At 34.8% G+C, this 64,286-nt stretch overlaps 1 protein-coding gene across 12 annotated transcripts; it reads right to left on the bottom strand.

Moving 5' to 3' along the window:
* Positions 1-4,356: 4,356 nt before the first annotated feature.
* Positions 4,357-56,312, bottom strand: CB3H14orf39 (chromosome B3 C14orf39 homolog). Of its 12 annotated transcripts, none has more exons than XM_042943421.1 (19): positions 56,283-56,312; positions 55,388-55,449; positions 55,236-55,292; positions 52,677-52,803; positions 48,058-48,147; positions 40,119-40,306; positions 39,991-40,033; positions 38,142-38,262; positions 37,114-37,211; positions 34,550-34,680; positions 33,773-33,849; positions 27,862-27,947; positions 27,497-27,555; positions 21,476-21,537; positions 19,416-19,594; positions 17,608-17,743; positions 11,593-11,650; positions 6,522-6,581; positions 4,357-5,304 (listed from the first exon to the last, which is right to left on the bottom strand). In XM_042943421.1, the coding sequence occupies exons 2-19, from the start codon at positions 55,434-55,436 to the stop codon at positions 5,105-5,107; spliced, it is 1,821 nt and encodes a 606-aa protein (XP_042799355.1). In that variant the 5' UTR covers positions 55,437-55,449; positions 56,283-56,312; the 3' UTR covers positions 4,357-5,104. The 12 variants fall into 12 exon arrangements, with proteins under 12 accessions (XP_042799355.1, XP_042799356.1, XP_042799351.1 ...); XM_042943422.1 differs by having other exon boundaries at positions 55,388-55,444; positions 56,187-56,308; XM_042943417.1 differs by having other exon boundaries at positions 55,236-55,313; positions 55,388-55,444; positions 56,187-56,308.
* Between the last annotated feature and the right edge of the window lie 7,974 nt (positions 56,313-64,286).

Genomic DNA, 64,286 nt, shown 5'->3' on the forward strand with positions numbered 1-64,286 from the left:
CATACAGTTTTTCTTTTTATATGGGGTAGAAGAGGCTGCTTCAGTATTCAATAAAAGATTTAGAGGTGCCTGGGTGGCTCAGTTGGTTAAGCATCCAACTTTCACTAAGGTCATGATCTTGCAGTTCGTGAGTTCAAGCCCCACATCAGGCTCAGTGCTGACACCTCAGAGCCTGGAACCTGCTTCAGATACTGTGTCTCCCTCCCTCTCTGCTCCTCCCCTCCTCACACTCTGTCTGTCTCTCTCTCAAATAAGTAAACATTAAAAAAAATTTTTTTTAATTTAATGACAATTTCTGAGGCCTATTTCCTTAGGTTTTACTGACTATAAATTCCAGTATTTTTCAAAAAGAATTTTACGTATTTATTCAACAAAAATTTATATAGTTTTATAATGTGAAAAATCCTGTACTAGGTGTTTTGGAGACAGTAGTGAACATCAGAGACTTGATCTCTTACCTTCTGGAACCTAAAATCTAGTGGCAGATACAACATTAAAGTATATACATAATCACTTCTATAATTGAAGTTGTAATGTTATATGAAGGAAGTAGGCAGAATGTTATGAGAGGTATCCTCACAGTCTATGGGAAGAAGGGAAGGCTTGTTTGAGAAAGTGACATGAATCATTGAGTATACTGGTGTAACAAAGCCTATGGTTCTAATCAGATCTGAAGCCAAATCTGTGGTTTCTTTTGTGTTTAAGCTGTATGAGTTGGGTATCCGTTGCTTACATCTGAGGAGTCTAATATGCCATTTAATGTCAAATAAGATGTAAAATAACTTTTGTTCAAGGTATTTTAAAGAAAAGACAATTATTATTAGATTTTGGGTTGCCATTTGAATTTCAGATTGCAAATCATTTTTCTGAGATAATTTTTTCATGTCCATTCTCTAAAGAAAAAGTAATAGGGGCGCCTGGGTGGCTCAGTCCATTAAGTGTCCAACTTGGGCTGAGGTCATGATCGGGTCATGACAGAGGGCTCAATCCCACAAACCATGAGATCATGACCTGAGCCGAAATCAACAGTCAGAGGCTTAACTGACAGAGCCACCCAGGTGCCCTGAGAACATTTTAAATATTTATGCAAGTTTTGTATACTGACTATCATTCCCACCTGGTAGGCCTTAACAAGTATTTCTTAATTATTATTAGGTTAGGCACATCTTTACTTTTGAGATCTTTTTATTTTTATACCCATTAAGTACAGAAGGTAAGAAAGTGAAAGACTAATTCAACAGATGTGGAATATTACTAGTTATAAAAAAACCTCAATGTATAATTCAAATATTTTTATATGATCAGAAGGCATCAATTAATCATAAAGTTGGGCAAAAGAATAAAAATGAGACTAATGAGTAATATTTTAACATATTTTAATGTTTCCCCTTCAAGACGCATTGGAAGACAAAATTATTTCTTCCTTGGCTAGAAAAAACAGGCATAACTTTTGCAAGTAGTTATTTTTCAGACCAATTTGAACCATGGTATAACTGAATTAATATAAAATGCCTTCCTACTGAATACTTGCTTTACCATTGAAAAGACTTTAAAAGTTACTTTAAAATATCTTTTGTCTCAGGGCACATGGGTGGCTCAGTTGGTTGAGCATCTGACTTTGGTTCAGGTCATGATCTCGCAGTTTGTGAGTACAAGCCCGTCATCGGGCTCTGTACTGGCAGCTCAGAGCCTGGAGCCTGCTTCAGATTGTGTGTGTGTCTCTCTCTCTCTGCCCCTCTCCCGCTCACGCTCTCTCTCTCAAAAATAAATAAAGATTAAAAAAACTTCTGTCCCTATCATTTGATATATTTAGCTTATCTTAATAAATTTTTAAAAATCTGAACATTAAATTACCTTATGCTTTGCATGAAAATCTCTATCATCTGTCTCTAAAACAAGTAAGACCACCATTCATCAAGCACTCACCATGAGCTAAGTGCCAGGTCAAACACTTTAATACTCCCAAAGATCCTCTTTAATAGGTAGGATGATCAACCCCAATTTTAAAATGAGGAAACTGAAGCAAAGAGGATAAATAACTGGCAAGAGACAAACTTCAGCATCAATCTTTCAATGTTTAAACCCAGACAGTAACACCAGGGCCCACACTCTTTACTACTCAATACTCTATCCATCATCCTTCTGCTGTTACACTCTTGTGATTCATCAATCTGGAGCTACAAATACTCATGAAAAAAAATACGTCCTAAAACACACCAAAAAAAAAAAAATTATAAGGTGAGCTGATACTTTGGAAAAATTACTTTCTAAAGAGTAGGGTAGTTTAAAGTTCTAAAAAGAATATCATATTCACCTCAAATCAAAAAAGGTATACTATTAAAGAAATGATGTTTTAAGAGACAAATTCTCAGCAAGATGTTAGTATTAGAATACAAAGTGATGTATTTAGAAGCAGAACTGCTGAGCTGCAAACAACCTGGGTGTGAGTCAGAGAATATTAGGACAGGCCTGTCCACCAGGGATGTAGATTTGATTGTATGTGACTTGTGTCAGCTTTGGAGAAATCAAGAGCAAACTATAAAAGCAAGCAATGGGAATGTTTCTAAATGAGCCATTCAGCCTCTAAGGCAAGTTATATGGAGCAATTGAAATTCAAAGGGAAAGCATCAACATGCCAGCTAGGTTTATACATTGCTTGTTCATTCATTCCTTCAAAAGATCAGAAAAACTTTATTTAAAAAATTGTAATTTTGGGGACACCTGGGTGTCTCAGTTGGTTCAACGTATGACTTCAGTTCAGGTCATGATCTCTTGGTTCATGAGTTCCAGCCCTGCATTGGGCTCTCTACTGTCAGCACAGAGCCCACTTCAGATCTTCAGTCTCCCTCTCTCTCTGCCCCTCATGTGTGTGTACCCGCTCGCACTCTTTTTTTTTAATTATTAAATTTATTGTCAAATTGGTTTCCATACAACACCCAATGCTCATCCCAACAGGTGCCCTCCTCAATGCCCATCACTTAAAGCTTGTGCCCTCCTCAATGCCCATCACTTTCCCCTCCCTCCCACCCCCCGTCAACCCTGTTTATTCTCAGTTTTTAAGAGTCTCTTATGATTGGGCTCCCTCCCTCTCTAACTTTTTTTTTCCTTCCCCTCCCCCATGGTCTTCTGTTAAGTTTCTCAGGATCTACATAAGAGTGAAAACATATGGTATCGGTCTTTCTCTGTATGACTTATTTCACTTAGCATAACACTCTCCAGTTCCATCCACGTTGCTACAAGTGGACATATTTCATTCTTTCTCATTGCCACGTAGTATTCCATACAGCACTTTCAACAATAGCCAAATTATGGAAAGAGCCTAAATGTCCATCAACTGACGAATGGATAGAGAAATTGTGGTTTATATACACAATGTAGTACTATACACAATGGAAGGAAAAAAAAAGAGGTTAGGGTGGGAGAGAACCAAAGCATAAGAGACTCTTAAAAACTGAGAACAAACTGAGGGTTGATGGGGGGTGGGAGGGAGGGGAGGGTGGGTCATTGGGTATTGAGGGCACCTTTTGGGATGAGCACTGGGTGTTGTATGGAAACCAATTTGACAATAAATTTCATATATTGAAAAAATAAAAAATATAAATAAATAAATACATAAATAAATATCAAAACCTTTAAAAAAATAAATGTACCACTGACCTATTATCATACTTTAAATAAATAAATAAATAAATAAATAAATAAATTTTAAAAACACACAGTCCAAAGTTTTCTTAAATTCTTTCTGTCATTAGCTAAATCATTTCTCTGACTTCTAAAAAGTCTTTGGGAAAGCTTAATTTCATACAGTTGTCATGTGTTGTGGACACCCTGAAGAAACAAGAAAGACTCTCACTCCAAATATGCTTTGTATTTTGAGACTGATGATATCACACACACCCCAGTAGGGTATGAAAAGGTTTATTACTCACATAATGATGTTTTCTGGAGAAAGCAGGCCAGGCCTATCTAGTTCTCTGAAAATGGCTTGAGAGATCAGAGACATCAGAGAGATCAGACACTGACTGTGGGTTTTTAAGGTGGTGTGGGATGGGGCCAAAACAAGAGTTCCTATACATGGTTTGAACTTCCCACTAGTGCCAAAGATGGGAACCTGGGCTTTCTTAACAGATTGATCAGATATGGGGCAGAAGGGGAAGAAAGTGTGGTGAAGCTTAAAGCTTGTGAGCATTCACACACCAAAATATGGAGTCAGACTTTTTATTACTCAATAACTCTATATAACTAATTTACAAAATACAAAGACATTGAACATTATGCTTATATAATTTCATCAAATTTTAAATATCTTCATTTATCTATATAATTGATAAGCAAATAAAACATAAAGGTGAGTTTTTTTGTTAGAGACAGAAAACAAAATTTTAAATGTTTTTCAAAAAAGTTTAAGCAAAAAATATAACAGTATCATCATTAATACAATCTAATTCTCAGAAATTACTCTAGCCCTTCACATTAATTTCTTTCCATTAAAGATATTAGAATAACTGATAAAATTAGAATTTTATTATTTGTTGTATTCAAAAAAATAACAGATTTAATTCACTATCAATAAAATAAATTATGTGAGATTATCACTGATGTACCACACTTTTTTTTGAAGTACCACCCTCTTTATAGTGAAGCACAGTAATTTTAAGAGCATTTTTTAGTAGCTAAGGTACAAAGTATACCTCAGCATTAATTCTGCATAGTTACTGCCATCTTCTGATGGCCTGAAGTTTTCATTCTTATCAAAGCACCTAAATTACTACAAGAATGAAACTTAGGTTCTGGGGAGAAGCAGGTTTAATACTTACAGTAAATATTAATGGAAAAGTATCAAATTCTATTAATTCTGCCTAAATATGGCTTGCAAAATCAAAACCAAAATAATGATAGCAAATACTGCAAATAAAATAAAATTAGATGACATAGGCTTAATTTCCATCAATATTTAAATATATAATCAAATAATGTAACTATGCTAACCTATTATTGCTTTAACCAACAAAATAAAGTAGTCTTCATTTTTAAAGTAATAATGTAAATTTATGCCCTAGATGGTTACAGAGCAGTTAAATAATTCAAGAAATTAGTAATTAGTTCAAAAAAAGGTAAATTGCGTTGTATTTTGTGAGGAAGATGAAAAACCTTTTACAGAAGAAGGTGTTGAGTTTTGATCCTGTTCAAATGAAAATGGAAAACTAAAATCATCTTTTCCAGTTCCAAATGTATGAGTTGAAGAGTCTGATGAAAAAGAAAATGTAAAGGCATCTTCTCCTTCTGGTTTCCCAAATAAGTTTCCTGAGGAAGGTAAATATTATAATATCATGCTATTCATGCTACATAATTTGCATAACCTACTAAGTTACAGTATGCTGCAAACAATGCTTAGGGTAACATCTTATTGCTTATTAAGCAGATACTTAACTATATTCCTCCAATGGGCAAAGAATTGTCCTTTGTACTATGAAAAAACAAATAGATTCAAACTTAAACTCTATTTTCGAGTAATTTGAACACAAGTATAAAAAGGGCCAGTATATATGGTAGAAAAAAGGGTAAAGCACCTCAAATGGAGAGAATACCACAGAGGCACAGAAACAGGCATGCATAAGAAGTATCAGGATAACAGAAATCAATTCAGCTCGTCAGGAGAACTAAGAAATAATAGTCATTAAAAGGGTATTAATGAAGATGAGCTTGGAAAGACTGCTGAATGTCCAACTACAGAATCTGGACTTTATTTGATATGTAAGAGGAAGCCATTAAAAGTTTTCAAGTGGAGCTATGACAGGATTTGAACTGCTTTATAAGGATTACTAAGGAAAGAATGTGTAGAAAGGTTGAAATAGTAGAGCATTTAGAAGTCAGAATAACAGGAAAGGGATGACGAAAGCTTGGTCTTACAGTCATAGCAAAGGGAATGGGGAAAGAAATGCTGGGTCTGAGAGATAACTGCAGAAGTCAAATTTACTCAACTATTATTGATGAGTTACTACAATGTATTGTTTGTAGTGCCGAAGGAAATGGACAGAACAGTGAAATGGACAGAACAGTGAAAAACCTTCTATAGTTTCAAAAGGAATTTTTGTATATGTGCTGCCGAAGCAAGCACTTCAAAAGGAATTTTTGAAATCAACTTTACATAAATAATTTTAATGACTCTAAGAATTGCCCCTAAGGAAAAATATTGTTTTTCATTCATTATGTTATGTAAGACTATAAATATAAAAATATTTTAAATATCTTAATTAGAATTCTTAATTATTACTAAACAACATAAAATGCACAGTAATCTAAAACCTTATTTGAAGCAAGTCTTTTAAAGCACCTGTATTTCTTCCAGAGAGAAACAATTCAATTAGTACATTAAGCAAAATAATTTATTTTGTGGCACTTTGAAGTTTCATGTATCTTTAAACATCTCAATTATTTCATTCTAAATAAAGGTGAACCAACCAGAAGTAGAAGAGATAGATGGAGGGATGGTTAGATAGACAGATGGACTGACTGATTACCATATACTTGAGTTCTTCCTCTCTCCATTTTTCCACTGACTTCAGTGTACATCCATAATACTAAAATAAAGGAAAGTAGCTCTAATATAGCTATAGATTCAGAAAGAACTAAAAGCTTAAATCTGCCTTTGAATAAATGAATTTGATGTTTACATTTAATTTCAGAAGAAAAGAAGTTCATATGAAGTCTTCATAAAACTCCCATGTTCATTATAAATAAAATAGTAGATTACTGTGCAAGGTGCTGTGGACAATTCAAAGGTGAGTAAAACAGAACCCCTGTCCTCAAAGACCTGTGATTAGGAGAGATTTTATGTATATTCATAAATAATAACAGAGAGTAGAATATTCAAAAAGTAAATAAAAAAGAAACATTCAGAAAAGTGAAGGAGACATTTTTTGGAATGAAAGGCTGAAGACAAAAGGATTTATGGAATTTGGTTTTTAACAGATAGTTATAAAGAATTAGAAGTTGAGGATTTCAGGAAGAAAAAAATGGGTAAGAAAGTACAGGCATATTTGGGATGCAGTGAATTCTTTAGTTTGGCCAAAAGCATACATTATTCTTATAAGAGAAAAGGCTTAAAAGGTATGTTGGAGCAAGGTTAGAAAAACAGGAGCATAATTTGGTACTCCATGGGGAGCCACTAAAGATATTAACTAGGGCAAATAATGTGATTTTATATGTAGAAAATCCTAGAGATTCTACCAAAAAAACTGTTAGATCTAATCAATGAATTCAGCAAAGTTGCAGGATACAAAATTAATACACAAAAATCAGTAACATTTCTATACGCTAACAATAATCTGAAAAAGAAATTTTAAAAAATAATCCTTTTTACAATAGAGTAATATTGCAAATATTGTACAGAATAAAATATTTAGGAATAAACTTAACCAAGAATGGTGAAAGATCTCTACTCTGAAAACTACAAGACACTGATGAAAGAAATTATAGAAGATACAAATATACGGAAAAGTACCCTGTGTTCATAGATTGGAAGAATTAATATTGTTAAAATATCAATACCACTGAAAGCCATCTATAGATTCAATGCAATCCCTACCAAGATTCCAATGGCATTTTTTATAAAATTAGAAAAAACCCTCCCCAAATTTATATACAACCACAAAAAACTCCCAAAAGCCAAACAATCCTGCAAAAGAAGAACAAAGTGGGAGGCATTATACTTCCTGGTTTCAATTAAACTACAAAGCTAATATTAATCAAAACAATATGGCACTGGCACAAAAACAAGCAGATCAACAGAACAGGGCTTGCATATACAGTCAACTAATATTTGACAAGGGAGTTAAGGACAGAGAAAAGACAGTCTCTTCAATAAATAGTGCTGAGAAAATTGGGATACTAACATGTAAAAAGGATGAAACTAGATCCCTATACCACTCACAAAAATTAACGTGAAATGGATTAAAGACTTAAATGTAAGACCTAAAACCATGAATGTCCTAAAAGAAAACATAGGAACAAAGCTCCTTGCCACTGTCTTGACTTTTTGGGTATGATACCTACAGCATAACCAATAAAATAAAAAACAGACAAGTGTAACTACATCAAATTAAAAAGCTTCTGCACAGCAAAAGAAACAACAGAGTTAAAGTTAAAAGACAACCTATGGAATAGGAAAAATATTTGCAAATCATGTATGTGATAAGGGGGATTAATATCCAAAATACATAAAGACCCCATACAAATCAGTAGCAAAAAAACAAATTAAAACAATTAAAATTAAAACAAACAATTTTAAACAAACAAAATTAAAAAAAACAATTAAATTAAAATCCAATAAAAAATCCAATCCAATTAAAAATAGGCAAATGACCTGGATAAACATTTTTCCAAAAGGCCAACAGGTACTATGGTGGCCAACGGGCATATGAAAGGATGCTCAACATCACTAGTCATTAGTTATATGCAAATCAAAACCACAATGAGAATTCATCTCATACCTGTTAGAATGCTCATCATCAAAAAGACAAGAGATAACAAATGCTGGCAAGGATGTACAGAAAAGGGAACACTTGTACACCATTGGTAGGATTGTAAACTGGTATAGCCACTACGGAAAACAGTATGGAGGATTCTTAAAAAGTTAAAAATAGAACAACCATATGACACAGCAATTCTACTCTGGGAATATATCCAAAGGAAATGAAAACATTGACTCAAAAAGATTAGTGTACCTCCATGTTCATAGCAGCATAATTTATAATAGCTAAGACATAGAAACAACTTAAGTGTCCATCAGCTAATGAATGGATAAAACAGTTGTGAGGTGTATATCTATCTATCTATGTATAGATATGTATACATATCTATGTATACATATCTATGTATAGATAGACAGATACATACACACACACACACACACACACACACACACACACACACAATGGAATATTAAGCCATTAAAAAACAAGGACATCTTGCCATTTAAAACAACACTGATGGACCTTAAGGGCATTATACTAATTGAAGTAAGTCAGACAGAGAAAGACAAATGATGTATGATTTCACTTACATGTGGAACGGAAGGAAAGGGAAGGGAAACCCATAGAAAAAAAATTCAGATTTGTGATTACTAGAGGTGGGAGGAGGGGGAGGGGAATTTGGAGGAAGGTGGTCAAAAGATACAAACTTCCAGTTCTAAGATAAATAAGTACTATGGAAGTAACTAAAACATGATGACTATAGTTAACACTGCTGTATGATATATAGGAAAGATATTAAGAGAGTAAATCCTAAGAGTTCTCATCACAAAGAAAAAAATTTTTTTGCTTTTTCTTTTTATTATATCTATATGGGATGCTGGATACTCACTAAACTTATTACAGTGATAATTTTAAAACGTCTGTAAATCAAACCATTATGCAGTACATCTTAAATTTGTACAGTGATGTATGTCAATTATATTAACAAACTGGGGGAAAAAAAGACTAAAAACATAAGGTCCTAAAGTTTAGGAGAAGTCAGGGAGGAACATAGGAACTTGGTCATCACCTGTATTATAATATTTGAAAGTGCTGAAGTGAATGAGTGTCAAATGAATAAGAATGTCAAAGGAGAGAATATTAACATTCTAATTTTATTAAATAAGGTTTAATTAAAAGAATGTCTACAATTGGTATATTAATTCTGGTCTCATAGCATTAAATGTCATTTATGACAATTTCAAAATTTATGTCTTCACCTTGCTGAATTCCAAATTCATATATACAATTTCTTACTTTACTTTTACTTAGCTATCTAACAGAGGCTTTTCAGTTGATAACACTTCCAAAACTAAAGTCCCAGCTCCTGTTGGTGTCTAACATATGGCCTTCCATATTTCAATAAGTGGCAGTTCCATTCTTATTCATCAAAATCTTCTTCGTATCATCCTTATTTCTATCTCTTAATCCTTACGTCCTGTCCATTAGCAAATCCTTACAACTCTACCTTCAGAAAGCTTAATGACCAAATCCAACCTCTTCTCACCACTTCCACTACCACTATCCTTGCCACCATTAATTTTCACCTGTAGTATTTTAATTACTTCCTAATAAATCTCCCTGGTTTCACCCTTGTTTCCATATAGTCCATTCTCCATACAGTAGCCAAATAATGCTCTTAAAACCTATTAAATCATTTCAGTCCTTTGCTCAAAACTTTCCAATAAACTGCTCATCTCACTTAGGAAAAAAACCCAAAGTCCTTAATTGTCTTAGGGCCCCATATGGTTTGCTCTACCTCCAACCTCTCTGATTTAATTTCCTACCAGTTTCTCACTCCTTATTTGATTCCAATCATACCAATTTACCCACTATTCAACACACATGCTGAGTATGCTCTCATCTCAAGACCTTTGCACCCTCTGCCTAGAACACTTAACCACATAGCTTGTACCTGGCACCTCCTTCAGGTTTTTGCTCAATGGCTGCCTTTTAGTGATGCCTTCCCTGACTCCCTTGTAACAGAGTAACCAACCGCCCAATCCAAATACTCCCTATTTCCCTTATTCCGTTTACTTTTCTTCATAATACTGATCATCCACAGTAAGTAAAAAGCAAACATCAAGCCTGCATTGATCCAAGCCCACCTGGAAGAATGACCTTGAAGTTGGAATTCTCATAGGTCTATTTTCTTAAAAAATATGGAATTAAAGTAAATGCTGTGTCTTCCTTGTTTAGTGTGAGACTGCACCTGAATTAGGTGAGCTGTGAGTTAGGATGCAGTCTTTGGACCTTATGATTAGAATGATATTAAAAGACTGGTGGGAAACTGAGGTTGCAGATTTTCTGTTATGCAATCTGTTATGCAGATTTTCTGTTTGTCCATAGTAGCTTTACATGTCTTGTGTGAGTGATGTGGCAAATGAAACCTTATTATTTGGGTAGCTGGTGGGCCTCTCAATGAGATAAAGACACTGTACATGCTGTTATTTCCTATCCTGTATCTTCCTATAAAGCTAAGTAAATCTAAGATTAAAAGTTGTAACGTGTGAGTCTACCAATATCTACTGTTGTTTAGTGCACTACCTGACATATAATCGTTTGTCTACTTTCAGTTTCTCCCACTAGAACAAAAACCCTATGAGAACTTTGCATTCTTGTCCACTATCCTATCATCAGAGCCAAAGCAGTACTGCATATGAAATATACTATATGTATACACATATATGTTTATATTTATATGTTGAATGAATCCATTAATCATAGGATAAAAGAAGAAAGAAGATCCAATAAAAAGTAAGCACCAGAGAGAGAGGATGAAACCCAAAAACTTCAGAAGGATGAGAAGAGTCAACTATATCACATGCTGCAAAGATACTGAGTATGATAATAAATACAAAATACCCATAATGTTTGATAATTGTTAACTCACCAGTAAATATTAGAGAAATTGGTAGAGTAGTGACAGAAGAAGCTAAATTACTACAAAAAATGATTAGTGAGTGATGCAGAAGTAATAAAATTTTAAAAGAATTAGCTGAGAAAAATCAGAGACAAACTAAATACAAAGTGGAGAAAGTAACATGTTTTTATATGTAGCAAACTTCAAATCACTTACCAATTTCTTGTTGTGATGAAAGAGGATTTAAATTTCCCGCAGAATAATGTTCATTAAACTGAAAAATAATTTCCATTCAATATTACTCATGAAGTCAGTAGAACAGCAAATATGACATTTGTATTTGAATATAAACCCTAATTTTTTTAATAAGCATAATTAGAGTAGACAAAAATGGCAACATTCTTTTTTTTTAATGGCAACATTCTATATAGCGTACTACTGTACTTTATTTGTTTTTACTTTCTTTTACGTTTATTTATTTTTGAGACAGAGACAGTGCATGAACGGGGGAGGGGCAGATAGAGAGGGAGACACAGAATCGGAAGCAGGCTCCAGGCTCTGAGCCATCAGCCCAGAGCCTGATGCGGGGCTCGAACTCACGGACTGCGAGATCATGACCTGAGCTGAAGTCGGACGCTTAACCGACTGAGCCACCTAGGTGCCCCGATACTACTGTACTTTAAAAAAGAAATCTTTCTTTAAAACCTATCATTAAGCCTAAAATAAGGCTTATTGATTTCATTCTGGCAATGGGTAAAATCTTAAAAGGTGTATATATTGTGCTAAAAATAGTTCCTACTTTGGAATATTAATATAACCTAAAATTTTTTTAATGTTTATTTTTTTTGAGAGAGAGAGACAGAGTGTGAGTGGGGGAGGGACAGAGAGAGGGAGACACAGAATCTGAAGCAGGCTCCAGGCTCTGAGCTGTCAGCACAGAGCCCGATGTGGGGGGTCAAACCCACGAACTGTGAAATCATGACCTCAGCTGAAGTCAGATGTTTAACCAACTGAGCCACCCAGGCGCCCTTATATAACCTAAAATTCTAATTAATTTTTGCTTTATTCTGAAGGCCTTTTACAAATCAGGTTCTTGGTATTGTTTTCTTGCCTATAAAAGTAATAGGAAATATGAGGAAATAGGAAATAATAGGAAATATGAGGATAATAGGAAATATCAAGTTTTGCTGCCAAAAGAGTCTGTTTTCTCTGTGAAAGTTTTTTTTTTTAAATGGGATCATGACATAGATATGACAACATAGTTTTCTGACCCATTTTTTTCTCTTAATGTTGCATTATGAGCATTTTCCCATGTCATTATTCTTCCAAAACCAGATTCTTTTCATAGCATTTTAATATTCTTCTATATCAACATACCATACAGTTTTTTTTTAAGTTTTTACTTAAATTCTAGTTAGTTAACATACAGTATAATATAAATTTCAGGTGTACAATTTAGTGATTCAACACTTTCATACAACACCTGGTGCTCATCACCCTGCATAATCCCCATCACCTATTTGACTCATCCCCCCATCCATCTCTCCTGTGGTAACTAACAGTTTGTTCTCTATAGTTAAGCGTCTGTTTCTTGGTTTGCAATCATTCTTTCAATTTAGACATTTAGGTTACCTCTGTTTTTTTTTTTAATACAAATTACACTTGAATAAATACTGTTATGCACAGATTTATATTTTTTGACAATAAGGAAAACTGTTTTTCCTGGAGATTTTATGTCACTTGAATTATTTTTCCGTGATTTATTCACCTAAAGAACTTGAATATATCTTATTAATCTCTATAAGCTCTTCATATATTAAAGATATTAATCTCTTCTACTATTATTGCAAATATTGCATATCACATTATCATTTTGCCTGTAAAAATTTTTTTTAACAGGGGCACATGGGTGGCTCAGTTGGTTGAGTGTCCAACTCCTGATTTCAACTCAGCTCATGATCCCAGGATTGGGGGATCAAGCCCCACATTGGGCTCAGCGCTGAGTGTGGAGCCTCCTTAAGCTTCTCTCTCTCTCTCTCTCTCTCTCTCTCTCTCTCTCTCTCTCTCTCTCCATCCCTCTCCCCCATGCTTCCTCTCTCTTAAAAATAAAAAGAAATTAAAATATAACAATTTTATATGGAACCAAACCCTTCTATTTTCTTTTGGCTCATCTTCCACTGTTTTAATGCTCAGAGAATCCTTCCTCTTCTTAAGATCTGATGAATATTTAAAGTTCCAAGACTTTTAGCCCATACCACTGATCAATTTATCAATCCTTGTACCATTACCACACTTTGCTTGCTCTAGGTTTCCCTTCACCAGTCTTATTTTCCACAATATTATCTTATTATTAATGTCTATAAATCTGTAATACTATTTCATTCATAAAATGTATAAATTGTCTTATCTTTTTATCAGTCTAATGATGACTTTATAAACTCTCAATTTTTTTTCAAGGAACCGACCAATTGGCTTTGTCAATTTTCTCTATTGCTTGTTTTCTATTTCATTAATGTCTCTTATCCCCCTTATTTTGCCATTCTATTTACTTTGGGCTTATTTTGTTCTTACTTTTCTAGATTTTCAAGGTGAAAACTTACATCACTGATTTTAGACCTTTCTTCTTTTCCATTAATTGAATTATTTAAATATAAACTAAATTATTTAAAGCTATGGTTTCGTTCTGGTTTGGGCAACATCCTACAATTTTGATACACTGAATTTTTCGTAATCATTTCAAAATCTTTTCTAATTTCTCTCATGATTTCTTCTTTGGCCTACGACCTAATTATTCAGGTTTTTCCTTCTACCTTATTATTGATTTCTAATTTAATTATATTGTGAGCAGACAATGTACTCTGTATGATTTCAATCCTTTTAAATTATTAAGACGCATTTTATGGTTCAGAACATGGTCTTGGTGAATGTACCATTAGCACTTGAAAAGAATATAGAAGCACACCTCAGAAATATTATGAGTTTAGTTCCAGACCATCACAAAAATGTATCATAATAAAGCAAGCCGAAAGAATTTTTTGGTTTCCCAATGCATATAAAAGTTGTGTTTACACTATACTGCTGTAATCTAGTAAGTGTGCAGTAACATTATGTCTAAAAAATGCACATAAATTTTAAAATACCATACTTTATTGCTAAAAAAATGCTAACCTTCATCTGAGCTTTCAGTGAGTTGTAATTACTGATCATAGACCACCATAACAAATAGTAATGAAAAAGTTTGAAATATTGTCAGAATTACCAAAATGTGACACAGAGAAAAAAGTGAGCAAATGCTGTTGGAAAAATGATGCTAGCAGACTTGCCTGACACAGGGTTACCACAAACCTTTACAAGAAAGCAGTATCTGCAAAGTACAGTAAAACAAGGTATGCCTGCATAAGCTGCAGTTGCTGGATGTGTTGTTCTATAAATGTCAGGTCAAGAGGGTTGATGGTGTTGTTCAGATTTTATAGATCTTTATTGATTATGTTGTCTAATTCAATCAATTGCTTAGAGGGGGTTTTTTATTAAAAATCTCCAACTAAGCTTGTGTTTTTTTCTATTTCTCCATTTAATTAAGTCAATTTTGTTTCTTAATATTTTTTATAGTTAATATACAATGTTATATTAGTTTTGGGTGTACAACTTAGTGAATTGACAAGTTTATACATTATGCTATGTTCATCACATGTACAGCTATCATCTGTCCCATTACATTGCTATTACAATAACACTGACTTCCTTATGCTCTGCTTTTGTTTCTGTATTTTGAAGTTGTCATTAGGCACATACACATTTGTCATTGTTGTATCTTCCTAGAGAACTGGCCCTTTTGTCTTTAAGAAATGCCCTTCATGGGGCGCCTGGGTGGCTCAGTCGGTTGGGCGTCCGACTTCGGCTCAGGTCATGATCTCACGGTTCGTGGGTTCGAGCCCCGCATCAGCCTCTGTGCTGACAGCTCAGAGCCTGGAGCCTGCTTCAGATTCTGTGTCTCCCTCTCTCTCTGACCCTCCCCCGTTCATGCTCTGTCTCTCTCTGTCTCAAAAATAAATAAACATTAAAAAAAATTAAAAAAAAATAAAAAAAGAAATGCCCTTCATGATCTCTAGCAATATTCTCTGTCTTGAAGATTATCTAAAGTGATGTAAGTATAGCCATTGTGACCTTCTCTCACTTAGTTTTTATGATATATCTTTTTCCATTCATTTACTTTCAACCAGTTTTTATCTTTATATTTAAAGTATATTTCCATTACCCATTTATCTCTAATTAAGAGTCTATTTTCTGGTTTCCCTCTCTTTTTTTCCTCTATGTTCATCTGTGGTTTTTTTTTTAACGTTTATTCATTTTTGAGAGAGCGTGAGCATGGGAGGACCAGAGAGAGAGAGGAAGACAGAATCCGAAGCAGCCTCCAGGCTCTGAGCTGTCAGCACAGAGCCTGACGCAGGGCTCGAACCCACGGACCAGACTGCGAGATCATGACCTGAGCCGAAGTTGGACACCCAACAGACTAAGCCACCCAGGCTCCCCTGTTCATTTGTTTTGTTTCTTAAATTCCACATAGGAGTGAAATCATATGGTATTTGTGTTTCTCTGACTGACTTATGTCACTTAGCATGATATGCTCTAGCTCCATTCAGTCATTACAAATGGCAAGATTTTATTCTTTTTGATGACTAATACTCCTGTGTGTGTGTGTGTGTGTGTGTGTGTGTGTGTGTGTACACACCACATCCTCTTTACCCATTCATCAATCGATGACATTTGGGGTTCCTTCCATAATTTGGCTATTTTGTTTTATTTTTTTAGTTTTCAAAAAATGTTTACTTATTTTAAGAGAGAGAGCGCGCACTCACACATAAGCAAGGGAGGTGCACAGAAAGAGGGAGAAAGAATCCCAAGCAGGTTCTACACTGCCAGCGCAGAGCCCATTGTGGGGCTTTGTCCCACAAACTGATAGATCATAACCTAAGCTGAAATCAAGAGTCAGATGCTTAACCCACTGAGCCACCCAGGCACCCCAATTTGGCTATTGTTGATAATGCTGCTATAACATCAGGGTGCATGTATCCCTTCAAATCAGAATTAAAAGTCATGGAATTTTAAATTTTCATTAGATCTTAACAAGAGGAAGGATTCTCTGAGCATTAAAACAGTAGAAGATGAGCCAAAATAAAATAGGAAAATTCCTGGATGTAGGGCAGTTCTATTTTTTAAAAAAGAGAGAGCAAGCAGGGGAGGGAAAGACAGAGGGAGACAGAGGATCCAAAGCAAGCTCCATGCTGACAGCAGAGAGCCTGATGCGGGGCTCGAACTCACGAACCGTGAGATCATGACCTAAGCAGAAGTCAGACACTTAACTGACTTAACTACCCAGGCACCCAGGGCAGTTCTACTTTTAACTTTCTGAGGAAACTTCATACAGTTTTCCACAGTGGAAAATAGTCAACTAGTGTCGTATCAGAGTGTAGTCTTAACCACTACACTGTGCTGTCTCTACTGATCAAATAAAGTACATCTTAATTTTCAGTTTCAATTGCCAAATACAGAAATAAGCACTTTACTATCCTATCACTGAATAGTAGAATCACTATCACTATTAGAAGAAAATTACGTCTTCTAAAAAATTAACTGATGATGTTACTATGTACACATATGTAGATAAAAACACCAACTAATAACCTGGAGAATTTTTCATACTGAGAATATGTGAAGTTTGGTTAGTAGACACATGAACTATAAAGCCAAATTTATTTTAAAGTGCCTTTAACTGCAATGTAAATCAACCCTATACTGAGATTCTTTTTTTTATAAATAGATATCAACTGAAGGTACCTGAAATTGAAAACAAAAACATAATGGGAAAACTGTGCTATTCTATCAATACTCAGAATCTTCTAAAAAATTGCCTGTGCTTCTTACTCTGCCCCAAGACAGTTTGACAGTAAAGAATTAAAATTACTTGAGGTTATAGTGTACAGTTTTTTATTTTTCTTATTTTCATCTTTTAATGTTTTATTTTTTTTTATGAGAGAGAGTGCAAGCAGGGAAGGGCAGAGAGAGGGGGGGATAGAGGATCCGAAGTGGGATCTGTGCTGACAGCAGAGCCTGATGCAGGGCTTAAACTGACGAGCCATGAGATCATAACCTGAGCAAAAGTTGGATGCTTAACCGACTGAGCCACCTCCAGTGCAATTTTTTAGAAATAAAACTTTAGCTTCCACCTATTACCTGATCTGATGAGATTTCTGAATCAAATGTAGAATCAAATAGATTCAATCCAGGAGATCTAGAAGTATAATTCATAAGAAAAGAAAATCCAGGGGATTCCTTTTGTGTTTGACCTTCAGGCATTATATTTCTATTTCTGTTACAGAGAAATAAGAAATAATAAAATTGTTAAAAAAATATATTACTAAGTATGCAGACTGGTAAACACCATAAGAAATACCATACAAGTAAGAATTAGCACAGTAGGGAAAGGGAAGGAATAGTTATTGAGGTGACAAACCTCTTGAGAAAAAGATAGTTTGAAGTGAAAAATGTTAAATAAAGTAGAACAATCAAGTATGGGATGATGATAACAATGAAGTTCAACTGAGAATAAACCCTAAACTGCGTTCAGGGTCTATTCTAGGTATTTCCATTGGCATTAACTTACGTATTCCTCACAGTATCCCTATGAAATAGATATTACCACCTCCATTTTACAGAAGAAAATTTTGAAGCATAGAAAGGTTAAATGACTTTCTCCAAGAAATGTAAATGCCAACTTAAATTCAGCAATCCAGATTCAAAGTCCAAGCTTTTAACTTTGAGGCTATACTGTCCCCAACACATTGAAAGCCAATTACAAGATTTTAGTCTTAATGAGAAGTCAGTCATTACATACTGTTGCATAAGGAAGTTAAACTAGAAAATGATTTGGGAAAAATAATTAGAGAAGACAGTATACAACACAGTGGTCAAATGCATGAATTCTGGAGGCAGAAATGCCTGGGTTTGAATCACAACTCTATCACTAATGAGTTGTACCACCTGTGATTCTGTTTCCTCTTCCTCTAAGTATAATAGTGTATTTACATCTCATAAAGTTTATAAAATGTTTAGACACAGTTAATGCTATTGTTAAATATAATAGATATCTGAAGATACTTCCATAACTGTCTCCATGACCATCAATGAATCACTTAACTTTACAGATTAGTTTTCTCATCCATAAACAGAGGTTTTAGTATATGGCTGCCATTCTTTTTACAGTTCTCAGATTTGGTGAGGAGTTCTAGTTTGAACATACTGTGAGTCAACAGCATGACTTTCACATATAAAACGTTTATTAACAATTCAAACTACAGAAGTAGAAAATGGGTGAGAGATTCTTGAAGTGAAATTTGTTTGACATTTGTTTTTAAAAAATCTTAAGGTAAAAAAAAAAAGAATTTTAAGGTTTGTAGTTTTAAAAGGGATTAAACTACACAAAAAGGTTAAATGCCGCACTATTCTCTTGGCTGCAAGCTACAAATCTATTTCCAAAGTTAAATAATCATGTTAGAGATATTTCTGCCTACCTAGGTTACTTGACAGATGGCAATTCTTGCTTTAGACAACATAAAGGAAAATTACGGCTGGAACATTATTCAGTGATGTCCACAAGCTATACCGTACATGACAGTTGCTTTTTAGCTTGACATTTAACATTTTTCCATACAGTTTTTATCCTTTGGAAAAATCTAAAATCTATATACTATTGCACTGGGTAAGTACTCAGAATCTATGCCATCTTCATCTAAGTGTTGTAGGAAAAATGGGGAAGAGGTTCTATGGAACAAGAATGGCAGAATGCTAATAATTATTTGAACAGGATAATAGGTACATGGAGGTTCGTTATGCTAGTCTCTCCTTTATGTATTTGAAATATTCCATATAAAAACCTTTTTAAAGTTATAGGTACTAGACATTTTACTATTCCCATCAATTATTTACATAATATTGGCCCAGCATATAGATTCTTTAATTATAATTATTGATTAAAATCCTACATTTCAAAAGAGGGGGTTTTAGGAAACAATGATTTCTCCAAAGGTTCAGGTGTTTTCACAGCTTCAGGAGTTCTTAAAAATAAAGGAATTTCAGGAGTTCGTGGAAAATTCTCAGTCCTTTCTTCTACTTCATCACTATTATCTTCTATTGGCTTCCCAAAACGTTCTGCGCATATAACCTACAAATTCAAAATAACAGAAAACTATAAAAATGAATGCTATTAACAAACTCAAATATATATAAAAGTGTATGAGGTAGAAAACACCATATTAATCTATTATGTTACCATTTCATAGACAAAAGAACTAAAATATTAATTGATGAAAGTGGTATCAAAATATAACTGCAAAATACGGAAAAATAACTATTTTTAATTTTCTAATTTTTCTTTTCTTCCCTGATCCACCTCCCCTACCTCTACCTGAAAAAGGAAAAGATAACCAGAACATACTGAAACTGATGAAGAAAAATGGTTAGGAATGACTTTTTAAAATTTCCACATCATGTGGAGAAACAGAAACCCTCTTGCACTGTTGGTGGGAATGCAAATTGGTGCAGCCGCTCTGGAAAGCAGTGTGGAGGTTCCTCAGAAAATTAAAAATAGACCTACCCTATGACCCAGCAATAGCACTGCTAGGAATTTATCCAAGGGATACAGGAGTACTGATGCATAGGGGCACTTGTACCCCAATGTTTATAGCAGCACTCTCAACAATAGCCAAATTATGGAAAGAGCCTAAATGTCCATCAACTGATGAATGGATAAAGAAATTGTGGTTTATATACACAATGGAATACTACGTGGCAATGAGAAAAAATGAAATATGGCCTTTTGTAGCAACGTGGATGGAACTGGAGAGTGTGATGCTAAGTGAAATAAGCCATACAGAGAAAGACAGATACCATATGGTTTCACTCTTATGTGGATCCTGAGAAACGTAACAGAAACCCATGGGGGAGGGGAAGAAAAAAAAAAAAAAAGAGGTTAGAGTGGGAGAGAGCCAAAGCATAAGAGACTGTTAAAAACTGAGAACAAACTGAGGGTTGATGGGGGGTGGGAGGGAGGGCAGGGTGGGTGATGGGTATTGAGGAGGGCACCTTTTGGGATGAGCACTGGGTGTTGTATGGAAACCAATTTGACAGTAAATTTCATATATTAAAAAATAAAAAAATAAAAAATAAATAAAAAAAATTAAAAAAAATAAAAAAATAAAAAATAAATAAAATTTCCACATCATGCTCTGACTCAAGAATTGTATATGATAGCTCTTTAAAAGGAAAAAGTAATTTAATTCTAAGCAATCTTACTCTCATCAGTTATGTTCTTTATACTTTTTTGCCCTTATAAATTCATTATACTATTTTCTCTGCAAAGGTTGAGAAATTCAACAGAAATTGACTTTTGTAAGGTAGGAATATGATTTCTCAAATGTTTGCTATACCAAATATCATTTCAGAAACAATTTGGGTCCCTCTACCAAAAAAATTAAAATGTGCTTTTTATCTGTGTTTCTTGAGCAGTATTCTACTATGTCATTTGCCTTGTTTTAACCCTTAGTACTTAGTAAAGTCAATATACATTGCCTACATCTATCATTAAAGTTGTCCACTATTAAAATATATTTTGAAGAGATTTTTGTGATAAGCACTGGTTTTGATTAGCAAATCATTCAATTCTACCAAACAAAATTGTCTTCCTCAGTTGTAATTTAGTTGCAGTGTCAGTGTATATATATATATATATAATTCTAAGCATATATATATATATATATATATATATATATACATATATATATATATAGTCATGTATTAATGTATTAATGACAACTCTTTTTTGTATATTTTCATGTCATGTAAACTTTTTGTGGCTTCATTTTTTTAATCTAAAGCTCTTCTAAGGGATAGAAGCTTTAGCACCACAGCAACTCAATTACTAACCAAATAACATCTAGACCTCACATAAATAATCTTCATTAAACATAATCAGAAATTAAAGTGGAAACAATACTTTAAATTGGAATATTTTGCTTAGAATTTAGAAACCAAACATTAGACTTACTTGTGAAGTACATTTTAATTCTCTCAATGGTCTTACCGTCCCTTTATCTTCACACTCAGCATCTATTTGTTATGGGAGAAAAAACTGGGTTTTTTTACAATTGCAAATAAAACATACAAATAAGAAATTTAACTGTTTTTGACCCACAAAAATAGCAATTTCATATAGTTCTACCTAACACATAGAAATAGGAGAATAAAACCCACATGAACAGTTTAACAAAGAAAATTATAGAGAATGCTCACGTCACCACCACCCAGGTAAAGAAATAGATCATGCATACTCCAAAAGGCCCCATATTCCTCATAGCCTCCTCCTCACAGATAATCACTCTCCTGCCTTGTGTGATAATTATTTCCTGGATTTGTTTTATATAGTTTTATCACCTGAGTAATATAGTCTATTTTTCCTGTTTTAAAAAGTTGTATGATGAAATGGTACGTGTTGTCTTGTTTTTGTTCCAGCATATGCTTGTGAAATTCATCTGTATTGCTTCTTATAGACATAACTTGCTTACTTGTATTGATGTAAAGGATTTCATTGTATAAGCACGACACAATATATCTACCTATTCTACTAACAAATGGGCATTCAGGGTGTTTCTACTTCAAGACTATTACAAACACCGATGACACATACATTCTTTTGTATATATATACTTGTATGTATGTACTTGTATTTCTCTAAGTATATATGCAGGAGTGGAATTATAAGGTATAGGGTATTTATATCTTCCATTTTACCAAATTTTAAATTTTTCCAAAGTTTAGTTTCCAAACTATTTATCAGTATTTTTGTGGCACCTAGACATCCCAAGTTACCTTAGGAGCCCACTCAGTTTCTAGTTATAATTTAGATATGGTCTCAATACTCATTTATAAATGAGTTTCTCCCAAATAGTTATGAGTTCTTATCGTCCTATATTCTCATCAACACTTAGTATTACCAGACTTTCTGAATTTGCTAATCTGTTGGATGTGTAGTATCTCACTGTGGTTTTATTTTTCAGTTTCCTAATTTGCTAAGCATCTTTTCATATGTTTATTTGAGACAAAAGTTTCTCTATTTGAAGTGCCTATTTGCGTATTTCGCACGTATTTCTAATTGGGTTGTCTGTCTTTTTCTTCTTGGTTTGTAGAACTTCTTTACACATTTTTGGAAACCAGTCCTTTGACAGTTTTATGTATTGCAAATATATTCTCTTGTCTTCTTTTTATAACATCTTTTGATGAATGGAAACTCTTAAGTTTAATACAGCCAAATTTATCAATCTTTATTATTGGACTTTTTAATTATTTAAGAAATTCTTTCCTACCTCTAATATGTTTTTCTATTTGACCATCTGAAAGCTTTATAGTTTTGCCTTTTGCATTTAACAGTCACAACCATGATTTTCACCACAGATTAATTTCCTCAAAAGACAGGCTGGGAGACTGCTGAAAAGAATCTTTTTTTTCCCTAAGATAACTACGTGCCTTTTCGGGTATGAAGCCTTACCATATATGCTCAATGGTAGCTAGGAATATGACAGATATGTGCATTTCCCCACATATCTGTATTAGGGGTGCATTGTTCCTAGAGATCAACTATTCCTCCCTGTCTAATGTTCTGTCAGCTTGGTATATATACAGGATTATAAACAGGTGGAACAAATCATATGTGAAGATAAGATAGGATTCTTTCATCCAGAAGAAAGCAGGAAGAAAATCCATCTGCATGGAATCAGCATATTATGTTGGCTGAACCCTATTTTGAGAGTGGGAGAAACAGATTCACATTATGAGACCATTGTGAATGTGCATATATTTACAGAATTTTTCTACTGCAAAAACGAGCCAGTATTTTTAAGCTTTTATTTGAATTCCAGTTAGTTAACATGCAGTGTAATATTAGTTTAAAGTGTATTTAGTGATTCATCACTTACATACAACACCCGGTGCTCATCACAAGTGCATTCTTTAATCCCCACCTATTTAACCCATCCTTCCACCCCCCTCTCTTCTGGTAACTATCAGTTTGTTCTCTACAGTTAAGAGTCTGTTTCTTAGTTTGCCAGTTTGCCTCTTTTTCCCTCTATGATTGTGTGTCAGTTTCTTAAATTCCATATTGGGGTGAAATCATATGGTATTTGTCTTTCTCTGACTTATTTTGCTTAGTAGGATACACTCTAGCTCCATCCACATTATTGAAAATGGCAAGATTTCATTCTTTTTATGGCTGAGTATATCTATACACCACATCTTCTTTATCCATTCATCAGTTGATGGACACAGGCTGGGCTCTTTCCATAATTTACTTATTGTTGCTAATGTTGCTACAAACATTAAGGGGCATGTATCCCTTTCAGTTAGTATTTTTATATTCTTTGGGTAAATATCTAGTAGTGCAATTGCTGGATTGTAGGGTAGTTCTATTTTTAATTTTATGAGGAAATTCCATACTGTTTTCCAGTGGCTGCACCAGTTTGCATTCCCAATAACAGTGCAGGAGGGTTCCCCTTTTTCCACCTCTTTGCCAACATCTGTTGTTTCCTGTGTTGTTAATTTCAGCCATTCTGACAGGTGTGAGGTGATAGCTCATTGTAGTTTTGATTTGTATTTCCCTGATGATGAGTGATGTTGAGTATCTTTTCATGTTAGACATCTGCATGTCTTCTTTGGAAAAGTGTCTATTCATGCCTTCTGCCCATGGATTATTTGCTTTTTGGGTGTTGAGTTTCTTAGTTCTTTATAGATTTTAGATACTAACACTTTATCAGATATGTCATTTGTAAATATCTTCTCCCATTCCATAGGTTGCCTTTTAGTTTTGTTGTTTCCTTCACTGTGCAGAAGCATTTTATTTTGATGAAGTCTTAACAGTTTATTTTTACTTTTGTCTCCCTTGCCTCAAGTGACATTATCTTGAAAGAAGTTGCTATGACTAATGTCAAAGAGGTTACTGCCTGTGTTCTTCTCTCGGATCTTAATGGCTTCCTGTCTCACATTTAGGTCTTTCATCCATTTTGAATTTACTTTTGTGCTGATGATGTGTAAGAAAGTGGTCTAGTTTCATTTTTTTGCATGTTGTGTGCAGTTTTCTCGACACCATTTGTTGAAGAGACTTTTTTCCAAATTGGATATTCTTTCCAGCTTTGCCAAAGATTAGGTGACCATATAATTGTGGGTCCATTTCTGGGCTTTCTATTCTGTCTCATTGATCTATGCGTCTGTTTTTGTGCCAATACCATACTGTCTTGACCACTACAGCTTTGTAATATAACTTAAAATCTGGAATTGTGATACTCTGGCTTTGCTTTTCTTTTTCAAGGTTGCTTTGGCTATTCGGGGCCTTTTGTGGTTCCATACAAATTTTAGGATTGTTTGTTCTAGCTCTGTGAAAAAATGCTGGTGGTATTTTGATGGGGGTTGCACTTTTATGTGTAGATTGCTTTGGGTAATACAGACATTTTAACAATATTTGTTCTTTCAATTCATGAGCATAGAATGTTTTTCCATTTCTTTGTGTCATTGTGTCACCTTTATTTTATTTCATCAGTGTTTTATAGTTTTCAGAGTATAGATCTTTTTACCTCTTTGGTTAGGTTTATTCCTAGGTATCTTACGGTTTTTGGTGCAATTGTAAATGGAACTGATTCCTTGATTTCTCTTTCTGTTGCTTCATTTTTGGTGTACAGACATGCAACAGATTTCTGCACACTGATTTTGTATCCTACAACTTTACTGAATTTATGTATCAATTCTAGAATTTTTTTTGGTGGAGTCTTTTGGGTTTTCTATATAGAATATCATGTCATCTGCATATAATGAGACTAACTTCTTCCTTGCTGATTTGGATGTCTTTTATTTCTTTTTATTGGCTGACTGCTGTGTCTAGGATTTCCAATAATATGCTAAATAATGGTGGTGAGACTGGACATCCCTGTCTTGTTCCTGATCATAGAGGAAAAGCTCTTAGTTTTCTCCCATTAAGAATAATAATAGCTGTGGGTTTTTTGTATATGGACTTCACTATGTTGAGGTATATTCCCTCTAAACCTACTTTGTTGAGAGTTTTTAAATCAAGAATGGATGTTGTACTTTGTCAAATGCTTTTCTGCATCTACTGAAACAATCATATGATTCTTATCCTTTTTTATTAAAGTGGCATATCACATTGATTGATTTGCAAATATTGAACCACCCTTACATCCCAGGATTAAATCCCACTTGATCGTGGTGAATGATTCTTTTAATGTACTGTTGGATTCGATTTGCTAATATCTTGTTGAGAGTTTTTGCATCCATTTCATCAGGGATATTGGCCTGCAGATCTCTTTTTTAGTGGAGTCTTTGGTTTTGGAATCAGGGTAATGCTGGCCTCATAAAATGAGTTTGAAAGTTTTCCTTCCATTTCTATATTTGGGAATAGTTAAAAGAAGAATAGGTATTAACTCTTTAAATGTTTGGTAAAATTCAGGGCAACTGGGTGGCTCAGTCAGTTAAGCATCCAGCTCTTGATTTCAGCTCAGGTCATGATCTCACAGTGGGATCAAGCCCCGTGTCAGGCTCTGTGCTGATGATGTGCTCACGCGCGCGCGCTCTCTCTCTCTCTCTCTCTCTTTCCCCCCCCCCCTTACCCCTTCCCCGCTCTTGTGTGTGCACTTGCACTCTCTCTCTCTCTCAAAAATAAAATAGACATTAAAAATAAATAAATAAATGTTTGGTAAAATTCTGCCGTGAAGCCATGTGGCCCTATACTTTAGTCCGTTGATTTTTTTTTTTTACTGATTCAATAGAATGAGCTATTTTTAAAACTTCAAAATAAAAGTCAGTAGCCCACATGCTACAGACAAGAAGAAATGAAAACTTTCATACAGCCTAATGAGTGGAATAATTGTTATCCATATGGGATTACCAAAATATGTATATATGTACACGAGATGAATTATGTTACACATTATTCTTTCTTTCTTTCTTTCTTTCTTTCTCTTTCTTTCTTTCTTTCTTTCTTTCTTTCTTTCTTTCTTTCTTTCTTTCTTTCTGTGATACCCTTGAAAATTTCCAACAGCTAGTTGATTCTAGGATAATAAACTCATATACATACATATATTTATACATACACACACACACACATATATATACATATATATATATATATATATATCTTGTGACCTTTCTATGATTTTATTTAAAGAAAATAATCCAAGATAGTAAAAGTTTTATGCAAAAGAATATAGTAGCATTATTCACAATAGCAAGAAAACCCAAACTGGAAACAAAAAAAATTTTTTGAGAGAGAGAGAAGGGAGAGTGCATGCACACAAGTGCGCACAAGGGAAGGGCAGAGGGAGAGGAGGAGAAAAAATCTTCAGCAGACTTCACGTCCAGCACAAAGCCTGATATATGGCTCAATCTCACAACCATGAGGTCATGATCTGAGCAGAAACCAACAGTAGGACACTTAACCAACTGAGTCTGAGTCACCCAAATGCCCCCTAAAATACTTAATATTTTGAGAGAGAATGGCTAAATAATTAAAACAATTAAATATAAAAATAATTCAATATTTTGAGAGAAAAGCTAAATAAATAATAGCATATCCTTACAATGGTATATGATACAGTCATTAAAAATAAAATCTATTTAATGGCATTAAAAAATACCCTCAACAGTATATCAAGTGGAAAGAAAAGGATACAAAATGATATACACAAGCATGTTTCAAATTTGGGGAAAAAAATAAAAGAAAAAGACACACACATACATAGGAAAAAAAATAAGACAGAGATATATACCAGTATGAATGGTGTCAGTTATATCTGGGTGATGGTATCTTTGTTTCTTTTGTATTTTTCTCTGTTTTCCAACTCTTTTACAATGAAATGATATGTTTTATATTTAGTGAAAAAGTGTTTTTAAAACTAGGCATGCATGGTCAGTTAACCAGAGATGCAAACAATCCAAATAACGTATTTAAATAGTATAAAAACCAGATATAATGTTATTCCCACTTCTTAGGAAAAATATAAGCAGCAAATACCTGTATCTCCTTTTTCAAACCATTGATTGCAATTCGATTGTTTCTGTGGGGTTAACAATCTAAAATAAAATAAATAAAATTTAGGTATTATTTGCTCAGTTGATAAATTATTTTAGAAATTAAAACGTTTTCCTATTTTTAAATATTTTGTTTTTTAAAGTTTATCTATTTTGAGAGACAGAGAGGAAGGGACAGAAAGAGAGAAAGAGAGAGAATTCCAAGCAGGCTCTGCACTGTTAGTGCAGAGCCACTGCAGGGCTCAATCCCATTACCCCAGGATAATGACCTGAGCCAAGATCAAGAGACAGATGCTTAACCAACTGAGTCACCCAGGCGCCCAGCATTTTCCTATTTTTAAAAGTTACCTGAAATGCATCGTATTTTGTGAATTTTTAATAGCCACGGCATTTGAGCATTTTGAATGTTTACTCACAGTAGAGTCATTAAGTACCTGAACAAAAGAAATGAAGCATTAGAATTGGCTACATAAACAACAAAATTTTTTTTCTTGTCATGGCTACTGAAGGCTCTCCAAGAACATTGTCATCCTCTTCCTCATCATCATTATCAATATGAACAACCACTACAAACATTAAATGAAGCCACTATATACAAAATATTAAGTCAAATACTGGGAAACAAAGGTTAAAACTCTCAAGGAATTTGATATTTTGGACAAGTATGACAACTATGCTTGGTAGCATTTTGACATTTAAGGTAAACTTAAAATTTTTATCCCATATTTATGATTAATCAAGTCAATCTTACCATTTTCTCAACTGATTTCTGTCTATTCTCTGTAACCTCTTAAATTCAACATAAAAAAGCAAAACAGATTAAAGGATTAAAGGCTGAAATTTTATTTTTTATATATGTGTGGAAAAGGTAATATTTCATTTTTAACTTTAAATTTAATATCAATATCTAAGCCACTGCTTTATTTTTGTGTTGTCTATTTCAAGTCATTCATTCTCTGTGAGTGACTCATTCTGAAGAGTTTCTGATTTTTATTTGACCCAAAATAAAAATATCTTTAATAGGAAAGTTTATCCCATTTGTTTTTGTTATAACAGCCACTGGTCTTAATTCTGTCATCTTACTGTGCTTTAGATAAGACCTTGTCCTTTAAAGGGCATTTGTCCCTTAAAGAACAAGTGTTGTTACTGCTTTATGTTTTAAATAATATACATGTTTCTATTGGTCTCTTGGTAAAAGTATTTATACAAGTTAAGTAGTTGTTTAGAGGAGATGCTAAGAACTAAAACTGTTGAGTATGTGCATTTTTATGTGTAATAAATACTATGAACCAGTCCTCTGAAGTAATTATACCAAATAACATTCCACTATTGACTTCAGTAGATATTATCAAATGTTGTAGTGTATGCAAATCTGATAGGTGAAACCATATATATCATTGGTTTAATATGCCTTTCCCTTTGCCCCCGAGCTCAAGCACCTTATTATGTCTAGTGACACTTCGTCTTTCTTTTTCTGTAAATTGCTTATCTTTTGCGCATTTAAAAAATTAATTTGTATTAGTATTTCTTTGTATGTTATGCATACCAATCTCCTGTCCATTCTGTCATTCTCTTCAACTTTGTTGGTGTCTTGTCACACATTAAGTTTTTTATTTTAATGTAGTCCATTGACTAGTTTTTCTTATACCACACTGTTGTAATTACCACATTTTGATAATATTTAAAACTGTTCTGGGATGATGAAAATGTTCTGGAATTAAGACAGTGGTGACAGTTACACTACCTTTTGAATACACTAAAAACCACTAAAATGGACACTTTAAAATGGTGAATTTTATGATAAACTTTTAAGCATCTAATAGTATGAGTCTCCCTTATGTTGTTTAAAAAGATCTTATATTTTAAATCTTTATTTGAACTCATTTATTAATATGTTAATGTAGTGAATCATATTGATAGACTTTTCCAATGCTATTATTGCATTCCTTGGGAAAACCATGTTTTAGTCATAATATATTATTCTTTTAATGTTACACTGCCAAATTAGGTTTGCTGATCATTTATTTGGGTTTCTACATGTATGTTCATTCTTGAGACTAATGTACAAATTTTTTTCATTCACTATCTCTGTCCTTGCTCCCTAATAAATTAACTATGTATAATTTGTTGCATAGCTTCCAACTTCTATGCTCTGGAATTGCTTAAATAAAAAGATTGCCCTCAACCGGCAATTTTGCCTCTCAGGGAATATCTAACAATGTCTGGAGGTATTTTAAGTTTATTTATTTATTTTGAGAGAGCGAGAGCAGGGGAGGGGCAGAAAGAGAGAGGGAGAGAGAATCCCAAGCAGGCTCTGCACCATCCATGCAGAGTCCCATGTGGGGCTCAATCTCATGAACCGTGAGGTCACGACCTGAGCAGAGATCAAGAGTCAGAAGCTTAACCAACCAAGCCACGGAGGCGCCCCTGAAGATATTCTTCACTGTCTTTTCTTAGGGATGAGGTGCTATTGGCCTCTAGATCACAAGGTGACCCGACAACAAAGAATTATCTGGCCCAAAATGTCTATAGTGTCATGGTTTAGAAACTCAATTTATTCCTAAAGGTTTGGTAAAATTTACCTGAAAAACTCATTCCCACGTGTTTTGAAAGGTGTGTGTAGCAGAGGGAGAAGGGAGGCACATAAAGAAGAAAAGAAGAAAACAGAGAACTGCTTACATTTCAGTTTCACCTACATTTCCATTTCTAGTTAATTGATCTATTCATGTTTTTCTTTTTCAGGCTATTTAATAACTTATATTGTCCTATAAAATTGTCCCCCTCACCTACATTTTCAAATTTACTGATATAAAGTCTTACATAGTATTCTATTAAGACTTTGAAAAGATTTCTTCCATATATTCAATGATATGTACTGTTCCCTCTCTATTTTATTAAGTATAATAAAATTTATTTTATTGATATTTAAAAGTTATTAATTTTTGGCTATACTGATTAACCCAACCTTTTAATTTCATTAATTTCTGTTTTTCTCTTTATTAATTCCTACTTTCTTTGCATTAATTATTTTCCTATTTTGAGTTGAACTTTTCATGCTTGGAATTAAACTTTTCCTACTTAAAGTTCAGCTACTTTTAATCTTTATTTTCTATATTTGTTTTCAAATATAAATTTCTCTCTGAGAAGCAATTTGGCTATATTCCACAGGTTTTGGTTTATAGTATTCTTTTAAATAGTTTTTAAGTTTTCTTTTTATTTCTTCTATAACCCCCAAATAATTTGAAAGTGTAAATTTCCTTTCCCTCTGCTAAGTACTTTTTTTTGAGAGGAGGGCTATATTTTTGTTTAACTTATATTTTTTATAGGTAGTGGTAAGTGAAGAGAACAACTTTTTAGAATTGATTGAGGTATTCTTTTGGTTCTAGTAAACAGTTAATTTTGGTGAATACTGCAAATATCAGGAAAAGAAAGTATAAAGGGAGCCTGAGAAATGACACTGTAGAAATGGTCCTATCATCCCTGATTAGTGAACCTGAGTCACCTACTTTAGAATTTCACTGCAGGTAAGAGAAAAATGTTTATCTTGTTTAAGATGCTGTTATTTCATTTCATTGGTTTTGTATTGTTAAATGTGTAACAAAACTTAACCCTAAACTCAAGATACTACTTTTTTTGAGAAAGCTATCCTTTTTAAAATTATGAATTAAATACTTTCTTGGAATTCCATTAATTTTTATTTTATTTATTTTGAAAATGTATAATTTGGTTTATCGTGATTCTTATGACTTGGTGAGTTATTCTTTTTAAAAACGTGAAATATATTTTTCCCTATTAATGCTTTTTGTCTTGAACTCTGTTTTTTAATTTTTAAATTTTAGTTAACATACACTCCAATACTGGCTTCAGGAGTAGAATTCAGTGATTCACCACTTACATACAACACCCAGTGCTCATCACAAGTGCCCTCTTTAACATCCATCACCCATCTAGCCCATCCCTCACCCACCTCCCTCCATCAACCTTTAGTTTGTTTTCTATCATTAAGAGTCTTTTGTGGTTTGTTTCCCTATTTTATATGGCATTGTAATAACAATGTTTTTGTCCCATTGTTCTACCTTTACCCTTCATTTGTCAAGTTTTTTCAGCTCTTCTATTTTAAAAGTATGTATATGGCTGTACCACTCTAGAAAACAGTATGGAGTTTCCTTAACAAGTTAAAAATAGAACCAGCCTACAATCCAACAACTGCACTACTGGGTATTTACCCAAAGGATATAAAAATACCAATTCAAAGGGATACATGCACCCTAATGTTAGAGCAGCATTATCAACAATAGCCAAATTATGGAAAGAGCCCAAAAGTCCATCGACTGATGAATGTATAAAGAAAATGTGATATATATGTATATGTATATTATATACATATGTGTGTATTATATATATATGTATATATGTGTATATATGTGTGTGTATTATATACATATATATAATGGAATATTACTCAGCCATCAAAAAGATTGAAATCTTGCCATTTGCAATGATGTGGATGGAGCTAGTGAGTATTATTCTAAACAAAATAAATCAGCCAGAGAAAGACAAATCCCATACGATTTCACTCCTAGGTGGAATTTAAGAAAACAGATGAACATAGGGGCAGGAGAGAGGCAAACAAACCATAAAACAGACTCTTAACTACAGAGAACTAACTGAGGGTTGCTGGAAGGGAGGTGGGCAGGGTATGGGCTAGATGGATGATGGGGATTAAGGAGTGCATTTGTCTGATAAGCACTGGGTGTTGTATGGGAGTGATGAATCACTAAATCCTACACCTGAAACTAATATTACAATGTTAACTATCTGGAATTTAAATAAAACTTGGAAAAAAATAAAAGTATATGTCTGTATTTTGTTTATATATCCCATAGAAGCATCTCTGTCACATTTCTGAATACTGATTTGTTCAGAACTATTTATGGCATCTTATTTTCTATTTATAATGTATTCTAGTTATTTTATCTACTCTTCCATCCCTGCCTTTTGTTGGACTTATTAAGTTGTTCCATCATTTTTCTTCTACTGTTTTAAAACTAGTGCACGTCATTTCTCTTATTTTGGTTACTCTTACATGTTTAACATACACGCATAAATTCGCATTTTCCCAACAATATATAAGTGAATCAGTATTTGTATCTTCTCTCTACTTCCATCCCCCCACCCCCAAGAAAAGAACTTGGGTAAACTTTTGTTTCCCTTATTTATCTTCCTACCTTCATCCCATATTGATCTCATCTGAAATTTTAGTACCAGATTTAAACATTTTTGTAATTAATACATATTTACGATAAGTTTCACTAATTAATTTGGTTACCACTACCCCTCTATCTGTATGTATTAATTACAAATTAATGAAAGGCAATTATATTTTCCATTGAGAATTCCCCCCTGGACTATTTTCAGGAAGAATGGGGGAAGACAGAGATGTGCCACACCAGAAGCTAGCTTTCTGGGTGGTATGCTCCTTATTTTTCTTAAGCATCAGGAACCCCCTAGAAGGGCGACTGGGTGACTAAGTTGGTTAAGTATCTGACTCCTGACTTTGTCTCAGGTCATGATCTCATGGTTTCTGAATTCAAATCTGTGTTGGGCTCCGTGTTGATGGCTCAGAGCCTGCTTGGGATTCTCTCTCTCCCTCTCTCTCTCCACCCCTCCTCTACATGTGCTCTCTCTCAAAATAAACAAATAAACTTAAGAAAAGAAGAACTCCCTAGAGTTACCATTTATCTCTCTAATCAAAGCTCCTATACTTACTGCTTCCACCTACAGACAGTGATCCATTGCTGATGCCTAGCCAAAGGCAGAGTAGATATGAGTTGAACAGGTGTTAACTAATTAACTCCCACTGAAGTAACCCAACCAATTACCCTATTCATTGTCCCCAGACCTATACCTTCTATAATAGTGTTCTATGCAAGTCCTGGGTCACAATTTCCCCCTTCAATCTAATCCTGTTTTCCTCCTTCAGAAATATCTGGGTTTGACTAGGTACAGGGCTTGGCATTTTTAAATATCTTTTCTATTTTTTAAGAGTAAGTGAGAAGGCTACAGTATATGTTCAGGCTGCCATATTGAAATTCTTTTAAGATTTTTAGACACTGAGGTTGTAGTAATGGCTGATTTAATATATTTATAACACACACACACACACACACACACACCCATGTTCTAAATGCAATACATTCATTATCTCATTTAATGCAAGCAAATATTTAATTTATACTATTAAAAAGGAAATACCTACCTGCATGTTGTTTCCTTTCTGCCTAAAGTCAATATTGGCAAGCTTTGACTGTTTCACAGAACTTTCTTCTTTTTTATCTAGGTTATTAAATTGTACAACTTCAAATGAATTTCAGAGATAGAATCAAATATTATGCCCAAAATTCAACATAAACTTATAATTAAAAAAATCAAGTTACATGAAGATTTAATTTAAATTATAGAAGTGTGTGGAATTCCTGCAAACCTTTTAATTCCTCACTATATAAACTATCATAACAAGCATGAGTGTAAAATGAAAACCAGCTTACAAAACTACGTCTTTATAATGAGGAACCAAATAAGACTGAGGGAAAAAGAACAGCTAGTACAGTTAATCTAATACAATGTAGTTAATCTAATCTGCAGATCCACTGAATGAAACACGATTCAAATATCTCAGTGACTAGGTCACAAATATCATTAATACAAGTCGTCTACCCACTTTAATTACATACACTAATAACACAACTCCTCAAATGAAAAATTATTATTCATCCTCCTCTGGCAGCTGTGTGACCCAACCAGAACACTTGTTTTAATATTATGCGGATGATTTCTCTCTCAAAGAGAAAAAAGTTAGGGATAGAAGGCATATTGTTCACTCTCAGAAAGAATCAAAGTGATACTTTCTGAGTCTATTGGTCTCTAGTATTGTTTGTTCTTGCTTACACCAAATGATAACAAAATTTGCTTCTGCCTTTTCTTCTATGTGTTTACAAAGAAAACTAAGTTTTTAAATAATTAACAGATACTGTACCTACAACTCTTGCCTCTGAAGAATGCATTTTCATTGGTCTGACTTTCTCAGATTCATATGGAAGAAATAATCGACTGTTTTGAGGGGGTTTATTCAATATAAGTACATGTTGTTCATCTTTTTCAAAAATTCTGAAGGGTAAATTACATTAAATATTTAGTAAGTAAAAAATTAACATATTTTAAATCTAGAAGAGACTTATATACTAAATAAATTCATTTTGCAGATAGTAAAACTGAGTTTCAGAAAATTTAAAATATCTGCCCAATAAAATTATTTACTGGTGTCACAGCTAAAACACACTTTTCCAGATTAAGTCCAGTGCTCTTCCCAGTATACCACACTCTCATTTTAAAACATTATCAATTTACTCAAGGGATACAGGAGTGCTGATGCATAGGGGCACTTGTACCCCAATGTTTATAGCAGCACTTTCAACAATAGCCAAATTATGGAAAGAGCCTAAATGTCCATCAACTGATGAATGGATAAAGAAATTGTAGTTTATATACACAATGGAATACTACTTGGCAATGAGAAAGAATGAAATATGGCCTTTTGTAGCAACGTGAATGGAACTGGAGAGTGTTATGCTAAGTGAAATAAGTCATACAGACAAAGACAGATACCATATGTTTTCACTCTTATGTGGATCATGAGAAACTTAACAGAAGACCATGGGGGAGGAGAAGGAAAAAAAAAAGTTAGAGGGAGAGAGCCAAACCATAAGAGACTCTTGAAAACTGAGAATAAACTGAGGGTTGATGGGGGGTGGGAGGGAAGGGAAAGTGGGTGAAGGGCATTGAGGAGGACACCTTTTGGGATGAGCACTGCGTGTTGTATGGAAACCAATTTGACAATAAATTTCATATTAAAAAAATAAAATATAATAATTTTAGGAGAATTTCTAAACATGTTAAAAAATTTCTAAACAAAACTTTATCCACAAATAACATGCTACAGATTTGAGTACTTCAAACTTTAAAAATAATTATTCAGAAACAATTCAGCTACATGAATCCAGAAACCACTAAAGCAATAACACAAATCATAAATGGGTCTTTTTAGTTTTTTACTTAAAATTTTACTTAAGTTTTTTACTCACTGAATTTTTCCTAAAGAAATAATTTTAATTAGTTTTAGTTAAATAATTTAAATGATGTTATTTATAATAACTATGAAATAGATATTGAGTAAAAATGACTAAACAGTTACATAAATTCCTCTCAATATAGAAGATTTTTACAGTACTAAAAAGTCAATGAAGTGAAATTCTGTACATGTACTTATTTCCTACTCAATTTCTTTGGAGAATTAAAGACAACATTATTATGTTTGTAAGAAGTGGGAGGGGGGAATCAAGAAAATTAATAGATCCAAGGAAGTGGGATCAGAGAAATTAACTTTGGAGAGGAAATGTGTTGAAACATCAGGACAAGAGTAATGGAGCCTACTAAGGAGATGAATTTAAAAAGAATAAAAAAGCATTCGGGCAAAAAGAGAAAAGGTAGAAATTTTATCAGACACAGCAACAGTAATACATCTATTTTTCTGTCACACAGTAACAGGTAAAATCTAACTTTTTTTTTTTTTAATGCCTCCATCACTGATGTCTGCTTTATCACCATAAGGATGAAAAGCAAGGAAACATATGATGCCACAGATTCAGTAGCATTTTGATTCATCTTCACTCTCTGTGGCAAAAGAACAGTCAAGCTGGTGACAGAGTGAAAAAAAGGTAAATACTGGGGTGCCTGGGTGGCTCAGTTGGTTGGGCATCCAGCTCTTGGTCATGATCTCATGGTTCTAGGGACAGAGTTCCATGTTAGGCTCTGCACTGATAACACACAGCCTGCTTGGGATTCTCTCTGTCCTCTCGCCGCCCCTCCCCCACTGGCTCGCGCATGCTCACTCGTTCTCTCTCAAAATAATAAATAAATAACCATTTTTTATGGTTAATAAATAAAAAGTTTTAAATGGTTGTTATTTGGGGGGGGGGGGGGAGAGGGAGGGAATGAGAGAGAGAGAGCACACAAAGCAGAGAGAGGCAGAGACCCAGAATCCAAAGCAGGCTCTAGGCTCTGCGTTGTCAGCACAGAGCCCCACATGGCGCTCGAACTCACACGAACTGGGAGATCATAACCTGAGCTAAAGTCAGACACTTAACTGAATGAGCCACCCAGACGCCCCTGTAAATAAATAAACATTTTTTAAAAAGTTAAATATAATGCTGCTCCCACTATTATTCCTTTGTTTTACTCCTACTGGTGACCCATCATGGAAAACTGGATGAAAGGTAGCTTATAAAACAGCAAATGTGCTGCTGCTACCTTATTTCTCTCTATACATTATCCTTGGCCTTACTAAATAACAAGCATATTTTAATGTTAGTCTAAAATATTTAAGGGTATAAATTAATATTTTTCATAATAAATAAGCAGAAAATAGCCTGCACAAAAATGTATATAGATACTATGTGAATATTAGTGGCTTGGGATAGAATATGGAATCAAATGTTTAGATGCAGAATAACCATTCACATAAAATCCCATTTTAAGGTTTACCTATACCTTTCTTTCAATTCCTTTCTCTTTTCCTTATTTTTATTTTTTTCTTCCAGAGTTTCTGCAAAATTCTTAGTTTCATGAAGTCTTGCAATCTGCTAAAAAGAAAAATGACAAAGCAGAACAAAGTAAGTACCAAGGAACACATGCTTTATCTTAACTAATAAATATGATTTTTTCTATATAATTACAGGATTTATGTTTTTGTAGTATTAGCTATCTTTTAGTAAAAGTTGCTAAAACCAGGTCAAAATTAACAATAAATCATACTCCTTTAATTTTTCCTTACAATTTCATTAGCCAACCTAGATTCAATGAACTTCCATCTACTTTTTTAAAGACTATGGTCAGAAGCAAAGCAGACATCAATTCCCCGTAAATAGACCTAGTTATCATATATTTTAAAGGAAGTAGCATCTACTTTGTTCTTACTACCAAAATGACTTTACTGTTATTTGGAACCTAATACCTATGAATGGTAAATGTATCTTCTTTAACACAATTTTCAAAAAATTCAGAAAATTAGCTATTCTATTTTTTTCTCAGAATCTGGAAGTAACTTTGATGGGTTCTCAGTCGATGAAAGCCATTTCAATAGATGACATTAAAAATGTATTCAAGAAATTATGCACCATCAATCTTTAAGTCTAAACTAGTTCTAGCCTAGCTCTATAAAGATTATAGTCATACATTTTCAAGACTAAGTTTTTAAAACCATTTATTGTCTTGTTTTCTTTGCTGACAACACTGTTGTAGTGAGTGCCTTTAAATTCCTGTTATTAAGCTACATCTTGCTCTTTACTCATCTTTTTTCAGCTGCCAAAGAAAATTAAACCATTCCCTAAAACTTAAAATTAAATATATTTACTACCTAAAACATATTTTTGGATCCAAAGATAATCTGAGGCAAATAAATTATCATAAGCCATTCTCCATATTTAGGCTTTTTGGAAATAGCTCTTCTAAGACTAAATATAACGTTATACATATACCTTAAATATATTAGAAATATATTACAAAATATATACCTGGTTTAAATAATTAATTTCTATTTCCACTTCATCTACTTCTTTCTTCAATTCAGATGAACTTTTGGAAAAACTTCTGGCATGTTTAAGAATATTTTGTGTTTTACATCTCACATTAACCCTTTTATATTAAGGAATGATGTTATGCAAGTAAAATTGACATTTATAACATATGTACCATATCAGAAATAGTTAACATTATGTCACATTATTTATAAAATGTTCCATATAAACAATAAGCAATATTAATAACAGTGCCTGAAAACAGGTAATGCTAACATGAACATTTGGCAAACTGACAAAGATAACTTGTTGCTTACCTATATTATATAATGAACTTAAAAACATTTCACCTAAAATATGTTAGAATTTTTTTCACTTAAATATTTCACATGGGGTTTTTTTGCTTTTGTTTTTTTACCTAAGTTCATCAAGTTACTTGGTATAACTAAAAATACGTAATCAATTCAGGTCCAAATTTAACTTCTTGTGTTTCCATTATTTATTTGTTCCAAAATCAATATTTAAAAATCTACCCAATTTCCCTTTTCTTGTTCTGTAAGGTTCATCAGTGCAGCCTGCAGGACTCAGAAAACAGCAAGATCTTCCATCTGGACTTTCTGCTTGAACTGAAGTTACACCAATTTCAAGTAGAGAATTTCTCAGCTGTTAACAGACATCCTGCACAGTTATTAATCACTACAACTTCCTAAATTACTCTATAATCCATTTAGGGTAATTTAAAAATAAAATAGTGATAGTGAACAAGAACTCCAGAGAAAATCTATTTAAGATGGAATATCTCCTACTCTGCCCTAAAATATATAATTTATATGCTGGAGCATAAAATTTCACATGAATATTATTTATGCTATATTGTTATAAAAAGTATCAATTAAATTTTAAATATAGACATTTAAATCCTAATCTTCAATTCTCCCTACCTTCATCACCTGTTCTTGTTTCTCATATAATCTTGTAACTCATCCCTTCCTACATCCAACCCCCTAATCCCCGCTATACCTCATGCATCAATGAACCTCTGCCTCTTCCCATTGAGAAGTTACAACACAGGCAGCAAATGAACAACTATGTTGTTTACAGTTGTTCATAAGCTAAAACCTAAACATGAAGACAGCAAGCAGCAAAGGAGTTAAAAGATGATTTAGGATGAAGCAAGGTAGAATGCAGGGATAAAGAAGACTTAGTACAAACAGTGGAGTTATAATCTAATAGGAAAGCATATGAAGGATTGCAGAGGTTGGAAGAGGATTAAAGTTCTAAGTTCATCATCAGGGAAGATCACCTTGACAAACAGATGAGACTTAGACCAATTAAGAATTACTTAATCATCTAATACAATGCCACTGTATTAGAATTATTTGTTTACATGTCTGTCTCCCTTACTAAACTGTGAGCTCCCTGCAAGAAAGCTCTGTATCTTCTTGAGGATTGCCTGGCACAAGGTAGTCCCCAATGAATTTCTATAGATGAGTAAATAATTGTGATTACCACCTTCCATTCTAACAAGTAATAACCAATTGATTTAATTGGAATTCTTTCTTTGGTAAGACAGAGCAAGAAGACTTCTTCATTGGTTTGGTTGCTAAGATACACCACTTAAAGCAGTCATCACTTTATTCTCATTAAAACTGCTTGCTTCTGATCACATGTATATAAATATGAAAACTAACCCCAGCTGACCTGTAAAGTAACTTCTCTATTTTTTTAATTAAACAAGCAAAAAACTCCAAATCCATGTGATACTTACCAAGGAATCACAATGACAAAATACAGAAAAAAACACTTATCTAACAAAAATTCTAGGTAGAAGTACTTTTGTGGATACATATGTAATGTCCATTTAGTAAGTGATGGAAAAGGAGCAGGTACTGAAAAACAAAATCATATTTTAGTCTAATTCATTGTTCATTACAAAGATACAATTATTAAACAATATATAAAAAATGTTAATACCTAGAAGTTCCATAAAGATAGCTTCATTCATTTTTAGTTGTTCAGTACATGCCAACACTCTATTTTGAATTTCTTCATGTTCTTTTTTCTTCTCATAATATACATGTGAAAGAGGTGTTTCTGAGTATTTTAGTTGATATTGCTTCAAAACATCTTTATACTGACATACATAATCATGATACATTTTTCTGTTAAAATTTTAAAAAAATGATGTCAATATAAAAACAGTATATCTAAAAACTTTCTAAGTATCACTTGTTAAAGTCTACTAAACTAAGTATAAATGGCAAGTCAAATACCTACTTATCCGTTTCCCTCAATATTGTCTGCCCTTCAAACTTTCCTTAACTCCATTACACTTTTCAACTCTTTACTTTCTCACTACCTGAGTTATTCATTCCTTAATCCTCTTCCATTTAACTTTTACTCTCACCATTCCAAAGAAACTACCCTTCACAAGGTCACCAATGATCTAACTGTCCAACTCAGTGATCTCCTTTTTTTCTCATCCTAAGACAGTGCAGAACCTGGTTTTTTTGGTTTTTTTTAGTTTTTATTTAAATTCTAGTTAGTTAACATACAGTCTAATATTAGTTTCAGGTGTACAATTTAGTGATTCAACACTTAGATACAACACCTGGTGCTCATCACAAGTGCACTCCTTAATCTCCATCACCTATTTAACCCATCCCCCACCCACCTCTCCTCTGGTAAACATTAGTTTGTTCTCTACAGTCTGTTTCTTATTTGCCTCTTTTTTCTCCCTATGGTCATTTGTTTTGTTTCTTAAATACCACATAGGAGTGAAATCATATGGCATTTGCTTTTCTCTGACTTACTTTGCTTAGCATGATACTCTCTAGTTTCATCCATGTCATTGCAAATGGCAAGATTTCATTCATTTTTATGCCTAATGTTCCACTGTGTGTGTGTGTGTGTGTGTGTATACCACATCTTTATCCATTCATCAGTCAGTGAACACTTGGGCTATTTCCATAATTTGGCTATTATAGGTAATGTTTGCTATAAACATTGGGGTGCATGTATCCCTTCAAATTAGTGTTTTGTATTCTCTTGGTAAATACCTAGTAGTACAACTGCTGGCTCATAAGACAGTTCTATTTTTAACTTTATGAGGAACCTCCATACCGTTTTCCAGAGTAGCTGCACCGGTTTGCATTTCCACCAACCAGTGCAGGAGCGTTTCCCTTTCTCCACATCCTTGCCAATACCTGTTGTTTCTTGTGTTGTTGGTATTTGGGATTTCATCAAAAGATATTTGAGACTTCATCAAAATTAAACAATTTTTTTAACATTTATTTATTCTTGAGACAGAGACAGAGCATGAACAGGGGAGGGGCAGAGAGAGAGGGAAACACAGAATCTGAAACAGGCTCCAGGCTCTGAGCTGTCAGCACAGAGCCCGACATGGGGCTCAAACCCACGAACTGTGAGATCATGACTGAGCCACTCAGATGCCCCAAGACTTCATCAAAATTAAAACCTTCTTCAGTGAAGGAAACAATCAATAAAACTAAAAGGCAATTTATGGAATGGCAGAAGATATTTACAAATGACATATCTGATAAAGAGTTAGTATCTAAAATATATAAAGAACTTATAAAACTCAACACCCCAAAATGAATGATCCAATTAAAAATTGGCAGAAGACATGAATAAACACTTTTCCAAAGAAGATAAACAGATGGCCAACAGACACAGGAAAAAGTGCTCAACAACACTTATCATCAGAAAAATGCAAATCGAAACTACAATGAGAACCTGGTTCTTCTGATGACTTCCTGATCTCTATCCTCTCTGAGTTTTCAGTTTTTATTGTCCCCAGTCCATCTACCTCTAAAACTATGTGTTCTAAATCCTCAACTCTCTAAGCTAACATTATAAAGGAAGTCATGTTTTATGTGTTAGAACTCTAGGTTCACAATCATTCTTATATACTCCATATCTGTTTTATGAAGGAAATTTCAGCACTGTTTGGAGGAGCTCCTCCAGTCTAAATCAGGTAGAGGTGGATCGGTCATCTATGTAGACACAAGTCTTAAGTGGGACAGTTAATTCTTGCAAAAGGATATTAACTCTTCCTTCTCATTTGACTTTTGCTTGATCTACAATAGGGGTCAGTTACTATGACCTACGGGCCAAATCTAACCTGTCACTTGTTTTTGTATGGCCTGTGAGCTAAGAATAATTTCTGAATTTTAAAATTACTGAAAAACAAAATAATAGTATTTCATGACACATTAAAATTATATGAAATTCAAGCTGTAATGTCCATAAATAAAGTTTTATTAGAACACAGTCATTCATTTTGTATTGTCTAAAGTTGTTCTTGCATCACAACAGTAAGGTTGAGTATCAACAGAGACTTAGTATAACCCACAAAGCCTAAAATATTTACTATCTGGCTCTTTATAAAAAAAAAGTTTGCTAATCCTAATCTACAACAATGAAAATGTTCAATCCAGGTTTATCATAGGAAATATATTCTTTAGATTCTTTCTACCCAATTCTTAAGTTTCAAGAAAGAACATGCATTGAAAAATTTCTAAAAATATATAGTCCTTATGTTCCTCAAAATTTTGTAAATTTTCTAAATCAAAACATTCTATATGGGGGAAATTTATTTAAAGATACTATGATTATCGCATCTTAACAGATGAGAAAAGAACAGTATTCATAAATGCTTGTATACTGAGAAAAAAAAGTAAGGATAACAGCATTGTACTGATCAGCAGATCTGAATCTCCTCATGTTTTAATTTTTTAATATACTAAATAAACTCTGGGGGCACCTGAGTAGCTCAGTCAGTTAAGCATCTGACTTTGGCTCAGGTCATGATCTCACAGTTTGTGAGTTTGAGCACCATGTCAGGCTCTCTGCTGTCAGCACGGAGCCCACTTCAGATCCTCTGTCCCCCTCTCTTTCTACCCCTCCCCCACTTGTTCTCTATCAAAATAAATTAAATTTAAAAAAAAATCTATATCTATATCTATACTAAACTCTGTCCCCTTTAGCAAGATAAAGCAGTTGAGCCCCAAAACTCCTATTCCTCTAAATGCCTATTTGCTAATTAATCCCTCACTTCTTTTTAAAAAAATTTGTTTTTGAGAGACAGAGATAAAGTGCGAGTGGAGAAGGGGCAGAGAGAGAGGGAGACACAGAATCCGAAGCAGGCTCCAGGCTCTGAGCTGTCAGCACAGAGCCCAATGCGGGGCTCGAACTCACAAACTGCAAGATCATGACCTGAGCTGAAGGTCACCTAGGCTGAGCCACCTAGGCACCCCTAATCCCACACTTCTTGGGAAAATGGCCCAGGGAAGAGGGAAATACCTATAGAAAACTGACTTGGAGTGGCCAGTTTCAGATGAAATTAGCATTCCACATGTACCCTATTCATGTTGTATATTCATGCCCACTGTTCTTATATACTCCATACAGGGACTTTAGCAGAGACCAGCATAGCAAAATCATGATTCAAGAAGAGCCCTGACTATCTCATCTGCTGACAATACTAGTCTTAATGAATGTCTAGAATGGAAGATTAGGAGAAACAAGAAGCTGGTTCCTCTATTTCCTTCAGCATCCATGATACCAACAAATGGAGTCATTTCCTTTTATAAGCATCTGGTATTGAGTCATCAATTCAATCAACCTATGTGGTTGGTTTAAGAAAGAAATACTCATTTCCACTATTAAAGTGACTACTCTGGCTACCTAAGAGAAGTCATCCACAACAAACACTATCAGCTAGGTACACTTTTGAACTGCTTTGTTCTAGCCTCTCAAAGAAGCATTTTTAATAATGTTTTATAGCCGTGACTTGCATTGAGAGATGTTCTAAGAAGTAATATATATTTTGTTTATTTTGGGGAGGTCACTGAAGATACTACCACACTGTATAATTATCCTTTAATGAGAACTCAGGCGAGAAATTTCAAATCTCATTACCAGGAAAAACTTCTGCTTATCCTTAACAATTGAACTGGTTTTTAAATGAATACTCTGAATCCCAAAATGATCACATTTCCACAATGCCTGACTACTAGGAATTCCAGAACCTAATCTGTATCTATATTTAACAAACGTACAAGGCCATGTAATATGAATTTCTATTCTAATCAAATGCTTCATCTTCTTACATTATCCTTATATTCCTATAGCCTTAATTTTTATATTTAGTTTTCTTTTAACACTATGGCATTATACAAATTATCTCAAATCCATTTTAGATTGAAGCAGGGTCTAAAAATGACAAAGTAACAGTCTCTTTCACTAATTTAACCCTTTACCTATTCCTTGGATGACTGTATACTCTAGCTTTCTTTCCTTTTTGCTCTATTCATTTCCATGGGCAATCTTACCTATTTCCATGATTTCAAATGCCAACAAAGTCCAAATCTATTACTTTAGTTGTTATCTTAAGACCCATCTTTGAATATAAAGGGTATTTCAGTTTATATTGAGTATGTTTTTAATTAAAATATAAAAATTGGAGTGATGCCAGCAAGAGGACAGAATAAAACATCCCTCATGTGTATTGCCTCCTCAAAAATAGTAATTACCATATATCCATGGACAAAAGTGCATTTGTGAGAGCTTTGTGATCCAGGTAGGAGACTGTGAAACCCTGGTGTAGTCCAAGACTAAGAAGAGCTATTTTGAGAAGGCAGGCTCACATCCTGGTGGTTAACTCACTCTGGTCCTGACCACAGACCCAGAAATAGTTCTGTACCCCTGAGATCTCAGCTACAGCCCATCTGGCCTTGGGTCTGTTACCAGCACTATACACCAAAGGACTCAGAAGGAGTCATGCCCACCTCTGTGTCAGGAAATAAGCATACATCCCCTGGTCCCAGCTGTGGACCCTGCAGTGGCCCATGAACCAGCTCTAGTCCCTATGGTCGCAGTCTGGGAGCCCCTGGAGGCAAGCCTGCCACACTCATTCAGATATAGATTCTGGAAGGGCCCCATTAACTGGGCTCGAGCCCATCCCAGCCACAGTCATCAAAGAGTTCTGCTGGCACAGGGATCCAGCAGGAAACACTCCTGTCTGTGCCCCTAAAGATCCTGATACTTGATGGGCCTTATGCTTGGTTCCAACCCCCTCACAGGTACAGTTTATCAGCAGTACTAAGGGTCTAGTTCCCAGTGGGAGACACTCCTGTCTGCACCCAAGGAGATCCTCAAGAGCCATATACTTAGTTCTAGGTCTCTCACAGCCAAAGGCCACCAGCAGACCTGCTAGCCCTGGAGCCCCCCAAATAGGTACTCCTATATGTATCCCTAGAAATGCTAAAAGGGCCCTATACTTGGCTCCAGCCCCTCCTGCTACAGTCAGGGAGTGGTCCAGCTCACCCAGGGACCTGGTGGAAGACAGCCCTTCTGTCCCTTCATAGCCAGGACTACAGACCTCAACCTTGATTGTGGAACCTGAAACCTCACTAAGGCTCAGTTCCAGTCCCTTCTGGCCACTAAAGTTTAGGGCCAGTCATGACTACCCACAGATCTATCCAGTGACTAGCCAGGAGGCCTCCCAGGGACCTAGTGGGAGTCATACCAGTCCACACACTTGGTAACAGAAAACAGAAATACCATATGATCCAGTAATTCCACTACAAAAAACAAAAATACTAATTCAAAATTATATATGAACCCCTATGTTTATAGCTGAATTATTTACAATAACCAGATATGCAAGCAACCCAAGTGTCCATCTACAGATGAATGGATACAGAAGTAATATATATGTATGTATGTATGTGTGTGTGTATGTGTGTGTGTGTGTGGACGTGCGTGCACTTGTATGTGTGTATATATATATATATATATATTTATATATACATTCAATGGAAGAAATTCAGGCCTGGAGCCCCATGTTGAGCAGAGAGTTTAAAAATAAAAATTAAAAATCCCAACCCTTTAAAAAATTTTTTTAAATGTGGTATATATATGCAATGGAATTTTTTATTCAGTCATAATAAATAACTGCTGCCATTTATGACACCATGGAAGTACCTTGAGAGTATTATGCCGAGTGATTAAGAGAAAAACAAATATGATATGATCTTAATTATATGAAAAATCTAAAAAAAGCCAGATCATCGAAACAGAATAGAATGATGGCTGCCAGGGGCCAGGAGATGTTGCCCAAAGGATACAAACTTCCAGTTGTAAGGTAAATAAGTTCTGGGGATTTAATACACAGCATGGTAAATATAACAATACTGTATTATATCCTTAAAAATTGCTAAGAGAGTAAATCTTAAATGTTCTTAGTACAAAAAACCCCAGTAGTTATATGAGGTGACAGATGTGCTACCTACCTAGCCTTACTGTGGCAGACACTTTAAAATACATACATGTATCAAGCCATCATGTTTGTATACCTCAAACTTAAACAATGTTATATGTCAATTATATATCAATAAATCCGGAAGAAAAGTAAAAAAAAAAACAACAAAATAAAGTATAAAAGAGGACATAAAATATAAAAAATGATGAAAATATTTATGAAATATTTCAATATTTATGAAAAAAATATTTATGAAAATATTTCAATTTTTTTAATTAAGTGAAATTAGGGTGCCTGGATGGCTCAGAGTATCTGACTTCAGCTTAGGTCATGATCTCATGATTCCTGAGTTCAAGCCCCGCATCAGGGTCACTGCTGTCAGGGCAGAGCCTGCTTTGGATACTCTGTTCCCTCTCTTTGCCCCTCCCCCACTCATGCTCTGTCTCAAAAATAAACATTATAAAAATTAAGTGACACACTGTAGGTTAGCCAATTTGACAATAAATTATATTTTAAAAATAAAAATAAGTAAATAAATAAATAAATAACTAGCACTGGATTAAAAATCAAGGAAGGTTACATGAAGAAGTGGAATTGTGAAGGCCAAAATATTCCATCAATTTGAATATTTTAAACTTGGTCTTTGATGAAGAATTAGATTGATGGAGGGCAGGGGGAAGGGGAAAATAGGTGACCGGCGTTGAGGAAGGCACTTGGGATGAGTACTGGGTATTGTATATAAATGATGAATCATGGGAATCTACTCCCAAAGCCAAGAGCAATCTGTATATTCTGTATGTTAGCTAACTTGACAAAAAATTATATTTAAAAAAAATTGACCTTTGAAAAAAAATTAAGTGAAATTATAATGCTATATAATATATTCAAAGTCTTTCAACTTGTTTTATTATATTCACTAATTACATTTAGTACTCAAGACCAGGTTATTTTATACATAATAAGATAAACCCATACAAATATTGGGGTTTCTCCATCAGAATATAATACCCCACTACATTAGCTCTCTGAAAAAGATAAGTCTCATATCAAATCCCCTTCAAGGTGTGCAGGTGCCCTCTGTGCCTATTCAGCAGTTCCCCACTGAAGACTGGAGTGCTTAGCCTGCCACTGAAGACTGATCTGCAGCTCCCACTGCTCAGGCCACTGAATGGATAGGGACAACCACTGAGTGGTCTTAAGCTGCTCTTTTACAGAGGCAAACAAAATGGAAATAAGGTTGATGGAAAACAGTTTCTAAAAAAATAAAAATAAATAAAATCCCCTTCAAAAGTCAATACTCCAAATTTTTCATAAGCTAATTCTATAGCTAACTATTCCCCCAGATGTTTACCTATAACAATTCAGTTATAAAGACCATTAATTGAAGCACTCTGCTATAACAATTGCTACTGACAAATTGTTTCTACCTAAGGATTCGGTAGAGCTTTATAACGAATAGGTAGACCTCCAATGGTACCGAAAGAGTACAAAGCACTGGATTTACTTTAAAAACAAAACAAAAAACCTCTCAACGTACAAAGTTTCTGCATTTTTCAAGTAACGTCTTTGCTACACATATCCTATTAATAAATTATAGAATTGATAAGCTTAAATTAATATATGTACTTGTTTTTTTCACTAGTTTCTTGATAAACAGTAAATTGGTCCTGCATATAGTCTTCATGTTTATGAAAAACATCACATGTTGGCTTCCAGCTATAGAAAAAAAAAATTGTAATTAGCATCTCAGAATGACAAATTGTAAGAGATAATAAAAGTGAATTTAACCATTTAAAGATAATGAATATCTTCCTGGAGAAAACAAGTTTATAACAAGAAAATATTCCCACCTCTCATCACCACCACTACCACCACTCAGACAATCATACATACACTCAAATATCAACATTGATCAATTTTTATGTAAAACCCATTGTGGAACCATGACTAAGGTAGAAGCAAATGTTACATGGTTGGACTGTGTATTGCTATGGCATTTCTAGAATATACTCTGCAACACTCCAACATCAGGCTTTCCTTCTCCTATTTCTCATATCTTGGCTAAGAAATTCTTTTGGAATAAGGATTCAAAGAATTATAAGGGCTAAAGAGAGGCTTTTTCTCCCTTGAAACTTAGAAACTCAGATTGTTATACCCTCCTGAACTAGAAAGAAAGAAACTAGGCCAAAATGAATTATAAAATCAGATAGTAAGAATAATATGAATAGCTATCTTACACATTTTTTGTTTTAAGACTTGAAAAATGTTATCAATGTGACAAATCTAAAATTTGCATATACCATGACAGCTTCCATTCTAAGTGTTGTTCAACTATTTCCTCCAGCTCTTTTTTCTAATCTTTTAATATTTTTTCAGAGTCAAAAAGTTCACACTGGAAGCACAGAGAAGTATATAAGGAAATAGCTATCATCCATATTCTCAAATACAGAATAATATCTACTACTACTGTTTTAATAAACTATTTCCAGATTTTATAAGTACATAATTTAACATCTTTGAGATTATATTCATATATATGTGTATCCTCCTTTATCACCTTTTAAATTATACACATTTTCCTTGTCACTTAGAATTCATTGTAAAGGTTTTAATAAATACATCATATTCCATAACTTTATCTAACCATTCCCATATTGTTGGCCATTTTTGCTTAATCTAAGTTTTTCCATGGTAAATAGAATTTTTACTTAAATATTTGTCTGAATTTCTAACAATTTCCTTAGAAAACATTCCCAAAAATGGAATTATAAGGTCAAAGGTTATACATACACATATTCTGAGTGTTTTAAAAATTCTGTAAGAAATACATGTTCACTGAAAAGATATTCTCTGTAAGCATGTACATATTGATGTACATATTCCCAGTTTATTTCTAATTATATATATATATATACAATTACTAAGCTGGGTTCATACTATGAATGTTGTTTTATTGCTTCATTCAGTTTGCAATATACATCTTTTCGTGTCAATAGAAAGTTAACCTCTTTCCATGTCAATAAATATACATTCATAATTTTATTGGCTGCCTACTGTTCATATGCACATACCAAAATCCATTTAACCCATCACCTAATGTTGTACGCTAGAGTTGCTTCCAATGTTTTCCTATCATTAAAAAAGGTTGAAATAAAACACCTTGCTATACATCTTTGAGAGAATGCCTAATTATTTCCTTACGAAAAATTCTCAGAAATGGACACTTTTAATTAAAAGTCGTGTTTATTTATTTTTTAATTTTTTAAGCTTATTTATTTATTTTGAGAGAGTTGAGGAGGGACACAGACAGAGGGGGTGAGACTGAATCCCAATCAGGCTCTGCACGGTCAATGCAGAGCCTGATGCAGGGCTTAAACTCACAAATCAAGAGATCATGACCTGAGCCGAAGTTGGACACTTAACCCACTGAGCCACCCAGGTACAACAAAAGTCATGTTTATTTTTAAAGCTTTTTAAAAAAATACTGACATATCATCCAAAAGGTTTATACCAGCATACATTACTATAGTGTACAAGGTAAGTGATTTTCTTATTCCCTGGCCAACACAGGATATTATCTTTCTTTAAATTTCTGTAAAACTTAAAGGCAAAAAGAAGCATTTTATTATCGCTTGAATTTGGATGTCTTAGATTACTAGTAAGATTGGGCATTTATTCACATGTTTCTTAAACATACATTTCTTCATTTTGGTATTTACCTATTCCTATTTATTTTCTTTGCCCATTTTTCTAACAGGGCTTTTGCTTATTAGTTTCCACAAGTACTTTACATTTTTAAAAATAACCATTACTTGACACTTTCCCAACCTTATTCTTTTGCCTTTTATACCATTTGGGGGCATTTTTCATTTTAATTTGTGTGTAGTCACATTTATCCATTGTCTCCTCTGTAGTTTCTACTTTTGGTGACATACTTAGAAAGGTCTTCTACTCTCAAAGATTCTACAGTCACTTACATTTCTTCTAGTACTTTCATGAATTCATAGTCCACATTTCGATCTCTTAACGAGTATGGTGAAATCATGAATTAGAGGTATATCTTGATATTAAGATCTCTACTAACTGTCCTTGGAACCCAGCGAGAGATTAAGCTTGTCTGTAGTACAGTACATCTTGTACTGGTTCTACAACTGGTTCTTAGAACAGCAGATTCTAACAGGAAACTACTTTTCCAGCACCCACTGCATCTAGTTGAAGGAAACCACTGGTAAAACTTCCTACAATAAAACTTAAATCAAAATAGAAGAAAAAGTTCAATAATATATGGTTTTTTGTTGTTGATCAGATTGCCAAAAAATTTAAACAAAAATTTAAGCATAATTTCGGTGTTGGCAAGGGTATGAGGAAGCAAGAACTCTCATACACTGTTGGTGGAAGTATGAATTCATATAATCTTTTTGGAGAGCAGTTCAGCATTATCTATTAAATAGTTAAATGTGCATACTCTTTGATCTAACAACTGCATGTCTAGAAGCTCATTCTATAGCAACAGGTCCATTAATATGGAAGGATACCAGTACATGTTGCTCATATTAGGGAAAAACTGGAAACCTAAATGTCTATTAATAGGGGAATGGTTAAATGATATAAAATACATTAATACTATAAAATCCTATGGAGCTGTTAAAGAATTAAATCTATACATAATCATTACATGTATAGCACAATTTACATAACATACTGTTAAATTTAAAAACATAAGTACAGTATGATCCCATATTATAAAAAGAAAAAGTAGACATACATATATATATGTAATAATGATATTGAATTTTTATTGAAAAATGCCTGAAAAGATTCTCAGAACGATTAAAAATGATTTCCTTTAAGGAAGAGGACAGGGTTGAGGTGGGAACTGCAGACAGAATAACTTTTTATTCCACACATTTGTATACTTTTTGAATTTCTATACTAGGTATGTGCTACTTTTATAAAGGGCAAAAATAAAAAAGATTTATTAAAATTCTGAATAACGGGTGGCTCAGTTGATTAAGCACCTGACTCCTTATTTCAGCCAGGTCATGATCTCATGATCATGGAATCAAGCCCCACATTGGGCTCTGCATTGGGTGTGGAGCCTGCTTACAATTCTCTCTGTCTTTCTCCCTCTGCCCCTCCCCTGCCCTCAAAAGAAATAATAAAATAAAATATTTAAAAATTTTTTGAATAACAATATATTTTTAACGTTTATTTATTTTTGAGACAGAGAGAGACAGAGCATGAACGGGGAGGGGCAGAGAGAGAGGGAGACACAGAACCGGAAGCAGGCTCCAGGCTCTGAGCCATCAGCCCAGAGCCCGATGCGGGGCTCAAACTCACACACCGCAAGATAGTGACCTGAGCTGAAGTCGGCGCTTAACCGACTGAGCCACCCAGGCGCCCCAACAATATATTTTTAAACAAATAGGATTCTGAAATATAGTAGTTAATACAAAGACAATGGTCTATATTAAGTACAGAAAATTGACACATTTTATTTATTTATAAAAAAATTTTTAACGTTTATTTATTATTGAGAGACAGAGAGAGACACAGCATAAGCATGGGAGGGACAGAGAGAGGAGGAAACACTGAATCTGAAGCAGGCTCCAGGCTCTGAGCCGTCAGCAGAGAGCCCAACACGGGGCCTGAATTCATGAACTGCGAGATCATAACTTGAGCTGAAGTCGGATGCTTAACCGACTGAGCCACCCAGACACCCTGACACATTTTATTTTTGTAATATATAATAAAGTTCTATTAGTAAGCCTTTGCTTCAAAATGTTTATGTCTTATAGTAAATTTAACCATTAGGATCCAGAACCTGAAGCCATGTTGAAAGAATTCTTAACATAGTAAGTACTTTCACTTTGAAAATCAACTTATTTTAGGCTAGATTCTCCTACATAAAATAAATCTTAAAAATTCAAATACGGAAATTGTTTCAACTTTATCCAATAGGAATTTTATATACTGAGCCTATATTATTCAAAATTCTGCAAACTATTTGGATCTGAATTAGATCTTACAGTGCTTCTATTTTTCTTTTGATCCTCCTATGAGCCCTTTTTACAGAAGCATGTAGCAAAGCAATTTAAGACCTGATTCATTATTTTGCTAATACAAAATACTACTTTAAAGCAACAGTGTCTCCAAGTATAAAAACTATAAATTATAAATAACAGAAACCTTAAATAAAGAATCCAGTGACAATTACTGAAAGTTCATTTCTTTCAAATACTCACTTACTACAGTTGTCTTTGATCTCCTCACTATGTTTACAGTAATGACCAATTTCCTCATCTGTCGTATTTATAGTTTCATGTATCTTACAAATAGCTGCCTTGTTTTCTTTAATATCTTCAAAGCATTCTGAAAAGGAGAAATGTTTATTTTCTTAAGGTAGAAGTCATAAATTCAAAATTAACAAACACAGAGGAAAAAGGGGTATGGCAACTTAGCTAAAAGAAGAGGAGTTAGAGAATGGAGAAGAGAGGTTTGAGATGGGAAGGGCCCTATACTAAAAAGCACAGAACCAGAACCAGGCTTGCTCATAGATCCAGAAGCAAAGGATTTGTGTTTGGACTGAAGAGAAGTACACTTGAAACTAATATGACACTGTATGTTAACTAACTGGAATTTAAATAAAAACTTTAAATTAAAAAAAAAAGACCCTGTTCCTCATCTTTAACATAAGAAGGCTAGATCAAGTGATATCTAGAATCAGTGGCATCTTATGATTGTATGAGTTCATGTAAACATTTAGTCATATGTGATACTAACTTGTTTCGGTTTTGACAAATGTAAAATTTCCCTTCACTGATTCCGTGTCAATTAATTATTAAATACACCTTCAACTCACTTCTTTGTTACTAGTGAAAAAATACAAGATAAAAATAGAATTTCTTAAACATTAAAATAAATTATTAGCACTCATACTCCGTATTCTTTTTTGTCACAGAAAGGTAACCAAATTCTACCTTTTCAGAAATCAAGAAATTAATGGTTCTATTTTATAATAGCTTTTATGTTGGATCTTAAAATACTGTATGTATGTAATTTGCTTTGCCATTTCACTCATAATATCATTTTTCAGAATTATTCCTGAAAATGTGGCATGCATCAATCCTGACCCCTGACTTCTGGTCATGTATAAAAAGATTTTTAAAAATTCACTTAAAGGATCCAAAATATATAAAGAACTTAGAACACTCAATACCCAAAAAACAAATAATCCAGTTAAAAAATGGACAGAAGACATGAAGAGACATTTTTCCAAAGAAGACATACAGATGGCTAACAGACACATGAAAAGATGCTCAACATCACTCATCATCAGGGAAATACAAATCAAAACTACAATGAGCTATCACCTCACACCTGTCAGAATGGCTGAAATTAACAACACAGGAAACAACAGATGTTGGCAAAGAGGTGGAAAAAGGGGAACCCTTCTGCACTGTTGGTGGGAATGCAAACTGGTACAGCCACTCTGGAAAACAGTATGGAGGTTCCTTAAAAAGTTAAAAATGGAACTACCCTACAATCCAGCAATTGCACTACTAGGTATTTACCCAAAGGATTCAAAAATATTGATTCAAAGGGGCTCATGCACATCGATGTTTATAGTAGCACTATCAACAATAGTCAAATTCTGGAAAGACCCCAAATGTCCAACAACTGATGAATGGATAAAGAATATGTGGCATATATATATATATAACGGAATATTCAGCCACAAAAAAGAATGAAATCTTGCCATTTGCAATGACATGGATGGAGCTAGACAGTATTATGCTGAACAAAATAAGTGAGTTAGAGAAAGACAAATACCATGGGATTTCACTCATATGTGGAATTTAAGACACAAAACGAACACAGGGAAAATAGAGCGGGGGGAAAAACCGTGAGACGGATTCTTAACTATAGAGAATAAACTGAGGGTGGCTGGAGGGGAGGAGGCAGGGGGTGGGTTAAATGAGTGATGGGTATTAAGGACTGCACTTGTGATGAGCACTGGGTGTTGTACCTAAGTGATGAATCACTAAATCCTACACCTAAAACTAATACTACACTGTATGTTAACTAACTGGAATTTAAATAAAAACCTGAGGGGTACCTGAGTGGCTCAGTAGGTTATGCGTCCAACTCTGGACTTCTGCTCAGCTCATGAGCCCAAGGTGGGGAGGAAGCCTGGCATCAGGCTCCCCATGCTTAAAATTCTCTCTCTCCCTCTGCTGCTCTCCCCCACTTGCACTCACACTCTCTCTCTCAAATAAAATAGATTAAAAATAAATACAAACTTGAAACTACAAAAAAGAACATAAATTTAAAAATAAAACCAAAAATTTTTCAATAAAATGTTTGAAGTAGCTGGTGTTGTCTGAGAAAAATAACATATTTTTAACTGCACTGAATTAAGGGGTTATTTCTTAATTTTTATTTTTGAGAGAGAAAGAGTGTTGAGTGGGGGAGGGGCAGAGAGAGAGGGAGACAGAATTCTCCAGGCTCTGAGCTGTCAGCACAGAGGCCCAAGCAGGGCTCAAACTCATGAAGTGCAAGATCATGACCTGGGCCAAAGGGGTTACTTCTGCTTAAAGCAAAATTCTTCAACACAGAATAATTAAATGCTGAATACAGAAATTTATTATTGAGAATCTGTAGTTCAGGCAAATAGCATTAGTCACTAGATAGAACTGGCACAAAAGTTATAATGCCAACTGTAAGTTGGCAACTGCATTATTATCTTATATGCCATAAAAAATTTAAAAACTAAAATACCTTTATCATGCCAAATGACTTACTGTTAATCCGTTGAATCATATCTTCTTTAGTACTTACATCTTGCTCATACTGGAAAACTAAAATAAATAATTTTGTGACTTCACTTCGTTGTTAAAATGTTAAATAATAATACAAATAGTTACCCATTTCTTTATTTTCATTTTATACCTACCAAATTCTAGCAAAAGCCTGTCCAAACTGACAAATAGGCTGTCATTCATCTTGGATGCTACACTAAAAAACACAAAAATATTTATAAGAAGGATTTTCTGAAGTCATATGCAAAACAGCATATATTCATTCGGTAGCAAACTTTCTAATCAGACATTATTACAGAAAAATATGGGGTGGGGGGCAAGCACTGGGAAGGGGAGGAACACCTTCAGTCCAGTACTGGGCACTTAATACTTGCTGAATGTCGCTGCACGACTGAAATACCTGGCGGGCGGGGAGAGCCTTCATAATTGTTTGTATGTGGTATTGCAATAAGTCATTGAATCTTCTGGAGTCCACAGACACCAAGACTTCCCAAAACGATACGCCCTTGAAAATAACTAGTATCCTAAACAAAGTCCTTTACCAACAGCAAGGTAAAACCCAGGAAGAGTGCAATTTTACACTTAGGAATTTACCACCAGGACTCCAAAAAGCGGAGGTTTTCACAGGACTGCCAATTCGCATTACAAAATACGCCTGAGGCGGGGCGTCGCTTCACTCCTAACTCGCAGATTCAAGGAGCCACTCTTCCCGCGCGTTTTGAAGCGGCAGGTTGGCTCGGGACCAACACCCTCACAGCCATCGAGCCTCCCCTCACCCGGGGCCGCCCCCAACCCCCCAACCCACGCGCCATCAAACCCCCACGCGACCTCTGGTCGAACTCTGGGGACAGGGCCCGCCAGCCCCCCAAATCCCTCAGAGTCGCTCGCCCAGGGAATAACCGCCACATACAGACAGTTCCCTTTCCCGCCCACCTCACGGTTCCCTCCGGGACCCGAACATCCACGCCCTTCCTTCTCCGGGTCCCACACTTTATTCTGGGTCCGGAGCGCGGAGTACTCGACGCGTACCCGGACACCGAAAAGCCGACGGCATTCCCGCCTCAGCCCCACCCAGCCCCGCGAGACCGCGCGAAGCCGAGAACGGGAGCCGCAGATCGCGCTGAAGAGCGAGATTAAACTCCCCGCGAGACCAGTGCTGCGGCCATCACCCCTTCCCCTGGGGCGAGGAGAGAACCCAACACCCTAAACCCCCAGGAGTAGTGCTGGAGTTACAGAGAAGCCCTGAAACAACAGGGAACACGTCATGAAGACTATTCATTCCTCTTGTAACCTAGCAGTTTAAAAAAGTATTTTGCAGAACAGCAGGAACATCGATATTATCGTAACGTGAAAGTAAAAAACGCTAGAATCTATCATCAAAATATATTTTTACATTCAGCGTTTTCAAAACTTCTTTAAAAGCAAGTATAAGAGTTCAAATGCATTTTCATTCAACAAACATTTTGAGTGACTCATTTGTTTAGTTTCAAATAAAATGAACATTAACGTTTTTTGTCCAAATGCTGTCTTTAGGTAATTTATGCTCTTAGACTTTGTCAACATATCCAAAGTGAAAAAAAGAGTGGAGTAAAACTAATTTAAGCTAATAAGCCCCCAAACTGCTTTAATTATTGGTATATTTCTGGTAAAGATATTTTTAATACCCAATGTTCTAAATAATTGTCTCAATTTACCAAAGCCTAAATTCACAGATTATTAAAATGAAAGAGAAATTTTCAGAGCTTTTTTTCGCTTAAGTGCCTCAGATTATATGCGCATAACTGATTTTATTATACTGTGATGTAATGTTACTCATTAGTATTAATGATAGTAACCCATCAAAACTAATGTAAGTCTGATGATGTAAGAGATTTAGCAGCTTTATTCTTATACTTGCTTATGATATGTTTATTTGCTACCTTTTTAGGAAGGCATAAGAGCATAAATAGGAAGGCTACAGTTATTTAGTCTTGCTTGCTATGATGGTCAAGAAAATTTGATAGGTCAGAAAAGTTGATTGAATTCAACTTAACAGTACATTTTCTTATAAAAATTTGTGGACACCTAGAAACACCACCTTACTGACACCTGAAAATCAATTTATTTGCATTTAAATTCACATCTATATATATCCTAATTACTCTCACAAAAATACAACTGAGTTCTACTAAAATCACTACCACAGATCCCATTCCAAAAAATCCCTTCTGGACAGCAATTAAGATGAAGAAGTTCCAGTTACTGGAGATTTTTAAATAACAAATTTTATTCTTCCTTCTATATCCCCCCAATGAAATACTGAGCACCATTTGAAAAATTACAGACAGTTGACTCAGGTAAACATTTATCCTAACAAATCATTTTCTGGGAAAGTACTCCTGTAAAAATCTCTCCCCACCTATTATTAGTGTCTTCCCCTTTGCTCCAAACATGCAAATCAGAATCTGAGGAAATTCTGTATTTAACCTTGGTCCCCATTCTAATTGTATTGTATTCCTTTCCTTCCTTTTACTGCTAAATCTATCCAATAGAAAGCATGTCTCCTATTTACTATTGCTTTCCACTCCTTTCCCTATTGAGTTTTTAAACTCAACAGCTATCCCCATCACATTTAACTGCTTCTCAGATAATCAATAAAATGTTTTTATTCCAAATCTAATGGTCTTTTCTCAGTCTTTCCCCTCCACCTATTTTTTGAACTGTTTTATATTTAGTCCTATTAAAATTCTCTGCAACCCCAAATTCCAAGACACTACTCTCTTATAGTTCTCTACCTCTCCTTTTCTTTAACTCTACCCTTCTCTATATTCTTTTCTTTGGATCATTCATGCTAATGTCTTTAGTTATCATTTCTATGCTTAAATCTCCCAAACCTATATTTCCAGTCCTATCCTATTATCTGAGAGTTATATAAATATTTATATTTACATGCTTTTCCATCAGTCTTGGTTCATCTGATCCAAATCCAGAGTCATCTCTTCCTTTCCCTCTAGTATCCCTGTCTCAGTAGCACAGTAATTCTCCCCAAAATCAAGACATGGAAAGTTGGTATGTTATACCAACTCATTACTCCCTTCATCTCTTTTATTCACAGTCTTTGATGTATCCCTCATATATATCCAATCAACTCTATAAATTATTTTTAATATGAAATTTATTGTCAAATTGGTTTCCATACAACACCCAGGGCTCATCCCAACAGGTGCCCTCCTCAATGCCCATCACCCACCCTCCCTTCCCTCCTACCCCCCATCAACACTCAGTTTATTCTCAGTTTTTAAGAGTCTCTTATGGTTTGGCTCTCTCCCTCTCTAACTTCTTTTTTTCCTTCCCCTCCCCCATGGTCTTCTGTTAAGTTTCTCATGATGCACATAAGAATGAAAACATATGGTATCTGTCTTTCTCTGTATGACTTACTTCACTTAGCATAACACTCTCCAGTTCCAACCACATTGCTACAAATGGCCATATTTCATTCTTTCTCATTGCCAAGTAGTATTCCATTGTGTATATAAACCACAATTTCTTTATTCATCAGTTGATGGGCATTTAGGCTCTTTCCATAATTTGGCTATTGTTGAAAGTGCTGCTATAAACATTGGGGTACAAGTGCCCCCTACACATCAGCATCCTGTATAAATGATTTTTGTAGGCAGGCAGATATGGACTCAACTTCTGGTTCAATCATACTACTGTCAGGTTTCTAACCCAACATTAGTTTCTTCACATGTAGAGTGAAAATCAATAACTTCAACATCTTGGGGTGCATCATTGGCTCAGTCAGTACAGCATGCATCTCTTAATCTCGGAGTCATAAATTTGAGCCCCATGTTGAGTGTAGAGATTATTTTTTTTTAAGAACTCCAACACCTTGGCTTCTAAGATACAGTATTTACCTGATTTTTCTACTATTTCTAATAATTTATCTCTTCTTCCAGACTCATCCTCTTCTACTTAATCATTAAATGTTATAAATTCCTTGGGTTCAATCCTAGTCCTTCTCATTCTGTACTCTATATTTTAGTAATTCATCCCTGTACACAGCTTCCACCACAACCACTATAGAGATGAATCACAAATGTATATCTCTAGCCCAGACCTCTAGTATCAATCCACATCCTTAGTGGCAAACAACTGAAGGTGATCCTGGCTGATTTAAGTAAAAACAGAATTTGGTCAAATTATAGTGCCTATCACAAAATCCCCAGAATAGGGGATTTAGACTCAGAGGCAACCTAGCAAGGATCAATGCCCAAACCCATCCCAAGTAACTGCAGGCAAAGAAAATGCAACCACAAACAAGCACTAAGGACAGCAGTTCACACCACTACCACCAGCACAAGATGCTTCTATTACCTCTACTACCACAACTACCCTACAAACTTGATCTTATTTCAACTGCCACCACTGCCAGAGGGAATTCTTCCTAGGGCACACTTCTTTGTGTCACTTAACTCCCAATTCAAAATTTGGGGTGGGTACATTTGACTTGGAGAAGCCTAGGCCACATGTTCCATCTCTTGTTTCCCTCAGACTGAAGGTAAAAATCCTCCAAACAAAAGTGGATTTAAATTCTGGGAAGTAAAAAAAACCCAAAAAAACAGAAACTTTCTGTGATACCTATCCTCTGAGTTCCAGATGCAAGTATCTTAATTGCCTACATTATAAATCCAAACATAACTCATGTTTTTCCCTCCACAAACGCTGGGCCTTTTTCATTATCTCTTCATAAATGTGACCAGCATCAATTTGTACATGCCATGAATCTAGGCATCATCCTTGACAGTCTTCCTCTCATATCATCCCCCATATCTAATCTATCACAAGCCCTACCAATTTTACCTCTTAAATATCTTTCAAATCCATACATTTCTCTGCATCTCAGTTGCCACCATTTTAGTCCAGGTTACCATCAATCTCTCATCTGGATTATTATAATAGCTTCTGGACTAGTTTTGCTGCATATCTACCCTGGCCCTCTAGCCCATTCTTCATCTATCCTTTGATGGAGTGATTCTTAAATGCAAATATATTACTCTCTCTTTCTCTGTGTCTGTCGGTCTCTCTCTCTCTCTCTCTCTCTCTGTCTCTCTCTCTCTCTCTCTCTCTTTCTCTCTCTCTCTCTCTCTCTCTCACTCACACACACACACACACCCCTTAAAACACTTCCATGGCAATGACTACCTACAGTTCTAAGGACAAAATTCTTATCATGGTTTATAAAATCCTTTATGGTCTTGTCCCTATTTATCTCTGCTTCATATTATACCACCCCTATTCTCTTCCCTGCAAACCAGGCTTACAGGCCTTCTTTCAGTTCTTAACATGTTTCTTTCCAGACATTGTACTTGCTGGCTGCTCAGCCTGGAATGCTCTATCCTCCATTTAATAAACTCTTAATCCTTCAAATCTCAACTCAAGTATCATAGCCTCAATAATGTTTCTTATAAACCCTCAGAGTTCATGTATTTATCCTTCATAGTCTTTAACATGGTTATAATTCTACATTATTTGTGCAATTATTGTGTAAATATCTATCTCATCCTTTATACTGCAGGCTTCATGAGAACAGGCCCAACTTTATCTGCCCCACAATCCCCAACACACACAAACACCTTGACAGTCACAATGAATAATTCCAATTCAATTGACACACAATTATAAAGTAATAAATGCCACCTCATTCTAAGAACAATCTTTACAAGGAAAACACTCATAGAAGAGGAAGTGAAGCAATGTGAATCTGCTAACACAAATTTATTTACATGAATGGCAATTAGATTAATGAAAAAAACCAACAAGTTTAAAAAATGGTTTTCAAATATGCATGATGAAATTTACATTTTAATATTAAATTTACATATTAATATCAATTAAAACAAACCCCTTTCCTTTGTTTCCTCATTTGATCCCCTGGCCACATTAGGTTTGTACCTCTCATCACTTCCTTGAATTACCAAGTCAAAAAAATATGAGTAGTTATTTGACAACTCTGCTCTATTTTCTTGACAATAATCCTAATGCTAGTAGGTTTTTTTCTAAGTGTGTGCAAACCATATTAGGCAAATGCAAACAAACACACAAATAGCCTTTTTTGTTCTTGTAGATCTTATAGACATCATTTAATGTTAATTTGACCCATTCATTGTTTAATTGTTCATGTATCTTTGATTCTGTTTTTGGTGCAATCCTGTTTCCCTCAAGTATACCTACTTCTAAAGTCCTATTAAGCAGGATCTTTTTTTTTTTTTTTTTTTTTTTTTCAACGTTTATTTATTTTTGGGACAGAGAGAGACAGAGCATGAACGGGGGAGGGACAGAGAAAGAGGGAGACACAGAATCGGAAACAGGCTCCAGGCTCTGAGCCATCAGCCCAGAGCCCGACGCGGGGCTCAAACTCACGGACCGTGAGATCGTGACCTGGCTGAAGTCGGACGCTCAACCGACTGCGCCACCCAGGCGCCCCTTAAGCAGGATCTTAAATTTTAATTTACTTTCCCTATTTTATCGTTTGTCACATAACGCTTTAATTTTATTCCTTTTTTGACTCACCATTGTATGCCCAATAGCTAGCCAGTGCCGGACAAAAGATAGACACTGAACAGATACTTAATTAATAAATGAAAGAATGGGAAGTGGTCAAAAATGGTTATAATATTTCACATCTGGATTACTGTAACAGACTGGGGACAACCTGTTCCTTTGATCTATCCTATATTCTTTCTATTCTATCCTACAACAATACTGACTTTTCTTACATCTGTGTCATTATGGTACCTGCCTAATTTGAAAGAAATTAATGATTAAATTTTACTCTGCTTTAAATTGGAATGTCTGCACTATTTTAGGACTGTCTATAATTTGACCTCAACTTTATTTCCCAACAAAATTTCTCTATTTTTAGCAGCCCAATTCCCTCACTGATGCATGAAGATACTATAATTGTTTAAGCCTCCATGGATTTGTGTTCATTGTTCTGTCAGCTGGAAAATATCTTCTTCTTGACTCAATCTAGATCTATCCATTCTTCAGAGTTCAGGTCCCAACCTCCTCATAAAGCCTGACCTGACTATTATAAATATCCTTTTCTCTGAAGTCTATGGCTATTTCTCTAAAGTCTATGGCATTTTATGTAGTACTTAATTATGCAGTATGCTAAATACTGGGATTATAAAGCTGAAAAAGTTATTGCTCTTAAAAGCCTCACAACTGACAGTGGAGACCGATACTAATGGGTATGAATACTATAATAGAGATATACATATGTGATTGGTATGACAGTGACCTCAGTAACCTTTGTTAAAGTAGTGACCTCAGTAACTTTTAGTTCAGTCAGTCAGCAACTCTATATCAGTCACAATCCCCATAGGAAATAAAATCACCCCAGGGGCACCTGGGTGGCTCAGTCAGTGACCGACTCTTGATTTTAGCTCAGGTCATAATCTCGTGGTTCATGAGATTGAGCCCCACGTGGGGCTCTGTGCTGACAAGATGGAACCTGCTTGGGATTCTCTCTTCCTCTTTCTCTGTCCCTCCCTGGCACTGGCACACATCCACACACAGGCATAAACATGCACTCACCCTCTCTCTCTCAAAAATAAATTATTAAACAAACATTTAAAAAATAACCCCAGATTGGGGCGCCTGCATGACTCAGTCAGTTAAGTGTCTGAATCTTGATTTCAGTTCAGGTCATGATCTCATGGTTCATGGGATCAAGTCCCCATCAGATTCTGCACTGACAGCGTGGAGCTTGCTTGGGATTTTCCCTCTCCCTCTCTCTCTGCCCTTCCTCCCCTCCCCAAAATAAATAAATAAACTTTAAAAGATCATCTCAGATGACTTAAGTGATAAGACTTTAATGAAGACACTACTTATACAGGTATGGGCAGAGGACAAAGTGTATGGTGTTTCATTCCTGATCCTGAAGGTAAATGATGTCTGGAAGCCTAAATTCCAGCAATGCGTGCCTGTGAAACACTCCAAAAGGTTATAGGGGGACTAATCCACAGCAAAGACCACAAAAGATCCAAAGAATACCAAATGTATCCCAAAGCTCCCATTTATCTCACCATAAAATCACATTTGCCCCATCCTCCACAGATAAAAAATGCCATTTTAGAGAGACAGAGGAAATCTAAAAGATTTAGTATTTATCTGAAAAAGACTGAGTTATCAGACACTTGGGTGGCTGAATCAGTTAAACATCTGACTTTGGCTCAAGTCACCATCTCACTGTTCGTGAGTTGGAGCCTGCATCATGCTGTCTGCTGTCAGCAGAGACCCCGTTTCAGAAGTCACAGTCTCCCTCTCTCTGCCCCTCCCCTGCTTGCCTGCATGCTCTCTCTTTCTCTCAAAAATAAGTAAACATTTTTTTAAAGAAAAAGACTGAGTCATCTAAAAGAAACTTTTAAACTAGCCACAACTAAGATATTTCTTAGAAGTTTAAAGTTGTCCCCTGCATATCAACCCCGCCCCCGCCCCACTTCTGGTTTCCAGTAGGGTACAAGATCACAAAACATTACATCAGTTTTAGAGAAACAGTCTCAGGATATTCAGGAGTCCTTCTTAGACAACAGAGCTCCTCTTTCTTAATAGAAATCAATAACACTATGTATCTAGCTCCCACTAGCTCCCAGTCACCTCAGGGATGGACATGTGACCAGGCCAAGAATGGCCTGGCCAATCACAGCACTCATCTCTGGGGACAGTCTTTCTTTAAATATATGCAGATTCGTAGAAGGAAAATGTATGTCAAAGCTGATGGACTCGAAAAATTGTCTAAGGCTCGAGCTGCTGATAATCATCTTTCTCATCATATGGAAGAAACCTGCCCTATAATGAAGGCAACACAGACAAAAGCAGAAGCAAGATAGAGAGACGTCAACTACTTCTGGACTTTCAGTTGTATAAGTCAAGATATTCCCTTTTTGTTCTTTTAAATGGAGAAAAGTGGAGATGATAAAATTTCATGTCACCAAACATGTCATTTGAAAATTGATTGCATTGGGGCACCTGGGTGGCTCAGTCGGT

This window comes from Panthera leo, chromosome B3, assembly GCF_018350215.1.
Source record: "Panthera leo isolate Ple1 chromosome B3, P.leo_Ple1_pat1.1, whole genome shotgun sequence".
Lineage (NCBI taxonomy): Eukaryota > Metazoa > Chordata > Mammalia > Carnivora > Felidae > Panthera > Panthera leo.

Bases quoted from the DNA above. Each gene is read 5' to 3' on its own strand.
- CB3H14orf39 (XM_042943417.1), bottom strand. From the start codon at position 55,436: ATGAATGACAGCCTATTTGTCAGTTTGGACAGGCTTTTGCTAGAATTT. The intron at 40,034-40,118 runs GTATTAACATTT...TTTGTTTTTCAG, and splicing joins TATCTTTATGGAACTTCTAG to TACCTGCTCCTTTTCCATCA. The intron at 37,212-38,141 runs GTATATATTTTG...TTTTCTTTTTAG, and splicing joins AAATTAATTATTTAAACCAG to CAGATTGCAAGACTTCATGA.